At 50.1% G+C, this 60,948-nt stretch overlaps 1 protein-coding gene across 4 annotated transcripts; it reads left to right on the forward strand.

Moving 5' to 3' along the window:
• The first annotated feature begins 12,069 nt into the window (after window positions 1-12,069).
• Window positions 12,070-56,868, forward strand: LOC147101032 (protein AF-10-like). 4 transcript variants are annotated; one of them, XM_085966201.1, is made up of 11 exons: window positions 12,080-12,341; window positions 16,727-16,905; window positions 29,624-29,741; window positions 34,319-34,391; window positions 36,076-36,206; window positions 37,604-37,792; window positions 39,241-39,329; window positions 41,666-42,054; window positions 51,998-52,106; window positions 55,205-55,402; window positions 56,288-56,868. In XM_085966201.1, exons 2-11 carry the CDS (start codon window positions 16,840-16,842, stop codon window positions 56,321-56,323), a joined length of 1,398 nt encoding a protein of 465 aa, XP_085822327.1. In that variant the 5' UTR covers window positions 12,080-12,341; window positions 16,727-16,839; the 3' UTR covers window positions 56,324-56,868. The 4 variants fall into 4 exon arrangements, with proteins under 4 accessions (XP_085822326.1, XP_085822328.1, XP_085822329.1 ...); XM_085966200.1 differs by lacking the exon at window positions 56,288-56,868 and having other exon boundaries at window positions 12,070-12,341; window positions 55,205-56,281; XM_085966202.1 differs by lacking the exon at window positions 55,205-55,402 and having other exon boundaries at window positions 12,073-12,341.
• The last annotated feature ends 4,080 nt before the right edge of the window (window positions 56,869-60,948 follow it).

Raw genomic sequence — 60,948 nt, forward strand, 5'->3', positions numbered from 1 at the left:
TAACCCTCCCTCCCTCTATCATTCCCTCCCTCCCTCTTACCATCCCTCCCCACCCTCATCCATCCCACCCACCCACATACCTTCCCACCCTCTCCACCCTACCACCCTCTACCTTCCCTCCCACCCTCTACCATCCTTCCCTCACTCCCACTATCCTTCCACTCTCCCTCTACCTTCCCTCACTCCCTCTTTCCATCCCTCCACCCATCCTTCCCTCCCTCCCTCTTCCATCCCTCTCCCACCCTCCCACTTCCTTCCCTCCCTCCCTCTTTCCTTCCCTCCCTCCCTCTTTCCTTCCCTCCTCCTCTTCTTTCCTTCCCTCCTTCCTCCTTCCCTCCCTCTTTCTTCCCTCCTTCCCTCCCTCTTCCTTCCCTCCTTCCCTCCCTCTTCCTTCCTCCCTCCCTCTTCCTTCCCTCCCTCCCTTTCCTTCCCTCCCTCTTTCCTTCCCTCCCTCCCTCTTTCCTTCCCTCCCTCCCTCTTTCCTTCCCTCCCTCCCTCTTTCCTCCCTCCTCCTTCTTCTTCCTCTCCTCTTCCTTCCCTCCCTCCTCTTCCTTCCTCCTCCCTCTTTCCTTCCCTCCCTCCCTCTTTCTTCCCTCCCTCCCTCTTTCCTTCCCTCTCTCCCTCTTTCCTTCCTCTCCCTCTTTCCTTCCCTCCTCCCTCTTTCCTTCTCCTTCCCTCCCTCTTGCTTCCCTCCCTCCTCTTTCCTTCCCTCCTCTTCTCCTCCCTCCCTCTTCCTTCCTCCCTCCCTCTTTCCTTCCCTCCTCCTCCTCTTTCCTTCCTCCTCCCTCTTTCCTTCCCTCCTCCCTCTTTCCTTCCTCCTCCCTCTTTCCTTCCTTCCCTCCCTCCCTCTTTCCTTCCCTCCCTCCTCTTTCCTTCCCTCCCTCCCTCTTTCCTTCCTCCCTCCCTCTTTCCTTCCTCCCTCCCTCTTTCTTCCTCCTCCTCTTTCCCTCCCTCTTTCTTCCCTCTTTCCTCCCTCTTCCTTCCTCCTCCCTCCCTCCCTCCCTCTCTTTCCTTCCCTCCTCCCTCTTTCCTTCCCTCCCTCCCTCTTTCCTTCCTTCCCTCTCTCCCTCTTTCCTTCCTCTCTCCCTCTTTCTTCCTCCCTCCCTCCCTCTTTCCTTCCCTCCCTCCTCCCTCCCTCTTTCCTTCCCTCCTCCCTCCCTCTTTCCTTCCCTCCCTCCCTCCCTCTTTCCTTCCCTCCTTCCCTCCCTCTTTTCTTCCCTCCTTCCTCCCTCTTTCCTTCCCTCCTTCCTCCCTCTTTCCTTCCTCCCTCCCTCTTTCCTTCCCTCCCTCCCTCTTTCCTTCCCTCCCTCCCTCTTTCCCTTCCTCCCTCTTTCCTTCCCTCCCTCCCTCTTCCTTCCCTCCCTCCCTCTTTCCCTCCTCCCTCCCTCTTTCCTTCCCTCTTTCCTTCCCTCCCTCCCTCCTCCTCCCTCCCTCCCTCTTTCCTTCCTCCCTCCCTCTTTCCTTCCCTCCCTCCCTCTTTCCTTCCCTCCCTCCCTCTTTCCTTCCTTCCCTCTCTCCCTCTTTCCTTTCCTCTCTCCCTCTTTCCTTCCTCCCTCCCTCTTTCCTTCCCTCCCTCCTCCTCTTTCCTTCCCTCCCTCCCTCTTTCCTTCCCTCCTCCCTCTTTCCTTCCCTCCTCCCTCTTTCTTCCTCCCTCCCTCTTTCCTTCCCTCCCTCCCTCTTTCCTTCCCTCCCTCCCTCTTTCCTTCCCTCCCTCCCTCTTTCTTCCTCCCTCCCTCTTTCCTTCCCTCCCTCCCTCTTTCCTTCCCTCCCTCCCTCTTTCCTTCCCTCCCTCCCTCTTTCCTTCCCTCCCTCCCTCTTTCCTTCCCTCCCTCCCTCCCTCCCTCTTTCCTTCCTTCCCTCCTCCCTCTTTCCTTCCCTCCCTCCCTCTTTCCTTCCTCCCTCCCTCTTTCCTTCCTCCCTCCCTCTTTCCTTCCTTCCCTCCCTCCCTCTCTCTTCCCTCCCTCCCTCTTTCCTTCCCTCCCTCCCTCTTTCCTTCCCTCCCTCCCTCTTTCCTTCCTTCCCTCTCTCCCTCTTTCCTTCCCTCCCTCCCTCCCTCTTTCCTTCCCTCCCTCCCTCCCTCTTTCCTTCCTCCTCCCTCCCTCTTTCCTTCCCTCCCTCCCTCCCTCTTCCCTCCCTCCTTTCCTCCCTCCCTCCCTCCCTCCTCTTCTTTCCTTCCCTCCTCCCTCTTTCCTTCCCTCCCTCCCTCTTTCCTTCCCTCCCTCCTCTTCCTTCCCTCCCTCCCTCTTCCTTCCTTCCTCCCTCCCTCTTCTCTTCCCTCCCTCCCTCTTTCCTTCCCTCCCTCCCTCTTTCCTTCCCTCCCTCCCTCTTTCCTTCCTTCCCTCTCTCCCTCTTTCCTTCCTTCCTCTCTCCCTCTTCCTTCCTCCCTCCCTCCCTCTTTCCTTCCCTCCCTCCCTCCCTCTTTCCTTTCCTCCCTCCCTCCCTCCCTCTTTCCTTCCTCCCTCCCTCCCTCTTTCCCTCCCTCCCTCTTCCTCCCTCCTCCCTCCCTCTTTCCTTCCCTCCCTCCTTCCCTCTTTCCTTCCCTCCCTCTCCTCCCTCCTCCCTTCCTCTCCCTCCCTCTTCCTTCCCTCTTTCCTTCCTCTCCCTCCCCTACCTCCCTCCCTCCCTCCCTCTTCCTTCCCTCCCTCCCTCCCTCCCTCTTTCCTTCCCTCCCTCCCTCCCTCTTTCCTTCCCTCCCTCCCTCTTTCCTTCCCTCCCTCCTCTTCTTCCCTCCTCCTCCCTCTTCCTTCCCTCCTCCCTCCCTCTTTCCTTCCTCCCTCCCTCCCTCTTTCCTTCCCTCCCTCCCTCTTTCCTTCCTCCTCCCTCTTTCCTTCCCTCCTCCCTCTTCCTTCCCTCCCTCCCTCCCTCTTTCCTTCCCTCCCTCCCTCCTCTTTCCTTCCTCCCTCCCTCCCTCTTTCCTTCCCTCCCTCCCTCCCTCTTTCCTTCCCTCCCTCCCTCCCTCTTTCCTTCCCTCCTCCCTCCCTCCCTCTTTCCCTCCCTCCCTCCCTCTTTCCTTCCCTCCCTCCCTCTTTCCTTCCCTCCCTCCTCTTTCCTTCCCTCCCTCCCTCCCTCTTTCCCTCCCTCCCTCCCTCTTTCCTTCTCTCCCTCCCTCCCTCTTCCTTCTCTCCCTCCCTCCCTCTTTCCTTCTCTCCCTCCCTCCCTCTTTCCTTCCCTCCCTCCCTCCCTCTTTCCTTCCCTCCCTCCCTCCCTCTTTCCTTCCCTCCCTCCCTCCCTCTTTCCTTCCCTCCCTCTTTCCTTCCCTCCCTCTTTCCTTCCCTCCCTCTTTCCTTCCCTCCCTCTTTCCTTCCCTCCCTCTTTCCTTCCCTCCCTCTTTCCTTCCCTCCCTCTTTCCTTCCCTCCCTCTTTCCTTCCCTCCCTCTTTCCTTCCTTCCCTCCCTCCCTCTTTCCTTCCCTCCCTCCCTCTTTCCTTCCCTCCCTCCCTCTTTCCTTCCCTCCCTCCCTCTTTCCTTCCCTCCCTCCCTCTTTCCTTCCCTCCCTCCCTCTTTCCTTCCCTCCCTCCCTCTTTCCTTCCCTCCCTCCCTCTTTCCTTCCCTCCCTCCCTCTTTCCTTCCTTCCCTCCCTCTTTCCTTCCTCCCTCCCTCTTTCTTTCCCTCCCTCCCTCTTTCTTTCCCTCCCTCCCTCTTTCCTTCCCTCCCTCCCTCTTTCCTTCCCTCCCTCCCTCTTTCCTTCCCTCCCTCCCTCCCTCCCTCTTTCCTTCCCTCCCTCCCTCCCTCTTTCCTTCCCTCCTTCCCTCCTTCTTTCCTTCCCTCCTTCCCTCCCTCTTTGCTTCCCTCCTTCCCTCCCTCTTTCCTTCCCTCCTTCCCTCCCTTTCCTTCCCTCCTTCCCTCCCTCTTTCCTTCCCTCCCTCCCTCTTTCCTTCCCTCCCTCCCTCTTTCCTTCCCTCCCTCCCTTTCCCTCCCTCCCTTTCCCTCCCTCCCTCCCTTTCCTTCCCTCCCTCCCTCTTTCCTTCCCTCCCTCCCTCTTTCCTTCCCTCCCTCCCTCCCTCCCTCTTTCCTTCCCTCCCTCCCTCCCTCTTTCCTTCCCTCCCTCCCTCCCTCTTTCCTTCCCTCCCTCCCTCCCTCTTTCCTTCCCTCCCTCTTTCCTTCCCTCCCTCTTTCCTTCCTCCCTCTTTCCTTCCCTCCCTCTTTCCTTCCCTCCCTCTTTCCTTCCCTCCCTCTTTCCTTCCTTCCCTCCCTCCCTCTTTCCTTCCCTCCCTCCCTCTTTCCTTCCCTCCCTCCCTCTTTCCTTCCCTCCCTCCCTCTTTCCTTCCCTCCCTCCCTCTTTCCTTCCCTCCCTCCCTCTTTCCTTCCCTCCCTCCCTCTTTCCTTCCCTCCCTCCCTCTTTCCTTCCTTCCCTCCCTCTTTCCTTCCCTCCCTCCCTCTTTCTTTCCCTCCCTCCCTCTTTCTTTCCCTCCCTCCCTCTTTCCTTCCCTCCCTCCCTCTTTCCTTCCCTCCCTCCCTCTTTCCTTCCCTCCCTCCCTCCCTCCCTCTTTCCTTCCCTCCCTCCCTCCCTCCCTCTTTCCTTCCCTCCCTCCCTCCCTCTTTCCTTCCCTCCTTCCCTCCTTCTTTCCTTCCCTCCTTCCCTCCCTCTTTGCTTCCCTCCTTCCCTCCCTCTTTCCTTCCCTCCTTCCCTCCCTTTCCTTCCCTCCTTCCCTCCCTCTTTCCTTCCCTCCCTCCCTCTTTCCTTCCCTCCCTCCCTCTTTCCTTCCCTCCCTCCCTTTCCCTCCCTCCCTTTCCTTCCCTCCCTCCCTTTCCTTCCCTCCCTCCCTCTTTCCTTCCCTCCCTCCCTCTTTCCTTCCCTCCCTCCCTCTTTCCTTCCCTCCCTCCCTCTTTCCTTCCTTCCCTCCCTCCCTCTTTCCTTCCCTCCCTCCCTCTTTCCTTCCCTCCCTCCCTCTTTCCTTCCCTCCCTCCCTCTTTCCCTCCCTCCCTCCCTCTTTCCTTCCCTCCCTCCCTCTTTCCTTCCCTCCCTCCCTCTTTCCTTCCCTCCCTCTTTCCTTCCCTCCCTCCCTCTTTCCTTCCCTCCCTCCCTTTCCTTCCCTCCCTCCCTCTTTCCTTCCCTCCCTCCCTCTTTCCTTCCCTCCCTCCCTCTTTCCTTCCTTCCCTCCCTCCCTCTTTCCTTCCCTCCCTCCCTCTTTCCTTCCCTCCCTCCCTCTTTCCTTCCCTCCCTCCCTCTTTCCTTCCCTCCCTCCCTCTTTCCTTCCCTCCCTCCCTCTTTCCCTCCCTCCCTCCCTCTTTCCTTCCCTCCCTCCCTCCCTCCCTCCCTCCCTCTTTCCTTCCCTCCCTCCCTCTTTCCTTCCCTCCCTCCCTCTTTCCTTCCTTCCCTCTCTCCCTCTTTCCTTCCCTCCCTCCCTCCCTCCCTCTTTCCTTCCCTCCCTCCCTCTTTCCTTCCCTCCCTCCCTCTTTCCTTCCCTCCCTCCCTCCCTCTTTCCTTCCCTCCTTCCCTCCCTCTTTCCTTCCTTCCTTCCCTCCCTCTTTCCTTCCCTCCTTCCCTCCCTCTTTCCCTCCCTCCCTCCCTCTTTCCTTCCCGCCCTCCCTCTTTCCTTCCCGCCCTCCCTCTTTCCTTCCCTCCCTCCCTCTTTCCTTCCCTCCCTCCCTCTTTCCTTCCCTCCCTCCCTCTTTCCTTCCCTCCCTCCCTCTTTCCTTCCCTCCCTCTTTCCTTCCCTCCTCCCTCTTTCCCTCCCTCCCTCCCTCTTTCCTTCCCTCTTTCCTTCCCTCCCTCCCTCCCTCCCTCCCTCCCTCTTTCCTTCCCTCCCTCCCTCTTTCCTTCCCTCCCTCCCTCTTTCCTTCCTTCCCTCTCTCCCTCTTTCCTTCCCTCTCTCCCTCTTTCCTTCCCTCCCTCCCTCCCTCTTTCCTTCCCTCCCTCCCTCTTTCCTTCCCTCCCTCCCTCCCTCTTTCCTTCCCTCCCTCCCTCCCTCTTTCCTTCCCTCCCTCCCTCCCTCTTTCCTTCCCTCCCTCCCTCCCTCTTTCCTTCCCTCCCTCCCTCCCTCTTTCCTTCCCTCCCTCCCTCCCTCTTTCCTTCCCTCCTTCCCTCTTTCCTTCCCTCCTTCCCTCCTTCTTTCCTTCCCTCCCTCTTTCCTTCCCTCCCTCCCTCTTTCCTTCCCTCCCTCCCTCTTTCCTTCCCTCCCTCCCTCTTTCCTTCCCTCCCTCCCTCTTTCCTTCCCTCCCTCCCTCTTTCCTTCCCTCCCTCCCTCTTTCCTTCCCTCCCTCCCTCTTTCCTTCCCTCCCTCCCTCTTTCCTTCCCTCCCTCCCTCTTTCCTTCCCTCCCTCCCTCTTTCCTTCCCTCCCTCCCTCTTTCCTTCCCTCCCTCCCTCTTTCCTTCCCTCCCTCCCTCTTTCCTTCCCTCCCTCCCTCTTTCCTTCCCTCCCTCCCTCTTTCCTTCCCTCTTTCCCTCCCTCCCTCCCTCCCTCTTTCCCTCCCTCCCTCCCTCTTTCCCTCCCTCCCTCCCTCTTTCCCTCCCTCCCTCCCTCTTTCCCTCCCTCCCTCCCTCCCTCTTTCCTTCCCTCCCTCCCTCCCTCCCTCTTTCCTTCCCTCCCTCCCTCCCTCTTTCCTTCCCTCCCTCCCTCCCTCTTTCCTTCCCTCCCTCCCTCCCTCTTTCCTTCCCTCCCTCCCTCCCTCTTTCCTTCCCTCCCTCCCTCCCTCTTTCCTTCCCTCCCTCCCTCCCTCTTTCCTTCCCTCCCTCCCTCCCTCTTTCCTTCCCTCACTCCCTCTTTCCTTCCCTCCCTCCCTCCCTCCAGCAAGTCGTGGAACTACTCTTGTGCATCTGTATGCTTATGACATGACATGAAATAATGTCGTGACCACAGCATGGAGACTCTCTAAGCTGGTTCTGCTTATTTAGCCTGCAAGACAAGAGGTGCTTAACCCAACGGTAGATCGTAAGGCCCGCAAAACTCTGGGTCTGCAATGCCATTGGAACACAGGTCAGGTCATTATATTTGAGAACACTGTTGACAATGGCGGAACCAAGTCTCCCATCAAATGCATTCTCTGCCTCTCTCTCTCTCTGCCTCTCTCTCTCTCTCTCTCCCTATCTGCCTCTCTCTCTCTGCCTCTCTCTCTCTCTCTGCCAGGGAAGTTATGTTAAATTTGTAAAGAACTTGGTTAGACCACACTTAGAATATTGTGCACAGTTCTGGTCTCTATTATAAAAAGGATACCGAGGCACAGGAGAAGCTGCGACAATTTTTATTCCAGGATGAAACTCGAACTGCGAGGTTTTAACTATCAGGAGAGACTCGACAGGCCGGGGCTCCTTTCTCTAGAAAAGAGAAGCTGAGGGGTGACCTGATAGAGGCCCTTAAAATGATGAAGGAGTTCGATAGGGTAGACGTAGAGAAGAGGTCTCCACTTGTGGGCGAATCCAAAACCAGGGGTCAGCAATATGAGATAGTCACTAACAAATCCAATCGGGAATTCGGGAGAAATTTCTTCACCCAGAGAGTGGTGAGAATGTGGAACGTGCTACCACAGGGAAAGCAACGTTCCCGCTAAGCTGCGCAGCCGTGCGACGGTCTGGAGGTCCCGCACAGGCCGCTCACCGGCTTCCATATGGAAGAAACCGCGCCTGGGCGAAAATTTGAATGGGCCCCACAGCCAGTTAAAGGGACCGTGCACCCAAAAAAACAAATTAGAGGGAACATTGATGGAGAGTGGTCGATGTGAATAGCAGAGATGCATTTAAGGGGAAGCTAGAAAAGTACATGAGGGAGAAAGGAATGGAAGGATATATTGATAGGGTGAGATGAAGTAAGGGTGGGAGGAGGCTCCTGTGGAGCATAAACACCGGCGTGGACTGGTTGGGCCGAATGGCCTGTTTCTGCACTGTAAACTCTATGTAATCAGATGTATACTAGGGGGCTGGTTTATAGGCAGGGCACTTGTTTCTCTATTAATGAGGGAGCTGTAAACAGTCTGTGTGATAGCGGAGCTCGGGGTTGAGTGGAGGGCGTTGCAGTGAGGTGTGTAATGGTTCCTCCATTAGTTGAGCGTGCCCAGAACCCCATCAGAGTGTGTTACAGCACGGTGCGTTTTATAGAAAAGCTGGCTTAAATGGCTTTTCCATTAGCAAAAGAGCTGTAAAGACGTGTGTGTGTGTGTGTGTGTGCGAGTACTAGGAGAGTTTTACAGCGAGGGGTGTGAGTAACAGAGCAGTGGTTTTTATGTGCTTTCTCGAATTTGCGACGGAGCCATAAACAATGTGGGTTCTCTCTGCGCCGGGTAATTATCTTGTGTATAGTGCGGGGAGGGGGCCATTGTGCTTGGCTCTCAGCCAGCCCTTTAGATTTCAACAAAAGGAGCCAATCTCTGTGGCGGGGCGGGGGGGGGGGGGGGCTGTTGGAGAGAGAGTCCGTCACTCCAAAGGCAGCGATAGGACCCTTAGAACACCACAAGTGCAGGCTGGTTGCCCGGCGACCAAGTTGACAAGCTTGTGTAAATATGCTAATCTCGATCTGGAGGGCACTTGGAAATGGCAAGTGCGCAGTGTCATTTAAACCGGGGGCCGGTGGGGGGTGGAGGGAGATTCAGGAAGGGGAGCAGCAGGCCCACAGTGCAAGCTGACCTGGGTCACCGACACTCATTATTCACACAGCTTTCATACACCACGCTCCACACAGCGGTTTGCAATCACCTGGTCTCCTGAACTCGACACAGGAGCAGGGAACGCTTCCCTCTCCCCACCCCCATCCCGAGCGTCGCCAACCCCCCAGCATTGCCCTGGAATCTCCAGCAGTTGAAGATTAATTTTCAGGAGCAAGATCATTGGGGCAATAAAAAATATATATATAATTTTTTTTAAGTTCTTTTGACGTCTTCGGTTATTAGTAATAAAAATATTAGAGATGGCAGGAAGGGCTGGTTTCTGAAAATTCATCCAATCGGAAAGCAATGGGTCGTGGGAAGGCGGGGCAACACGCGGGTGGTCGTGTCGGGCGACCAATGGCGGGGCGGTTGGAACATAGGAACAGGAGGAGGCCATTCAGCCCCTTGAGCCTGTTGGGCTATTCAATGAGATCATGGCTGATCTGCGACCTAACTCCATATACCTGCCTTTGCCCCGTATCCCTTAATACCCTTGGTTAACAAAAAAACCATCAATCCCAGATTTAAAATTAACAATTGATCTAGCATCAATTGCCATTTGCGGAAGAGAGTTCCAAACTTCTACCACCCTTTGTGTGTAGAAGTGTTTCCTAATTTCACTCCTGAAAAGCCTGGCTCTAATTTTTAGACTATGCCCCCTAGTCCTAGACTCCCCAACCAGCGGAAATAGTTTCTCTCTATCTACCCTATCTGTTCCCCTTAATATCTTGAAAACTTTGATCAGATCACCCCTTAACCTTCTAAATTCTAGGGAATACAACCCTAATTTGTTTAATCTCTCCTCGTAACTTAACCCCTGGAGTCCGGGTATCATTCTGGTGAATCTGCGCTGCACTCCCTCCAAGGCCAATATATCCTTCCTCAGGTGCGGTGCCCAGAACTGGAGGAGGAGATCATGTGATGACGCCTCCAGGAATATGTCCAATCAGAGTTGGCAACCCCACCCCACCCCAGCAGCCTTATCTCAGGGTGGGGGGGAAGGGAAGGGGACGGGCAGGGGTGAGCATTTCTTATGAAAGACAACCTGACCAGAAAATGAAATTGGAAAATGAGAATTCACAGCGGTGAATTTTTATTTAATGTCACGGGATCTTCCCAAGTACTGTTTTCTTTCTATTCCCCCCCCCCCCCCCCCCGCAGTCGCTGCCCACTGGTGCCTTGCCCACATGGCCATTCTTCATTTGGGAGTCCAGCCAGCGAGCATCAGCAGGCTATTTGACTGTGGGGGCATCACAGACAAGCTTTATCCTGCCCTCCCCTGATAGTTATGCACATGTGGCTTCCAGCAGGGCTCACCAGGATGTGATTGGGCTAATCATTTTTTCCCCCTCCCTCAGCTGGAGTATTGTGACCAAATTCTGGGCACCCCACAATTTAGGAAGGATGTCATAGAAACATAGAAGATAGGAGCAGGAGTAGGCCATTCAGCCCCTCGAGCTTGCTCCACCATTTAATGAGATCATGGCTGATCATCCAAACTCAGTACCCTGTCCCTGCCTTCTCCCCATACCCCTTGATCCCTTTAGCCTTAAGAAATATATCTAACTCCTTCTTGAATATATTTAATGAATTGACCTCAACTGCCTTCTGTGGTAGAGAATTCCACAGGTTCACTACTCTCTGGGTGAAGAAATGCCTCCTCATCTCTGTCCTAAATGGCTTACCCCTTATTTTTATACTGTGACCCCTGGTTCTGGACTCCCCAACCATTGGGAACATCCTTCCTGCATCTAGTCTGTCTAGTCCTGTTAGAATTTTATAAGTTTCAATGAGAACCCCTCTCATTCTTCTAAACTCCAGCAAATATAAGCCCAATCAACCCAATCTCTCCTCATACATCATTCCTGCCATCCCAGGTATCTGTCAAGGCCTTGGAGAGGGTGCAGAGGAGAATTACCAGAATGGTGCCAGGGATGAGGGACTTCAGTTGTGTGGAGAAGACTAGAGAAGCTGGGATTGTTCTCCTTAGAGCAGAGAAGGTTAAGGAGCAATTTAATAGAGGGGCTCATAATTATGAATGGTCTTGATACGGTAATCCGTGCCTTTGTTATCTCTAGACTTGACTATTCCTGGCTGGCCTCCCATTTAAACGTGATCTCATCCAAAACTCTACAGTCCGTGTCCTAACTCGCACCAAGTCCCGTTCGCCCATCACCCCCTGTGCTCGCTGACCTACATTGGCTCCTGGTTAAGCAACGCCTCGATTTCAAAATTCTCATCCTTGTTTTCGAATCCCTCCCTGGCCTCGCCCCTCCCTATCTCTGTAATCTCCTCCAGCCCCACAATCCCCCCCGAGATATCTGCGCTCCTCTAATTCTGCCCTCTTGAGCATCCCTGATTTTAATCGCTCAACCATTGGTGGCCGTGTCTTCTGTTGCCTGGGCCCTAAGCTCTGGAATTCCCTGCCTAAACATCTCCGCCTCTCTACCTCTCCTCCTTTCAGACACTCCTTAAAATCTACCTCTTTGACCAAGCCTGTCCTAATTTCTCCTTATATGGTTCAGTGTCATTTTTTTGTCTTAATATTCCTACGAAGCGCCTTGGGATGTTTTACTGTGTTAGAGGCGATATATAAATTCATTGTTGTTGGTGGTGGTGGTAACTAAGGAGCTACTGGCAGGATGGTCGGTAACCAGAGGACACAGATTTAAGTTCATTGGCAAAAGAACCGGAGGGGAGATGAGGAGAATTTTTTTTACGCAGTGAGTCGTTATGATCTGGAACGCGCTGCCTGAAAGGGAAGCCGATTCAATAGTAACTTTCAAAAGGGAATTGGATAAATACTTGAAAAGGAAAAATTAGTAGGGCTACGGGGAAAGAGCTAGGGGAGTGGGACTAATTGGAGAGCACTTTCAATGAGCTGGCACAGGCACGATGGGCCAAATGGCCTCCTTCTGTGCTGTATGATTCTAATTTGGATATTGAGGTCAATAGGAGCCCCCCTTCCACCCCCAGTTGCCTTCCAGCTGCGATTAAATAATTCAGGACAGAGCAGGCCTTTCTGGTCTGTATAGCCCAGGACTTCAATTACTGTTCGATCCCACAGTCCTCCTGCCTTTAGAAGGCAATCTAGGCACCACCCACCTCCTGATTTTACCCTCTTTTAGCCCCTTGCTTTTACCTTCCCCACCCGCCCCCCCCCCCCCCACTCCATGCCCTTCAAAAAAAAAAAAGTTTCACATTAGGTGGCATAGTGGTTAGCACTGTTGCCTCACAGCGCCAGGGACCCGGGTTCGAATCCGGCCTCGGGCGACTGTCTGTGTGGAGTTTGCACATTCTCCCCGTGTTTGCGTGGGTTTACTCCGGGTGCTCCGGTTTCCTCCCACAGTCCAAAGATGTGCAGGTTAGGTTGATTGGCTATGATAAATTGACCCTTAGTGTTAGGGGGATTAAATACGTGGGGTTACGGGGATAGGGTGGGATATGTGTAGGGGTTACGGGGATCGGGTGGGATATGTGTCGGTGCAGGCTCGATGGGCCGAAATGGCCTCTATCTGCACTGTTGTGATTCTGTGATTCTGTGGTGGATTTACCAACTGAGCCTCCGGGAACAGGCCCCATCCTTGAACGGTTTTGAGAAAAAAATTACTGTAGGTCTTGGTGTACTGTGGAGTGTTCTGATACGAGAATCTCCCTTTCCCTAAATAGCGAGTTCCCAATCTCGGCCAGGCTGCCGTGGGTGGCGAGGGAGCCACAGAGTGGAAGCGAAGTCCTTTCTCCCAGGGACGGAGAGACGATTTGAGGGTGAGTCACTGACACCTGTGGGCACTGACTCGTTAACTGAATATTGAGCAGTGTTTTGCTGAGGCTCCTGGGGTGGGGGAGCGCAAGTAAACGGGCCCACCTTCTGAAACCAGGAGCAACAGTGGAGGAGGAAGCAGGGCAGAGACAAAACAGAAAGAAATTAAGAATACGAACAACAGGGCACTGAGTACCACACGGCAAAATAGTCCTTCATTTATTCACCCCACAGCAAACACACCGCACCATCCTAATCATTACATTGTATTTATAGCACAGAAACAGGCCATTCGGCCCATCAGGTCCATGCCAGTGTTTATAAGAACATAAGAAATAGGAACAGGAGTCGGCCATTCGGCCCCTCGAGCCTGCTCCGCCATTCAGTAAGATCATGGCCGATCTTCTAACTCAACTCCACTTTCCTGCACTATCCCCATATCCCTTCATTCCCTTAATATTCAAAAAATCTATCGATCTCTGTCTTGAATATACTCAACGACTGAGGCTCCACAGCCCTCTGGGGTAGAGAATTCCAAAGATTCACCACCCTCTGAGTTTATGCTCGACACAAGCCTCCTTCCACGTTACTTCATCTCACCCCATCAGCATATCTTTCTATTCCTTTCTCCCTCGTGTGTTTATCGAGCTCCCCCTTAAAGGCATCGACGCTCTTCGCCTCAACCACTCCCTGTGGTAGCGAGTTCGACATTCTCGCCGCTCTCTGGGTAAAGAAGTTTCTCCTGTTGGATTTATCATCATATACTGGTCCTTCACATAGTGGTGTGTAAGATGAGGAAGTCAACTGATGTCTCTAACACTAAATGGAACGATCTCATATTGATGACCCCTAGTTTTGAACCCACCACACTTCACAATTCACCCGACCTGATCCCTTTTTATATGTGCCCCCTTTCGATTAAACCGATGCTCCTTATAAATGTCATTCTCTCGGGTTATTGTGCTCCTTTTTTAATATCTACTGTCTTTTTTTTGCTCTTTAAACTTTAGCTCCTCTCGATCACCCGCTTTTAAACTCACGGGTGTTCCCCTTTTGACTCAACTTGCCTCCCCCCCCATAACTTTGAATTCTCTAGGGTGCTATCTTTTAATCAATTTTGCTTCTGTCTTGTGTTGTCTAAAAATATATATATTTTAGTTTTTTCTGCCTTTTTTGTCCGATTCGTGCCGTTTCTGAGGCTGTGGAGAGTTTATCTGAACCTTGCATGTTCCTTTTCTTTCCTGCGCTGTTCGCTCCCGGTGGACCCAGTCACCTGCATTAACTTGCTGTCGGATGTCTGGTGGTCGGTGTTTTATGATTCCTGACACCCTGATTGGCTCGAAGACGAGATTAATCCTGTTAATCGCCCAGCATTCAGGAAAGGATGAACAGGCCGGGTCTCTTTTCTCTTGAAAAAAGGCTGAGGGGTGACCTAAGAGGTTTTTAAAATTATGGAAGGTTTTGATAGAGTGGATACAGAGAGAATGTTTCCACTTGTGGGGGAAGAGCATAACTAGAGGCCATCAATATAAGATAGTCACCAAGAAATCCAATAGGGAATTCAGAAGAAACTTCTTTACCCAGAGGGTGGTGAGAATGTGGAACCCGCTACCACAGGGAGTGGTTGAAGCGAATAGTATAGATGCAGTTAAGGGGAGGCTAGACAAGCACATGAGGGAGAAGGGAATAGAGGGTTATGCTGATGGAGTTAGATGAGGAAAGACGGGAGGAGGCTCGAGTGGAGCATAAACGCCGGCTTGGACTGGTTGGGCCGAATGGCCTGTTTCTGTGCTGTATGTCCTATATAAGCATTCACCTTGCAGCAGTGGTCACTGATCAGGAAATCCAGATACTTGGAGGGGACAATTTTCACCTCACCCCCCCGCAAATCTGGAAACTCGACGGGATTGTGTGCAACACTGGTTTTACCCTCCAGCCCGAATTGACTCCCCGTTGAAGTCAATCCCGCCCGTTCCTGTGGGTTTCCCCACTCAGCAAGTCAGGTTAAAATTCACCCCTTTGTTCTTCCCCCCCCCCGCCCCCCTGTGCTCCCTGGCCAAGCAGAGCTGAGACCCAATGAAATGTCCCCACTGCAGTCCCAGCTCTGATTGATCATCTCCGCACAGACCTGGGATCGACGATCCTGCTGTGCACAAATCAGCCACTCAACTGAAAACATTCACCGAGCGATTGGGGAGCTTGATGTTTTCTTTTAAAGAACTTTCCCGCTCTCCCCCCCCCCCCGGGAAAAATCTTTTTATTCTGCCTAGGCCCCGAACTGGGCAACATTCAGTGCCGAGTTACTCCGTGATGGTAAAGTGTCTCTTGCCAGATGGGGAATGAAGTTGGAGAAGTGCATCATACTTGTGTCAGGCCGTGGCTCAGTGGGCAGCACTCTCGCCTCTGGGTCAGGAGGTTGTGTGTTCAAGTCCCACTCCAGAGACTCGAGCACAAAAGTCTAGGCTGACACTCCAGTGCAGTACTGAGGGAGTGCTGCACTGTCGGAGGTGCCGTCTTTCAGATGAGACGTTAACCCGAGGCCCCGTCTGCTCTCTCAGGTGGATATAAAAGATCCCATGGCCACTATTTCGAAGAAGAGCAGGGGAGTTATCCCTGGTGTCCTGGCCAATATTTATCCCTCAATCAACATCACTAAAACAGATTATCTGGTCATTATCACATTGCTGTTTGTGGGAGCTTGCTGTGCGCAAATTCGCTTCCGCGTTTCCCACATTACAACAGTGACTACACTCCAAAAAGTACTTCATTGGCTATAAAGCGTTTTGGGACGTCCGGTGGTTGTGAAAGGCGCTATCAAAATGCGAGTCTTTTTCTTTTTGGGTGGTCCCTTGTGCCTCCGAGCAGCCAGCAATAGGGGCATTAGTGGGACTCAAACATAGGACTCCTGGGTGCCAAGGTGTCAAGCTAAGGGGACAAGTAGGGGCGGGATACAGTTACAGAAACGGGGCAAACGCTTCCTTATAGAATAAAAAAAAAGCCCCACACAGCAAAAAAAAAAAAAAAAAAAATTACCAAATGTTTCAGGGGCAGGTAGGCCAATCGGTCCGATTTGGATGTTTATAATTATGGGATGGAGCTGTTTCCATCGCAGTGGGTTGAAATGATTCCAGGCGTGGCTCAAACCCTGGTGTGGCGCGTGGCTTGATGGGAGTGCGGGCCGGAGAAGCAAGCGTGGGTTCGGCACGTTCAGTCTGCGGGGGTGGGGGGGGGAGATTAGGGAGGGGTGTCCCTGATTCTCCGGCAACGACCAGATCATCCGGTATGTCAACCTCCGCATCCAAACCGCGCTCCCGGTGAAGGAGGCGTTATGTCAGCAGCCGCGTCCCCTCCCTCGCATGTTTCAGCCACTTTCCATTGTTGCGTCTGAACGAGTTGCTTAAATTGGCCCAGCGCTTAACTCGTGGTTGCCCCAACCCCCCATCCCTTTTATTTATTTATTTATTTATTTATTTATTTAAGTTTTTGCGGTGTCTAAAGGAACCTGTTTGTGAATGAGGCACCAGGAGAATCCCGCTTCCGTTCCCCATTTCACGAAGCGGCGACGCGCGTTTATTAAACTTTTCAGCGAATTTCCCGCATCGGTAAACCAAACACCAGATGGCGAGGTGAGTTAGGACGCGGCAAAGCCTGCAGTCTTCTTCCAGGTCATTGATCCTCCCGCCTTCCTATTCCAACACCGAGCAAGTTCCTCCAAAGGAATCGAGCCAACCCCCGCCCCCCTCCGAGCTCAAACCGCTATCCCACCTCCTCCTGAACCTAGTACAGGAAACTTTGTGCTATCCGGCACCGACGGGACCGAGCTGTTGCCGTTCCCTTAAAACCGCCGGACAAACCAGTGCTAATGTTGAAAGATACGGAAGCTTTTGAGCTCCGTATCTGTCAACAAACCCTGCTTCTAAACAGTCCAAGCGTCTCTGTAGCTTAGCAACAGCTTCAGCAGACCTTGCAGAGCTTGACTGTTGAGGAAAAAAGCAACAAGAAGAAAAAAAAACTAACGAAAACGGCTCCTGATTTTTGCCGGTGGCTCGAGCATTCCGGACAGTTAGCCTCCGGATATCACAAAGTTTCCTGTAATAGGTGACTACCCTAGTTTGACAAAGCTCACCTGGGCGGGACGGCAATGGTCCCTATAAGCCGCGCGACCGCACAGCGATCGGGAAGGTGCCGCTCACAAGCTGTTCCCTCTAAGGTCGCAGCCACGCAGCAAATTTAAAGGTACCGCGCACAAAAATAAAAATTTAAAGGGAACGTTGTGGGACTGTAGCTTTAAAGTTTGGGAATTGGTCGCTGTTCGGTTCGATCCAGGGCTGTTCTATTCCGTCGTTAACCACCAAATCTCAGCTCCTGATGCTTCTCTCTGCCCTGGTAGGTGTCTATGCGAATAAGGAAGTTCCCATATCGCTCAGTGGTGGAGTGTTAGGAGCTGGTTGCAGCACGCCACTCTCATCCAACATCCTCCCCCATCACCGTACCACCCACCTGATGCACTTCAGCCGCCCACCGCTGCCCGGGAGTATTACTGCTACCGCCTCCATCAGCTCCTCGCAGGTAAGACCTTGCCACCAGCAAATGTACCTTCAATTTCCTTTTCTCCCCTCTTGGTTGTTTCCTGAGGCGCTGGCCGTGGCTCAGTGGGCAGCACCCTCACCTCTGGGTCAGCAGGTTGTGGGTTCTAGTCCCACTCCTGTGACTTGAGCAGAAAATCTAGGCTGGCACTCCCAGTGCAGTGCTGAGGGAGTGCCGCACTGTCTGAGGTGCCGTCTTTCGGATGAGGCACTAAACAGATTGCCCTCGCAAAGTGGATGTAAAAGATCCCACGGCACTATTTCGAAGAAAAGTTCTCCCCGGTGTCCTGGCCAATATTTATCCCTCAACCAACAACTGAAACAGATTATCTGGGTCATTATCACATTGCTGTTTGTGGGATCTTGCTGTGCGCAAATTGGCTGCTGCGTTTCCTACATTACAACAGTGACTACACTTCAAAAAGTACTTCATTGGCTGTAAAGCACTTTGGGACGTCCAGAGGTTGTGAAAGGCGCTATAGAAATGCAAGTCTTTCTTTGAGCTGGGTAGACAATCAGACTGTCACTGCACTGTTCATAGTTGGTCAAAGGAGTAAATACTTTCATTTGTGTAGCACCGGGGAACATTTAGGCGATGAATTGTTTTTGGAGTACGTTTGTTATTTAGAAAAAACACGGCAGCTATTTTATCAGCAATGTCCCACAAACAGGAAAGAGGTGAATGATCAGTTGGGTTATTGTGGTTGGTGATGTTGGGTGAGGGAGAAATGTTGGCTAGGGCACTGGGCGAACTTCCTGCTCTTCCCGTTAATGTCCCAACACAAACAAAGTTCCCACTGCTGTTGACCCTCCAGTGAACTCGGCCGCAAACATGCAGATGCTGGGCGAGCATAGATAGGAATGGGCTTATTATGAGTCTAACCATCTCCGCTTGACATTCAGTGGCATTACCATCGCCGAATCCCCCACTATCAACATCCTGGGGGGTCACCATTAACCAGAAACTTAACTGGACCAGCCACATAAATACTGTGGCAACAAGAGCAGGTCAGAGGCTAGGTATTCTGCGGCGAGTGTTTCATCTCCTGACTCCCCAAAGCCTTTCCACCATCTACACGGCACAAGTAAGGAGTGTGATGGAATACTCTCCACTTGCCTGGATGAGTGCAGCTCCAACAACACTCAAGAAGCTCGACACCATCCAGGACAAAGCAGCCCGCTTGATTGGCACCCCATCCACCACCTTAAACATTCACTCCCTCCACCACCGGCGCACCGTGGCTGCAGTGTGTACCATCTACAAGATGCACTGCAGCAACTCGCCAAGGCGTCTTCGGCAGCACCTCCCAAACCCGCGACCTCTTCCACCTAGAAGGACAAGGGCAGCAGGCGCATGGGAACACCACCACCTCCAAGTTCCCCTCCAAGTCACACACCATCCTGACTTGGAAATATATCGGCCATTCCTTCATCGTCGCTGGGTCAAAATCCTGGAACTCCCTTCCTAACAGCGCTATGGGAGCACCTTCACCACACGGACTGCAGCGGTTCAAGGCGGCTCACCACCACCTTCTCGAGGGCAATTGGGGATGGGCAATAAATGCTGGCCTTGCCAGCGACACCCACATCCCATAAACAAATTTTAAAAAAGCAATGCATGCTGGGGCTCAATGATTAATTTTAAATCTGAGATCGATAAATTTTTGCTGGCCGAGGGTATCAAAGGTTATGGAGCCATGGCAGGTGGGTGGAGATACCGATCAGCCACAGTTTCATTAAATGGCGGAACAGGTGTGAGGGGCTGAATGGCCTCCTGCTGTTCCTATGTTCCTCAGAACAGAGAAGGCCAAGGGGAGATTTAATAGAGCTCTTTGAAATATTGAGGGTTTTTGATAGAATTAATAGGGAGAAACTTCTACTGGCAGGAGGGTCGGTAACTAGAGGACACAGATTTAAGATAATTGGCACAAGAACCAAAGGGGGGGGGGGGATGAGGAGAATGATTTTTACACAGCAAGTTATGATGATCTGGAATGCACTGCCTGAAAGGGTGGTGGGAGCAGATTGATTAGTAACTTTCAAAAGGGAAGTGGATAAATACTTGAAAAGGAATAATTCACAGGGCTGTGGGGAAAGAGCAAGGGGGGAACGGGAACGGGACTAATTGGAGAGCTCTTTGAAAAATCCAGCACAGACACGATGGGCCGAATGGCCCCCTCCTGCGCTGTTAGATTCTACGATGAGTAGCCCTGGCCAATTTTTCTGCTGTCATCCGCCAGGCTGAGATCAGAGAGCGAACGTGTTTAAAAAGTCCCTGAGCATTCTAAGGCATTTTCACATTTTGTGACGTGATTTTACCAACCAGCAGCGCGTCCAGCGAGGGTCCTGCAGGTTTGAGAGTGGAGAAGGCAGAGCGATTACGATGAGCTGTGTCAAGAGTGTGGAGTGCCACCTACTGGTTTTAAAATTAACCTGCTGCTCAGGAACTGTGCAGTGCTGCAATATCACCATGTGATCCGACACCTGACACTCCTCACAGTCGCCATTAACCCTTACTTTGCCGGGGGTGGTGGGGGGGGGGGCGGGAGGGAGCGAAAACACACACACAACCCCAAAAGCCAGCTTGCACAGCTTCTGCAACGGGTTGCAATCTTTTTTTTAAATTCATAATATGTGCACGTCAAGTTGAATGTTGTAAATGGAAGACTTTCAATCGGGATCGACAGTCCCAGATCAGGAACTGCACACAGTTAGGCGCAGAGTGAAGCTCGCTCTACTCGGCCCCAAACTCAGGACAGCACCCCCCCCCCACTGAACAACTGGCATTTCTTTCCCATACCAGCTAGCCTTAGGCCTGTCATTGAAATTACCAATTACCACTTTAAAGGTTAATTACTGAAAAAGGAGTTTATTCAAACAAATCAACAAAATTATGCAATTTTTAAAAAAAATATGCCCTTTTGAACTGAATTTCATGTGTCAGCTGTGGCTCAGTGGGCAGCACCCTCGCCTCTGAGTCAGAAGGTTGTGGGTTCAAGTCCCACTCCAGAGACTTGGGCACAAAAATCTCGGCTGACGCTCCCAGTGCAGTACCGAGGGAGTACCGCACTGTCAGAGGTGCCGTCTTTTGGGTGAGTCGTTAAACCGAGGTCCTGTCTGCCCTCAAGTGGACATAAAAGATCTCGCGGTACTCCACTAGTAAGAGCAGGAGAGTGCTCCCCAGTGTCCTGGCCAGTATTTATCCCTCAGTCAACATCAAGAAAAACAGATTCTCTGTCCCAAAGCGCTTTACAGCCAATGAAGTACTTTTGACGTGTAGTCACTGTTGTAATGTAGGAAACACGGCAGCCAATTGGTGCACAGCAAGCTCCCACAAACAGCAACGTGATAATGACCAGATCATTTATTTTTAGTCATATTGATTGAGGGATAAATATTAGCCCAGGACACCGGGGAGAACTCCTCTGCTCTTCTTCCAAAATAATGGCCGTGGGATCATTTCCTCCCACTTGATAGGGCAGATGCGACCTCGGTTTAAACTCGCATCTGAAAGACAGCACCTCCGACAGTGCAACACTCCGTCAGCACTGCGCTGGAGCGTCAGTCTGGATTATGTGCTCACATTTCTAGAGTGCGACTTGAACCCACAACCTTCTGACTCCCGAGGCATGCGTGCTAGCGTTGACACCTTGCTCACAAAGCTCTTTCTGGAACTTAAAAGTGTGATCTGTGTGTACACCATGCGATCAAGCTTCGGGACCGCGATGTGTGCACGGCAATCTCCCACTGCTACATTCCAACTCCCTTTTATACTTAGCCCGAGAGAGAGCAAACACATGGGCCCGCCTCCCCACCTTTACTGAAACTGGATGCTGGAAATCTGAAATATAAACAGAAAATGCTGGAAACACTTAACAGGTCAAGCAGTGTCTGTGCGGAGCGAGAGAAACAGAGTCGATGATCTGCCATCGGAACATTTCTTCACTCAGAGGGTGGTGAACCTGTGGAATTCTCTACCACAGAAGGCTGTGGAGGCCAAATCACTGAATATATTTAAGAAGGAGATCGATAGATTTCTAGACACAAAAGGCATCAAGGGGTTTGGGGAGAGAGCGGGGATATAGTATTGAGATTTGGTGTCAAGATGGCGACCGAGGCGTCCCGGAGGTAAGCGCTCTCCCTGCTCCGGGCGGCCCGCTCCCGCTACCGGAGCTTATACATCTCCGACGATGTGTTCGGCGAGTCGGGCGGAGGCAGCGCGGCAGCAGCAGCAGCAGCGACGACGACCCGTTACAGCACGTCGGCCGGCAGCTCCTCGGCGGGAAGCCCGCAGTCCGACTGGGAGGAGGGGGAGCCGGGCATGGTGGCCAGAGGCCGAACCGTGAGCGGGAGAAGCAGGCCCCGGGCCGTCGGACACCACATCGTGGAGCCGGCCACAGTGAGGAGGAGGCCACGGTGACAAGGCGGACGGAGCGGCTGAAGGACATCGCGTTCCCACTGCCATTAAATTGACTTTTTCAGAACACAGCGCTGGAGAATAGCTGACGTGTCTCTGTGAGCTCCCACAGCTTTATTGTGGGAGTGATTGGGGAGTAAGCATTCCATTGTGCTAGTTACATATGGCAAATAAAATATCTTGAATCTTGAGATAGAGGATCAGCCATGATCATATTGAATGGCGGAGCAGGCTCGAAGGGCCGAATGGCCGACTCCTGCTCCTATTGTTCTATGTTTCTATGGAAGAAGTTCGAGATTGAAGTTTTTAAGCAGAGCCAGGAAATCGGGGGTGGGGGGGAAGGAAAGAACAAAGGGGAAGGTCTGTGATCGGGTGGAGGGCAGGATTGGAGATCCGTGCTATCCTGGGGTCTGTGGTGCCTTCCGAATAAAGAAGCTGAGCTGGTCTGCAGTGCGAAGAGCCGTTTTTCAAAAAAAAAGCACAACTTTAATGGGATAAACTTGATGATTTGCAGCAGAGAGCTAGATAGAGAGAGCGAGAGAGAGCAGCTCGACACCCAGCGAGAAGTGTGCTCTTGTCCTTGGAACTGTTACTCAATTAAAGAGGTGTTGGACAGGAAATGATGAGGTGTGATTGCAGTTTGTAAAGTGGCCTGACACAGACTCCTCCGAGGAGTTTGTAAAGCACAATAAAAGAAAACTTCTCTGCAACATCTGGAAGCCATTTACAAGGGCAGGAGAGGTTGTGGTCTCTAGCGTTTTATGGTGCTTCAGCTTGAATTAACACCACTGGCACTGAGCCTACCAGTCCCTACCTTCACCTGGGGGAAGTGGCGCTGGCTCACCTGTGCCCAACCAACAGCAACTTGCATTTCTATAGCGCCTTTCACGACCTCAGGACGTCCCAAAGCACTTTACAGCCAATGAAGTGCTTTTTGAAGTGTAGTCGCTGTTGTAATGTGGGAAACGCGGCAGCCAATTTGCGCACAGCAAGCTCCCACAAAACGCAACGTGATAAGGCCAGGTAATCTTTTTTTAGTGATATTGATTAAGGGATAGATCTTGGTCAGGACACCGGGGATAACTCCCCTGCTCCTCTTTAAAATACAGGGAACTCTCGATTCACCGGCACCTAAATAACCGGAAATCTCTGTTAACCGGCAAAATTCAGGAGTAGGTTCAGGTAAGTTTTACTTCATATTAGTGGCAGTTCCTGGATCTGTGGCTGTGTAACTGGGGTTCGTGCACTTGTTGCTAAGCAACAGGGACGCTTGGTCTGTGGCCGGAGTTCCTGCACATGTTGCTAAGCAACAGGGAAGCCTGGATTTGTTGCTGTGTACGGAGCTCTCGCACCTTTTAAACTATGCCTCTCTGTAATCCGGACTTTTTCATAAACCGGCACCACGCCGGTCCCGTTGGTGCTGGATAATAGTTTCCTGTAGTGGCCGTGGGATCTTTTTATGTCCACCTGAGAGAGCAGACGGGGCCTCAGTTGAACGTCTCATCCGAAAGACGGCACCTCTGACAGCGCTGCACACCCTCGGCACTGCACTGGAGTGTCAGCCTAGATTTTTGTGCTCAAGATTCTGGAGTGAGACTCCAACCCAGAGGCGAGAGTGCCACCCACTGAGCCACAGCTGACACGGCCAGTAGAAGTGCCAAGGAGCAGGGAGCTAGATTTGGCTTCAATCCAATTGCACAGCTGACCTATGATCAAACAGTTTATTTTTCTTTGCGATATAAATAACGTCATCACGATTGTAAAATTCTCACCCTTGATTTCAAGTTCCCTCAATGACCTCGCCCTTTAATGTAGTGAAATGTCCCAAGGCACTTTGCAGGAGAGTAATCAGACAAGGATTGACACCGAGCCCCACACAAGGAGATATTAGGACAGGCGACCAAATGCTTGGTCAATGAGGTGGGTTTTAAGGAGCGTCTTAAAGGAGGAGAGAGAGGCAGAGAGGTTTAAGGAGGGAATTCCAGAAGCAGCTGATGGTGAAGTGATTAAAATTGGGGGTGCGCAAGAAATGGAGGGACGCAGAGATCTCGGGGGCGGGTTGTGGGAGATTACAGCGATAGGGAGGGACGAGCCCATGGAAGCGATTTGAAAATGAGGATGAGAATTTTTAAAATCGTGGTGGCTTTTTTTTTATATACCAAAAAGTAAACTAGACTGCTTGATCCCAGGTCAGCCATGCAATTGAAGGCAGATGTAACACCCGTTGGCATCCTACAACTTGGCACAGACTGGGGGACCTTGCTAATCATTCTGGCTGTGTTCTTCACTGGGCAGGGGCTTCATGAACTTGGGACCATGTGAGGAACGTACAGAGCAATTGTGGGCAGTCAAAAATTTCAAGATGGAGAGAGATACCTTTTTGGTTGGGCAAGGGTGTTAAGGGATTATGGAGCAAATGGAAGTTGAGGTACAGAACAACCATGATCTAATTGAGTGGAGGAGCAGGCTCGAGAGGCTGAATGGCCCTCCTCCTGTTCCAATCACACTAACATACAAGACTAGAAATTATACTGTGCAATATTAGTATACGAATGCTTGAAGTGCGTGTATAGAATTATTTTGCTATTTTAATGGAGAATTAAAAACAAAGTTATTTATTTTGAATATGATGAGCGTTCTTACCCGGTCTGGTCTATATGTGACTCCAGCCCCACAGCAATGACGCTTAGCTGCCCCTCTGAAATGGCCAAGCAAGCCACTCAGTTGTTCAAGGGCGATTAGGGATGGGCAATAAATGCTGGTCTTTCCAACGGCGCCCACATCCCATGAACTAAAAGTTTATGAGTAAAAGTCGATAAATCTCAAGGACTGGGTGACCTACATCCTAGGGTTTTGAAAGAGGTGGCCATTGGGATAGTGGATGCATTGGTTGTCATCTTCCAAAATTCTATAGATTCTGGAACGGTTCCTGCAGATTGTAGGATAGCAAATGTAACCCCGCTATTTAAGAAAGGAGGGAGAGAGAAAACGGAGAACTACAGACCTGTTAGCCTCACAATGCTGGAATCTATTATAAAGGATGCCATAACTGGGCACTTAGAAACTAATAGTAAGATTGGGCAGAGTCAACATGGATTTATGAAAGGGAAGTCCTGTTTGACAAACCTATTGGAGTTCGTTGAGGATGTATCTAGTGGAGTAGACAAAGGGGAACCGGTAGATGTGGTGTATTTGGATTTTCAGAAGACTTTTGATAAGGTCCCACACAAGAGGTTGGTGAACAAAATTAGGGCACATGGAATTGGGGGTAATATACTAGCATGGATTGAGAATTGGTTAACAGACAGAAAACAAAGAGTAGGGATAAACGGGTCTTTTTCAGGATGACAGGCTGTGACTAGTGGGGTACCGCAAGGATTGGTGCTTGGGCCCCAGCTATTCACAATCTATATCAATGATTTGGATGAGGGGACTAAATGTAACATTTCCAAATTTGCTGATGTCACAAAGCTAGGTGGCAGTGTCAGTTGCGAAGAGGATGTGAAGAGGCTTCAAGGGGATCTCGACAGGCTCAGTGAGTGGGTGAGAACATGGCAGATGGATTATAATGTGGATAAATGTGAAGTTATCCACTTTGGTAGAAAAAACAGAAAGGCAGAGTATTTCCTAAATGGTGAAAGATTAGAGAATGCAGATGCTCAAAGGGACCTGGGTGTCCTTGTACATGAGTCACTGAAAGTGAATGTGCAGGTGCAGCAAGCCATTAGGAAGGCAAATGGTATGCTGGCCTTCATTACAAGAGGATTTGAGTACAGGAGTAAAGAAGTCTTACTCCAATTATATAGGGCCTTGGTGAGGAGACCACACCTGGAGCACTGTGTACAATTTTGGTCTCCTTACCTAAGGCAGAGGGAGTGCAACAAAGGTTCACGAGATTGATTCCTGGGATGGCGGGACTGTCGTATGAGAAGAGATTGAGTAAACTAGGCCTGTATTCTCTTGAATTCAGAAGAATGAGAGGGGATCTCATTGAAGCATACAAAATTATTACAGGGTGGATGCTGGGAGAATGTTTCCCTTGGCTGGGGAGTGTAGAACCAGGGGCCACAGCCTCAGGATAAAGGGTAGGCCATTCAGGACTGAGATGAGAAGACATTTCTTCACACAGAGGGTGGCGAATCTTTGGAATTCTCTACCCCAGAGGGCTGTGGAGGCTCAGTCATTGGGTATATTCAAAAGAGAAGTCAATAGATTTCTGACTAGTAAGGGCATCAAGGGATATGGCGATAGGGCCGGTGAATGGAGTTGAGGCAGAAGATCAGCCATGATCTCATTGAATGGCGGAGCAGGCTCGAAGGGCCGAATGGCCGACTCCTGCTCCTATTTCTTATGTTCTTGTGAACGAATTTTAAAAAAAAAACTGCATCATGTCTAAGCTGCCATGTTTCTCAGTCTCTGGCTCAGTGGTAGCACTGAAGGATAAAGAGACGCGAGAACAGGACAGATAAATGTGACTAGGACTATGTGTGGAGGGTAAACGCCAACACGGGCTGGTTGGGCTGAATGGCCTATTTTCACCGTGTAACTTTTATATATTTCTGGCCTCTCGGCCAGGAGGCTGTGGGTTCAAGCCACACTCCAGGTCTTGAGCAGATAATCAAAGCCGACCAGTGCAATTCTGAGGCGAATGCTGCATTGCCGGAGGTATCATCCCGTGGATGAGGTGTTAAACTAAAGCCCCACCCCGGCCTGTTCAGGTGCATGTTAAAGCTCTCATGGCGTTACTCGCATAAGAGCGGGGAGGTCTCCAGGCCAACGTTCATCCTTCAACCAACACCACCCAAGATGGGTTAACGAGTCATTTATCTCAATTACTGTTTTGGGGATTTTACTGCATGCTAATTGGCTGTCTACATAACGTCAGACTGTATTTCAAAAATAATTAATTGTCAATGAAGCGCTTTGGGACAAATCCTAAAGATGTGAAAGGCACTATATAAATGCACATTATTTACTTTCCAGAGTTGCATGAATGAACAGTTCGTATGCAACAAAGCTGTCACTTTCTGGGTGTGCAAAACCAATATGTGAAGAGGAATGTTTTGTATATAGACACGCGCACACACACACATCTACGCACACACTATTATGTTGAAAGCTATGTTATATATAGACACTCACCTGCATATACATACACGCATACATACATACATGCACACGTGCATACACTTGCATCCACACACACATACATGCGCAAAATTATGTTAAGAGCAATGTTATATAGTGTCACAACACATACATACAGGCACACAGAATTATGTTAAGAGCAATGTTATATATAGACATGCACACGTGCATACACTTACATCACACATACACATACATGCACACAATTATGTTAAGAGCAATGATATATACAGGAAACTCTCGATTTACCGGCACCTAAATAACCGGAAATCTCTGTTAACCGGCAAAATTCAGGAGTAGGTTCAGGTAAGTTTTACTTCATATTAGTTGCCGTTCCTGGATCTTGTGGCCGGGTTCCTGCACCTGTTGCTAAGCAACAGGGACGCTTGTATCTTGTGGCTGGGTTCCTGCACCTGTTGCTAAGCAACAGGGACGCTTGGATCTTGTGGCCGGGTTCCTGCACCTGTTGCTAAGCAACAGGGAAGCCTGAATTTGTTGCTGTGTACGGAGCTCTCGTACCTTTTAACTATACCTCTCTGTAATCCGGATTTTTTGATAAACCGGCACCACGCCAGTCCCATTGGTGCCAGATAAAAAAGAGTTTCCTGTAGTCACATACACACAAACATACACACACAATTATTAAGTTAAGAGCAATGTTATATATAGACACGCACACACAAACACACATACGTATTTGGGTTGTCGTGAATGATTTTCGGCTGATGATTCTTAATCTACTCGTGGACCTGTGACTATTTTCTCTCTGGAAGGAGAGAGCAATACTCGGTGTCACTTAGGAGATTAAATGGTCCTGACGCCGAGACCTGTACTGGGATTTATTGCTGACTATGTAACCTTTAAACGAAACCAGACATGCAGCTCAGGATTGAACAGTCGGGAGGCTCGTCATGTGCTGCATTCACTCACCGAGTCACCGGTCGAGTTTCGAATTGCTTTTTCCTATATGTATAAAAAAAAAAAGTGAATTAAGATGGATAAAATAGTGACATGAAATGTCATGATTGGAGCTACTGAACTGCATGACATTCTGAGAGTTTCTGGGATTTTGAGGGGCAAAGTCCATGCTTGCTTCCCTTCAGTTAGTTGGTTCCTGCTGACTAGGGAGGTCCAATTGCATTTTTTTCTACTTGGGATTCCTGGAGTATCTGGGATTTTCTCTGGCAGTTTTGAGGATCACATTCCATGGCTCCATTCATTTTTTTCCATGAAAACAGTAACTTACTGGCCTTGGTTTGTAAACTCGGGTCTGTGTAAAACACTTTTTTTTTTACACAATCAATGGCAATCAGTGCATTCATGCTTGAAAATAATGACGTGAGATCGGCCAACTTTGAAAAGTAAAACAAAGGGAGAGCTTCAGTAGGTTGATCACTGAAAGAGTTATCAGAGTCTAAGTAGAGAAACTAAAGATGGACTAGCTTTTATATAACGACTTCAGGATGTCCCAAAGCGCTTTACAGCCAATGAAGTACTTTTGAAGTGTAATTACTGTAGTAAATTAGGGAAATGCAGCAGCTAATTTGCCCACAGCAAGCTCCCACAAATAGCAATGAGATAATGAGCAGATAATCTCTGTTTTAGTGGTGTTCGTTGATAGATGAATGTTGGCCAGAACACCGGGGAGAACTCACCTGCTCTTCTTCGAAATGGTGGCCATGGGATCTTTTACGTCCACCTGAGAGCAGACGGGTCCTCGGTTTAACGTCTTATCAGAAAGACGGCACCCCCGACAGCGCAGCGCTCCGTCAGCACTGCCCTGAGGGTGTCAGCCTGGATTTTGTGCTCAAGTCTCCGGAGCGGGACCTGAAACCCACAACCTTCTGACTCCGAGGCGAGACTGCTACCCACTGAGCCAAGGCTGACACAGTGTTCCTAAAAGTAGTGGAATAATAGGTGGTGGGGCGGGGATAGAGTAAACCCGCTTGGACTCTGGATGGAGTCAGCCTGATGGGCTGAATGGCCTCTTCTCGCTCTAGATTTTACACTCTTGCTCTTTCCTGATGCAGTCGGATGGGACTGTTGCATCAGTTTGGTTACTGTTTCCGCCTTCTGTCACTCTGCACTTAGCACGTAGTAATTTTTAACGCGAGCAGTTCACGCGATGTCTCCCTGCGTGTAAATAAACTGCGGTTCAGTTGGAAAATAAATCAGACCTCCATTTGGTGGCCCTGTCCCTTTTTTTATTAAACGTGCAGCCAGCACGCGGAGTGTATTTAAATTCTTATAGCAGAGTGAGATTTATAACCTTTTTATGTAGCTTGTACAAGCATGTTTTTTTTTAATTGGAGCTACTGAACATGAAGCCGACAGAGTGCTGCAGTCGGGGGGAAAACCTTTGAATGGGAACAATTCGCTATTTACAAGGGAGTTCATCCCAAAGCAGGCTCTTAAAGGGGAAGCCTCACCCTCGGGGGTTCCACTTGAAAAGTTAATGGCCTAGAAATTCAGTGGGCTGCGCCACCAGTTAGCGCCCAAAGAGGGCACTTAGTGGGTTTAGCGCCACTGGCCATGCCTCCCGCAAAATTTAGCGGGGTCCTAATGGCGGCGTTAGCCGGTAGCGCTGGGCCGCCACCAATGACTTCATCGGTGTGCGCAGCGCTCCGCTACTGCCCCGATCGCCAAATTTGGTAGTGCCCCCCGCTGTAACACCAGTCGCAATTTGCGACCGGTTCAGGGGGACCTACCTGCGGCGGTAGAGGTGCGGGGCGGCCATTTTTTTTGCTGGCCACCTGCCTTTTCACGCAGCCATCCCCGGCCTCCTGAGCCCCCCCCCCGCGTTGTGCCGGCTGCCTCCAAGAGCCCGGCATTTCTCCTCGGTGAGGAAGGCCTGCAGTACCGCAGCGCGCCGCTGTGGCACGTTGTGCTGCGATTTTCAATTGCAGCGCCCCAAGACGGATGTGGGGCACCTCGAGTAGCGCCGCGCTTCCGTTTGGGGCGCTCAAACTGAATTTCCAGCGGGCGCTCACGACTCCTTCCGGGGGTGGTACTTCCGGCGCCCTGGCGAGACTGGCGCCCCAAACGAGGTGCCACAGAATTTCTAGGCCAATGTCTTAACACTGCCTTTTAACTCTGAGTTCTCACTCATTATCACTGTGCTGCTTTCTCTGTGCAGGTGTTTTCCCTACCTGGCTCATCATACAGTCTCACTCCTTCCAATGTCTTTGGAGGACCAGTTACCCCTGGCTCGTCCATTACCTCTCTCTTAAACCCGGTGGAAAGCAGTCAAACAGGTAGGTGTTTAACCCGAGGCTCACTTCTCTTCTGAGTGCCGCGAGCAGGAATCCTTGGAGCAGAAACGTCCCAACTACAGTCTGTGTGCGACACCAGGCTCAAACCATCCCGGCACCTCAGTCCTGTTTGTAATGCAGATTTGTTGCTTTGTCCTTTGTTCAAATTTTATGGGCTTGGAGGCTGGGAATTGATAAATAAATCCTATTCTGAACACCAAAATCTGTTAGTGTCAGGAACTGGAGATGGATTAAACTTTAGATACACCTAAGTGGCCCAGAAATGCAAAAAAGTTTGAACATTCCTGCTTTGGAGCTAACCATTTGAGATAGTTAAGTCATAATTTTTTTGCAATTCGTCTTTTTTAACCTGAATTTTCTCCCCTCCTCTCTCTTCTCCCTCCCCCCCCCCCCTTTCTCCCCCTCTCACCTCTCTCCCCCCCTCTCTCTCTCTCCCCCCCTCTCTCTCTCTCCCCCCCTCTCTCTCTCTCCCCCCCTCTCTCTCTCTCCCCCCCTCTCTCTCTCTCCCCCCCCCTCTCCCCCCCTCTCTCTCCCCCCCTCCCTCTCCCCCCCTCTCTCTCCCCCCCTCTCTCTCTCCCCCCCTCTCTCTCTCCCCCCCTCTCTCTCTCCCCCCCTCTCTCTCTCCCCCCCTCTCTCTCTCCCCCCCTCTCTCTCTCCCCCCCTCTCTCTCTCCCCCCCTCTCTCTCTCCCCCCCTCTCTCTCTCCCCCCCTCTCTCTCTCCCCCCCCTCTCTCTCTCCCCCCCTCTCTCTCTCCCCCCCTCTCTCTCTCCCCCCCTCTCTCTCTCCCCCCCCTCTCTCTCTCCCCCCCTCCCTCCCTCTGCCCCCCCTCCCCCTCCCGCTCTCCATCCCTCCCTCCCTCCCCGTCTCTCTCTCGCTCTCTCCCGCCTCTCTCTCTCCCCTCCTCTCCAGAAGCTACCACTGCTTGCTAAGTTTAGGTTCCATGGATATCTCAATCCATGGGCATTATTCATGTGGGTACCTAGACCATGAGGCCTAGATTTTCTGACATTTTGGGTTAACCCCAGCATTTTGAATATCCATCATAAAGTCTAGGCTCAAATGTTGGAAGGCTATTCACCTGCCAATGCTGCAGTTCCACGTTCCACCAGTGGCGGTGCTGCAGGAGGTGTCATTACAACGTGACCCGTTTCCATTTCCAGTTTCCATTATAAATAGGGAATGGGAATTTATAATGGGAATACAAAAAGGACAGAATGTATGACATTAAGATGGGGTCTGATTTACATCTGTTGTGTCATGGTCCAGTTAGCTCCCACTCTCCAGCCCTGCTCCAGCTGAGAGAATATTCTTGGTCTTAACTCTGTGTGCAGCACCACGGGAGATCGACTCGTAATATGTCATAAAAACTACGTCGACACGCACTTCCTGTCAGCTTTACACGTTATAAATTCCTATGTCTATAACGGGAACCGCTCAATGTTTCCCCCTAAGGTGAGCGGGTGGGAGGTCCCACGCAGACTGCTCACCAGCTACTGCCGCTGGAAAAGATGCTGGTCACGCATGGCCGCGTAGCAAATTTAAAGGGACTGTGCACCCAAAAAAAAATTAGAGGGAATATTGGAACCACCTATGTAAACTTGTCACGCTGTAATTACATTCTCCCACCAGGGGTGGCGCTATAGCGCCTCAGTTCTCTATCCTCAGCCTGCACTGCTTTGCTCCAACTCCATGCCTGAATAAGGACAGCATGTCTGATTTTAAAATGAAAGCTAAATTGTGTCTGCATGCCTTGGTCTAATTATTCCCCCCCCCCCCCCCCCCCCCCAAATCCCTTAATCTTGCTACACTGAAGACTCCCTGTGTGCAATGCCATTGGGAGTTCAGGACCAAGGTCGTACTGCAAGACACTACTAAGGTTGAAAAGATTAGAAAAGGCGATTAGGTAAATAAGGAAGTAGCGTTTAGATGATATCAAACTTTGAGCTTTAAAAGCCTGAAGATTGTAGGAAGGAAAAGATGAGAGTTTTGAGGAATATAGCTCAATATTAGGAAGTTAAACATTTGGCATTAGGCTTTAGACTTGAAAATCTGTTGTTTTTCTTTGACACTAACGAAAGAATTTCTGCAAGGCCTCAAAGGACTGACCTCGGTACATAACTGGGAAGGCTTGAGGTGAAAGGTCAGGAAGTCAAGCCACTCTGGCCAAAGGAAAAGCTGCATAAAGCCAGGAGGCTGTAAGGAGAGCCGAGGCCCATTGAGAGTTTGGGGAGTGGCAGTGGAGACTGATTGCAATGGCTGGGGAAAGTAAATAGCGGAAAGTGATTGGAGGGGAAAGCTAAATAACGAATTGCAATGGAGCGGAGATCAAACACACTCCATGGGCAGGAAAGCTGGCTGAGCGATCTATCAGTGCTCGAGAGATCATAAAGCCCCATGTGCACAGGACAATCATTCAGCTATGTTTTCACTTCAGTGATTTATGCTGGGGCCCACACAAGAAAATAACGTGGACCTTTTCTTTTTCCAGTTACGGAATTCCTCTTTTATTTATTAATTTCTTCATTCACCCACACGGGTAACGGGAGCACCTTTTGAAACGGGATTTTGTTTTGGAATCGGGCGGCTGGTGGTGTTGCTGCCTCATTTGCTTTGTAGTAAAAATATTTATTCGTTGCTGGAATGCGCAGGATTCTGGTTTTATGGGAGCGAATAACAAGGTTGTAATTTACTCTAGGGGCTGAAACGATGACGTCAGCCACAAAGGTGAAACTTACCTACTTTATAGAACTCTGTAATCTCCTCCAGCCCTACAACCCTCCGAGATCTCTGCACTCCTCCAATTCTGGTCTCTTGCGCATCCCCGATTTTAATCGCTCCACCATTGGCGGCCGTGCCTTCAGCTGTCTTGGCCCTAAGCTCTGGAATTCCCTCCCTAAACCTCTCCGTCTCTCTACCTCTCTTTCCTCCTTTAAGATGCTCCTTAAAACCTACCTCTTTGACCAAGTCTTTTTTGGCCACCTGCTTTCAAAAGGGAATTGAATAAGTCCCTGAAGGGAAAAATATTTGCAGGGTTACAGGGAAAGGGCGGGGGAGTGGGACTAGCTGAAGGGCTCTTGCAGAGAGCTGGCACGGGCTCGATGGGCCGAATGGCCTCTATGTGTTGTAAGCATTCTATGATTTTATGTTTCTGTCCTTATGTGGCTCGGTGTCAAATTTTGTATGATAGTCGCGCCTCTGAAGCATCTTGGGATGTTTTACCACATTAAAGGCACTAGATAAATGCAAGTTGTTGTCTGAAAGTAATTTTTTAGCCTCTCGCTCTACTCTTTGCGTTCTCTGCCTTGGTCTCCATGTTCGCAGTCGTTCTGCATGTGTTCTGCAGTTGGTAAATGTATTGTCCGCTGTTGAGTTAAGCGGCACAGATCGGGAAGATCCCAGAGATTGGTGCTGAGTTAGTTTACCTCAACTGAGTACTGGAGCACATTATCCCAACTGACACTCCCAGTGCAGTGCCGAGGGAGTGCTGCACTGTCGGCGGTGCCATCTTTCAGATGAGATGTTAAACCGAGGCCCCGTCTGCCCCCATCAGGTGGACGTAAAAGATCCCCAGGCACTTTTTTAAAGAAGAGCAGGGGAGTTCTCCCCGGTGTCCTGGGGCCAATATTTATCCCTCAACCAACATCACTAAAACGGATTATCTGGCCATTATCACACTGCTGTTTGTGGGAGCTTGCTGTGCGCAAATTGGCTGCTGCGTTTCCTACATTGACTGCATTTCAAAAAGTACTTAATTGGCTGTAAAGCGCTTTGGAACATCCTGAGATCTTGAAAGGTGCTATAGAAATGCAAGTTGTCCTTTTAATAGACCTGTACCCAATTGGGCTAAAGAGAGGAAAGAGTCGGCCATGGTTCCTCCCCTTGATCCCTATCCAGTATCTCCACCTGGGCACCTCGGAAGCATATTAGGGAATTAATTCCTGGCTTCTTTTTCCCTTTCTGAGCCCAGGGAACTGAAGCCATTTGCAACACCACAAGTATTGACCATATGTGCGCAGGACAATCCTTCAACTGACAACGTAGACTTGCAAGCAACCCTGGGGGACCTTCTGGTTCTGTGTGGTTTAGTACCAAACCTACAGCTTTGTACTTAACTGCGTCATCGGGTACCTCTTCTAAAAAGAATTGTTCATGAATTGATAAACTAGGTAGGAAGACAACAACAACTTGCATTTATATAGCGCTTCTCAACGTAGTAAAATGTTCCCAAGGCGCGTCACAGGTGCGTAATCGGACAACAATTGACACCGAGTCAAAGGAGGAGTCATTAGGACAGGAGACCAGAAGGTTGGTCGAAGAGGTTGGGTTTAAGGAGGAGAGAGAGGCAGAGGTGTTTAGGGAGGGAATTCCAGAGCTTGGGGCCAGTGGTGGGGGGGATGCACAAGACGCCAGAGTTAGAGGAACGCAGAGTTCTCCGAGGATTGTAGAGCTGAAGGAGGTTACAGAGATAAGGTCCAGCATGAACACCGAGATTGGGTGTGTGAACAAACCTCTGTTCTAAGATTTTGATTTTAATTCCCACTGTTGCTTTGTTTTTTCAGAACCAGATCTGGATGACAACGACTGCAGTTTTGTCTGTAGAGGCAGTTCGTCCAGAGGAAGTCTATCTCCAAGGTAAATGTTACTTTATTTCGTTCCTCTGTGCTTTATATGTAAGGTGGCATGTCGAGCTTAGCCATGTAAAAACTAGGCAGGCCATTCAGACTACCTTAGGAACATAGAAACAGGAGGAGGCCATTCAGCCCCTCGAGCCTGTTCTGCCATTCAATTAGGTCGTGGCTGATCCGCCATTGCTCCATATCCCTTGATACCCTTACCTAACAGAAATCTATCGATCTCAGTCTTTGAAAGCTCCAATTGACCCCCAGCTTACAGAGATCAAGTACGTCTTTCCAGATTAAGGACCCATCCCACCATTTGAAGTAGAACAGGGAGTTCTCCTGATGTCCTGGCTAGCACCCCTCCCTTAACCAACACCACTTAAAAAAGTGTAGAGTAACTGGTCATTCACCTCATTGCTGTATGTGGGATGCTGTTGTTGCTTAGAGAATCACCTGCAATGGCTTCTCTTCCCACTCCTGCACTGTTACCTCTGGTGTCCGCCAAGGATCTATCCTTGGCCCCCTCCCTATTTCTCATCCACATGCTGCCCCTCAGCGATATCATCCGAAAACACGACGTCAGGTTCCACACGTACGCTGACAACACCCAGCTCTGCCTCACCACCACATCTCTCGACTGCCCCCCCCCCCGCCCCCCACGGTCTCTAAATTGTCACATTGTTTGTCCGACATCCAGTTCTGGATGAACAGAAATTTCCTCCAACTAAATATTGGGAAGACCGAAGCTATTGTCTTCGGTCCCCGCCACGAACTCCGTTCCCTAGCCACTGACTCCACCCCTCTTCCTGGCATCTGTCTGAGGCTGAACCAGACTGTTCGCAACCTTGGTGCTGTATTTGACCCCGAGATGAGCTTCCGACCATATCCGCACCATCACCAAGACCGCCTACTTCCACCTCCGTAACATCGCCTGTCTCCGCCCTTGCCTCAGTTCATCCGCTGAAACCCTTATCTATGCCACTGTTACCTCCAGACTTGACTATTCCAACAGGCTCCTGGCTGGCCTCTCATCTTCCACCCTCCGTAAACTTGAGTTCATCAAAAACTCTGCTGCCTGAATCCTAACTCGGAACAAGTCCCGTTCGCCCATCACCCCCTGTGCTCGCTGACCTACACTGGCTCCCGGTCCGGCAACACCTCGATTTTATAATTCTCATCCTTGTTTTCAAATCCCTCCATGCCCTCGTCCCTCCCTATCTCCGTAGCCTCCTCCAGCCCCACAACCCTCCGAGATCTCTGCGCTCCTCCAATTCTGGCCTCTTGCGCATCCCCGATTTTAATCGCTCCACCGTGCCTTCAGCTGCCTAGGCCCTAAGCTCTAGAATTCCCTCCCTAAACCTCTCCGCCTCTCTACCTCTCTCTCCTCCTTTAAGATACTCCTTAAAACCCGCCTCTTTGACCAAGGCTGTCCTTCTATCTCCTTATGTGGCTCGGTATCAAAGTTTGTTTGATAATCGCTCCTGTGAAGCACCTTGGGACGTTTTACTACATTAAAGGTGCTATATAAATACAAGTTGTTGTTGTCTACAAAACAGTCACTGGACTTCAAAACTATGAAGTGATTGGAAGATTTCAGTCAGGTGCAGGCACTATATAGATGCAAGTATTAAAGGGGATATTCTTTCTTTCAAGTTTAAATTTCAACTCTAACTCTTTTCCCCCCCCCAATGTTATAGTTCGCCTATTGGTGGCTTGTCCATACTCTATGATCAGGCCATACCCAGTCGGCTGGAGAACGTACCACAGACAACGTCCAACATAGAAGAGCTCCTGGACAAGCACTGGAGCGGCGATGGAGGCATTGACAGTAAGTACTTACTCAGTGCATCAGGGATCGGAATGTCAGACCGCTGTGCAGCGCGTTCAGCTGTAAGCTGTGCCCGCGGGTGACAGTCGGGTGAAGATGGGACCTGGTGGTGATTCTTTCGGCCTTGCTATCTATCTGGAAAGTTAAGGGGAGATTTAATAGAGACGTTCAAAATCATGCCGGGTTTTGATAGCGTAAATAAGGAGAAACTGTTTCCACTGGCAGAAGGTTTGGTAACCAGAGGACACAGATTTATGGTAATTGGCAAAAGAACCAGAGGCGAGATGAGGAGAATTTTTTTTACGCAGCGAGTTGTTGTGATCTGGAATGCGCTGCCTGAAAGGGTGGTGGAAGCAGATTCAATATCCAATTCCCTTTGGAAAGTTACTAAATACGTGAAGGGGAAACATTTTCAGGGATATGGGGAAAGGGCAGGGGAGTGGGACTAATTGGATAGCTCTTTCAAAGGGCCGGCACAGACACAATGGGCCGAAAGGCCTCCTTCTGTGCTGTATCATTCTATGATAACTCCCTCCCTAAATCTTTGCCTAGCTTCTTCCTTCCCCATCTTCAAACTCTATCTCATTGAAACTTATAAAATTCTAACAGGACTAGACAGACTAGATGCAGGAAGGATGTTCCCGATGGTCGGGGAGTCCAGAACCAGGGGTCACAGTCTAAGGATAAGGGGTAAGCCATTTAGGACTGAGATGAGGAGGAATTTCTTCACCCAGAGAGTGGTGAACCTGTGGAATTCTCTGTCACAGAAGGCAGTTGAGGCCAATTCATTAAATATATTCAAGAAGGAGTTGGATATATTTCTTAAGGCTAAAGGGATCAAGGGATACGGGGAGAAAGCAGGGACAGGGTACTGAGTTTGGATAATCAGCCATGATCGCATTAAATGGCAGAGCAGGCTCGAGGGGCCGAATGGTCGCCTACTGCTCCTATCTTCTATGCTTCTGTGCAAACACCTCTAGGCCTATCGTAGAATAGTGCAGAATCATAGAATAGTACAGCACAGAAGGAGGCCGTTCGGCCTATCGAGTCTGCTCCGTCTGTAAAGTTATCTTTACAACTGTGGTTTCAGTCATCTCTCCTAACTCTTGAATCAGCGCTCGGCACCTGTTCTGTCCTCTGTGGCGCACCTTGAGATGTTTATTAGGTTGAAAGCACCATGTAAATGGAAGTTCTTCTGGCTGCCAGTGCTCACTGCCTTAGCAGCGCGCATGAATGGCCACTTGAGCAAGAGTCCCAACTTAGGTTTGGATCTTCAGGAGAGGTTGGGAGAAAATATCTTGAAGCTGAAAAGATTTGGCCGCTTTGGTTGTGATTTTGGCGTATTTTTGGAGGGAGAAAAAACAATACTAAATTCATATTTTTTTTGATTCCCCTAGTTGTGGACATGTTAAAATCATTACACCTGCTTCAGTTGGATAATCGACGTTTACAGGAACAGATCATGAATCTCTCTGCAAAGAAGGAGCGTCTTCAGCTACTGAACGTCCAGCTCGCCATCCCTTTTGCTAGTGTGATGTCCAGCAATGGTCCATCCTCCCAGGCACATTTAATCACCTCTCAGAACGGTAAGGAGTGTTTCTCTGCGACTAGCTGGTTAATGGCACGTTGAATATTGGACCAGAAATTCGGGTTGGAGGTTTTCCACGGGCGCAAGCCCCCGACCTGCACTTACCTAGCGCGCCTGCCGTTGTGCTGTGGGGCCACATGGGATTCCGATCCTGGGCCTCCTCCAGCTGCCGGTGCGCAGTGCTCGCGTATCCCAGGGGCGCAGTTAGTTTGCAGTGTCCCCTGGGATCACGTGGGCCATGGGCAGCCAATCGGAGCAGGGAATCTCTATTCATAGATTTGACAGGAGGACCTGTCAAATCTATGAATAGAGATCAGCCCCAAAACATAAGTAAAATTTCAAATAATTTTTTTTTTATATCACATTTTTAAAGTAACTATATAAATCACAAATTAACTATTTTAAACAAAAATTTAAATTTTTGAAAAAATTAATTTAAGTTTTTACCAGGGCTAAAAATAAACTTACCTTTCTTTAAAGTATTTTAAAATGATAAACCTGTGGAAAAAATGTTTTAATTTTACTTAATTAACCTCTTACCTTGTTAAAAGCAGGCCTTGCGACTGCTTTTTTCACACACAGCTTAGGGACTTACCCGCACGGAGAAACCTGTAATAAATTTTTTTTTTTAAAAAGCGGAGGTTCCAGGCGTACATGCTGCCTCTCCGGCGCACGCGTTTGACCTGTGAACCCCTTCCTTTAAGGGAACGGAAGTTCCGGTTTCCAGCGCATGCGCAGTGCATGCACGAAACCGGCACTTTCGTTGGCCTTACGGGTGAGTACCCAGCGCGTACTCACCCGTGGGGACCCGAATTTCTGGCCACCAGCAAGACCACCAATTTTCCGTTTTCATGGACACGTGAATGGAGTTGTTCAGTGTGATGCCCAAAGCACTGGGTAACAACCCGAGAATCCCACTTAATCAAAACTGGATATCCAGTCACACTGCGCGATCGTTGTTTTATGGTGTGTCCTTCAGAGGAGACGCTAAACTCGGGGCCTGTCTGCTTGTTCCACCATAAAGGATCTCGAGGTTTTAATGAAAGAGGAGCAGGGTGTTCTCCTGGTCAACATTCCCCCTGCCCCCCACCCCCCTTCCCATACCTTTCAACCAATGCCACCACAAAAAAAATTATTTGGTCATTCGTGGTATCTGCTGTTTGTGGGATCTTGCTGTGCCCAGTTTGGCAGCTGCGTTTTCCTACGTAACAACGATGACTGCACTTCGAAAGTATATTCATTGGATGGGAAGCACTCCGGGACGTGCCGGCAGATGTGATGTGGACGTTGTCCGAATGGAAGTTTTATTCTTTCCCGGCCTCTTGGGATTGGGTTGAGTTTTAGCTGCTGTGATGTAAGGGCATTGGACATAGTGACGTTCTGCTTAATGAGTGGTTTTCGGTTGACCGTTAATCAGTGTCTTTTTCCTCTTCTCTCTGGGTGCAGCTTGCAGCTCTGAGCTGCTGAACAGCAGCAAAAGTCCCCCGTCGAAGAGCAGCTTCATAACCGAGAACTCTCTCTCCGCATCGTCCGAGGTATTTGATGCATGGTCTGGGGATGTCTGATGCTTTCGGCACCTTGGGGTGGGGGTGCGGGGGGTGGCGTGGTGGGGCTGACCTTTTACAATATTCTACTCGAGTAGACGCCCGCTAGTTCAGGCTGCACCAGACCATTTTGCAAATAAATGACCTAATTTCACAGTGAGTTTCATCTGGGGGAGTCCAGAACCATTCGGGGCAAATGTCAGGAAGCACTTCTTCACACAACGGGTTGTGAAAATCTGGAACTCTCTCCCCCAAAAAGCTGTTGAGGTTGGGGGTCAATTGAAAGCGTCAAAACTGAGATTGATAGATTTTTGTTGGGCAAGGATATTAAGGGATTATGGAACCAAGGCAGGTGACGTAAGAAAACTACTAGGCACTTGGTCTAAGCGTTAAACAAAGCTTTAATCAACTGTTTTACAACATGGAGGTCTAGTTGTGTCCTTCACTAGTTCCTGTTAAGAATGTCCTGCGCAAGCTGGGCCCGTGCCCGAGTATTTATACTCTCCCTGGACAGCGCCACCCGTAGGCCGCTCAGTATTATTTCATAAGTCTTTCTTTCATGAATGACTGATTCGTTTCAGCGGGTAGATGGAGTTAAGATACAGATCGGCCATGATCTCATTGAATGGCTGAACAGGCTCAAGGGGCTGAATGACCTACTCCGGTTCCAATTAATGCACGTTTTTAATCTCCATTAAGCGAGCAATAATCAAATAAGCTACACCTTTTAATAACTGACATTTAAGGAGGTTGCAGTGAAGTTTTCTACTTAAATTTAAGATGACATTCTATTCCCTTTAAGACGATACTTTGGTGCAGTACAGAGGGAGTGCAGCATTGTCCAAGGAGCCAAAGGTAAAATGTTAAACTCCGCTCCCATTGGCCTTTTTTGGGGGATGTTGTTGCTTTTGTATCTTCGCCCTCCTCCCTTAGAGAACAGTGTGGAGTAGTGAAAGGATTCGCAGACTGATTAACGCCCTGACATGTGGCGTGACCCCTCCTTCCATGGCCATAACCATCTTTACACCAACCGATAGGATGGTTAGTCATACAGGAAACTCTCGATTTACCAGCACCCAAACAACCGGAAATCTCGGTTAACCGGCAAAATTCAGGAGTAGGTTCAGTTAAGTTTTTCTTCATATTAGTGGCCGTTCCTGGATCTGTGGCTGTGTAATCGGGGGTTTCTGCACTTGTTGCTAAGCAACAGGGACGCTTGGTCTGTGGCCGGGGTTCCTGCAGCTGTTGCTAAGCAACAGGGAAGCCTGGATTTGTTGCTGTGTACGGAGCTCTCGAACCTTTTAACTATAACTCTCTCTAATCCGGACTTTTTGATAAACCGGCACCACGCCGGTCCCGTCGGTGGCGGATAAAAAAGAGTTTCCTGTATATGGGTGAAGGGTTTTATGGGTTCCCACAACCCCGTACGATGAGGGGGGAGGGCACCCACACCCAGCGGACCCGAGTATCCCGCCGGATGTCAACCCAGAACTCAGAGCCAGAGGCTCTCTGGAGTGGGAGTCCAACCCTATACCACCTGATTCAGAGGCGGGAAAGCTACCAGTGAGCCAATGGCTCGCTCCTTTATTTGGGGGTAGGTGAGGTACATTAAAGGTCTCATGGTACTCGTCGAAGGAGAGCAGGAAGTTTTCTTGGAGTCCAGCCGAACATTCCTCTCTAAACTAATACAAGACCAGATTATTTGGTCATCCATCATTGCTGCTTGTGGGATCTTGCTGTGCGTAAAATGGCGCATCCATTTGCCCACAGAACAGTCACTCGACTTCAAAAGTAATTCATTACGTAGAATTTGCCGCACAGGCACAGGCCATTCGGCCCAACTGGTCCATGCCGGTGTTTATTCTCCACACGCGCCTCCTCCCTCCCCTCTTCATCTCACCCATCAACATATCCTTCTAATTCTTTCTCCCTCCTGTGCTATTCACCTCAACCACTCCTTGTGATGGCGAGTTCTACATTCTAGCCACTGTCTGGGTAAAGAAGTTTCTCCAGAATTCCTTATTGGATTTATTGGAGATTATCTTATATTGATGACCCCTAGTTTTGGACTCACCCACAAGTGGAAACATCTCTCTACCTCTACCCTATCGAACCCCATCAGAATTTTATAGACCGCGGTCTGGTCAGCTCTCGAGCTTCTCTGTCCTAGAGTAAAGAGCACTTTTTCTTTTAAATAGGGAAAATTCACTGATGAGGCATTCTATAAATGCATGGATTATAAATATTTATTATTCGAGGATTAAATCAGATAATAGACTCGATCTCACCGTAGAGTTTAATTGGATCTTTCTCTCCCTTTTCTGTAGGATCTGCGCTCTGGCTGCCACAGTAGGAGCAGTTCATCTTCGTCCCTGCAGAGTACCCCCCCTCCTGCCCTGCCTGCTCTGCAGCAGAGTCCGGTCTCGCTCCAGATCCCGGGGATGGCCGGAATTCAGCAGCAGGTCAATGGCCTGACCAGGACCTGCGCGGGAAGTCTGGGTGGCGGCGTCTCCACGGTGACGACCACTTTCTCCACCACGCCCGCGGTGGGTGGGATGATGGGATGCCCTCCGGGGAGCCCGTTGGCCAGCAACGGTATTGTCGGCCCTTTGAATGGTGTCAACCAATCGTCTGCATCTGTGGCACCGATCCATAACTCCCTCCCACATACGTCTGCATCCCTTCATGTTCCACCGTCAACCAGCCTCTGTAACAGGTCAGATTACCTCATTTTTCAGTGGGCAGACAGGCCTCGTTCGAACAGTGCTGCCTAACATGTGTATGTGTGTGTGTGTCTGTAGCTAATCATACAGTAATGTATTAGCTCTGTGGACAAAATCTAGGACCTTCGGAACAGGAGGTGGCCATTCAGCCCCTCGAGCCTGCTCCGCCATTCGATGAGATCATGGCTGATCTGCGACCTAACTCCAGATACCTGCCTTTGGCCCATATCCCTTAATACCTTTGGTTAACAGAAAGCTATCAATCTCCGATTTAAAATTAACAATTGATCTAGCATCAATTGCTGTTTGCGGAAGAGAGTTCCAAACTTCTACCACCCTTTGTGTGTAGAAGTGTTTCCTAATTTCACTCCTGAAAGGTCTGGCTCTAATTTTTAGACTCTGCCCCCTAGTCCTAGACTCCCCAACCAGCGGAAATAGTTTCTCTCTATCTACCCTATCTGTTCCCCTTAATATCTTGAAAACTTCGATCAGATCACCCCTTAACCTTCTAAAATCCAGGGAATACAACCCTAGTTTGTGTAATCTCTCCTCGTAACTTAACCCTTGAAGTCCGGGTGTCATTCTGGTAAACCTACGCTGCACTCCCTCCAAGGCCAATATATCCTTCCTAAGGTGTGGTGCCCAGAACTGCTCACAGTGCTCCAGGTGTGGTCTAACCAGGGTTTTGTACAGCTGCAGCATAACTTCTACCCCCTTGTATTCTAGTCCTCTCTAGATATAAAGGCCAGCATCCCATTAGCCTTTTTGATTATTGATTATTTTTGATTATTTTCTGTATCTAGTGAAATATTTTAGACAAAATGAACAGGGAAGACTTGGGAAGCTCTGCCCACTCTGTGTAGTGAAGAAAGAGACAAATTTATATAGCGCCTCAGGACGTCCCACAGCTTCTGAAGTGTAGTCACTGTTGTAATGTAGGGAAACATGGCAGCCAATTTGCGCACAGCAAGCTCCCACAAACACAGCAGTGAGATAATGACCAAGATAATCTGATGTTGGTTGAGGGAGAAATATTGGCCCAGGACGCCAGGGAGAACTCCCCTGCTACCATGCATTGTATGGTATTGAGCCGTACGGGGAGGTTCCAGGTTTGATCCCTGCTCAGTTTGCTGATCCCGGGTAGGGGCAGCAGGGAGGATGCTATCATTGGCCTGCTGGGGAAATCCTGTTGCATGGGCCTCGGATGGGGACACGATCAGGCTCGGCTGCCATTAAGCTCCCTCCAGTCGGGTCGTCTGCTGTCCAGGCGCCCACTTAAAGAATGGCCGGTAGAAAGAAAGAAAGACAGACTTGCATTTTCTACAGCGCCTTTCATGACCACTGGACGTCCCAAAGCGCTTTACAGCCAATGAAATACTTTTTTTTTTGAAGTGTAGCCGCTGTTATAATGTAGGTTGAAGAACTGTAAGAGGCAGCACCCACGGGAGAGCAGACAAATTTGGCGAAAGACCAGCCGAGCAATAGAATATTTGAGGCTTCTGAATTTGGAAGTTTTTTTCCACACACTTAGAATTGTAGAAAGTAAATCTGAAGAAGGCACGTCAGCAATGGGCTCAGCATAGCATCGGCAGTTTAACAGCAGCACGCCATAGGGTCGCCAACTGTGGTTGGAGGTGTTTCGGGAGGATTCATCACATGACCTCCCACCTCCAACCCACAGCAGTGTCCATGAGATAGAAAAAAGACTTATAGTGCAGCACTCCCTCACTGGGAGTGTCAGCCCAGATTTTTGTGCTCAAGTCCCTGGAGTGGGGACTCGAACCCACAACCTTCTGACTCAGGTGGGGATGCTGCCAACTGAGCCACAGCTATCGGGAAACTCCAGGACATTAGAAATAGGAGCAGGAGTCGGCCATTCGGCCCTTCGAGCCTGCTCCGCCATTCAATGAGATCATGGCTGATCTTCTGCCTCAACTCCATTCACCCGCCCTATCGCCATATCCCTTGATGCCTGTACTAGTCAGAAATCTATCGACTTCTGTTTTGAATATACCCAATGACTGAGCCTCCACAGCCCTCTGGGGCAGAGAATTCCAAAGATTCACCACCCTCTGTGTGAAGAAATTTCTTCTCATCTCAGTCCTGAATGGCCTACCCTTTATCCTGAGGCTGTGGCCCCTGGTTCTAGACTCCCCAGCCAAGGGAAACATTCTCCCAGCATCCATCCTATCAAGCCCTGTAATGATTTTGTATGCTTCAATGAGATCCCCTCTCATTCATCTGAATTCAAGAGAATACAGGCCTAGTTTACTCAATCTCTTCTCATACGACAGTCCCGCCATCCCAGGAATCAATCTCGTGAATCTTCGTTGCACTCCCTCTATGTCAAGTATATCCTTCCTTAGGTAAGGAGACCAAAATTGTACACAGTACTCCAGGTGTGGTCTCACCAAGGCTCTATATAATTGGAGTAAGACTTCTTTACTCCTGTACTCAAATCCTCTTGTAATGAAGGCCAGCATACCCTTTGCCTTCCTAATGGACAGCCCTGGAAGATTGGCAAACCTAGTGGGCCAGGAGCATAGCAAACCTACAGGCCTCACTCTACACAGGCACCCCACTCTCAACGTGAGTTGATTTGCCTTGTGTTTCAATTCATTGCTTCCCCCCCCCCTCCTCCTCGTCTCATGCACATTCACCTTCATCTGTCGCTTGGCCAGCTTGCAGGCTGGTATGCATGGCTTCTGGCAACATTGTCTTTTTGTGCTTCAGTTAATGAGGAGAAATAATTGTGTCGGGTGGATAAAGGAGCAGGGAGTGTAATTTACTACTGTTCACCTGTGGTACAATGATATTCCTTGGACACAACAGCAACGACTTGCATTTATATAGCGCCTTTAACCTAGTAAAACGTCCCAAGGCACTTCACAGGAGTTTAATCAGACACAAATTGACACCGAGCCAAGGAAGGAGACATTAGGGCAGGTAAAGAGGTAAGTTTTAAGGAGCGTCTTAAAGGAGGGGAGAGAGAGGCGGAGAGGTTTAGGGAGGGGATTCCAGAGCTTGGGGCCCAGGCAGCTGAAGGCACGGCCGCCAATGGAGGGGATGAATAAGAGGCAAGAATTGGATGACCAAGGATTGTGGGGCTGGAGGAGGTTACAGAGATAGGGAGGGTCGAGGCCGTGGAAGGATTTGAACACAAGGCTGAGAATTTTAAAATGGAGGCGTTGCCAGACCGAGAGCCAATGTAGGTCAGCGAGCACAGGGGGGGTGATGGGTGAACAGGACTCGGTGCGAGTTAGGACACGGGTCAGCGAGCACAGGGGGTGATGGGTGAACGGGACTCGGTGCGAGTTAGGACACGGGTCAGCGAGCACAGGGGGTGATGGGTGAACGGGACTCGGTGCGAGTTAGGACACGGGCAGTGAGCACGGGGTGATGGGTGAACAGGACTCGGTGCGAGTTAGGACACGGGGCAGTGAGCACGGGGTGATGGGTGAACGGGACTGGGTGCGAGTTAGGACACGGGGCAGTGAGCACAGGGGGTGATGGGTGAACGGGACTCGGTGCGAGTTAGGACACGGGGCAGTGAGCACAGGGGGGGTGATGGGTGAACGGGACTGGGTGCGAGTTAGGACACGGGGCAGTGAGCACAGGGGGGTGATAGGTGAACGGGACTCGGTGCGAGTTAGGACACGGGGCAGTGAGCACAGGGGGGGTGATGGGTGAACGGGACTCGGTGCGAGTTAGGACACGGGGCAGTGAGCACAGGGGGGGTGATGAGTGAACGGGACTGGGTGCGAGTTAGGACATGGGGCAGTGAGCACAGGGGGTGATGGGTGAACGGGACTGGGTGCGAGTTAAGACAAGGGGCAGTGAGCACGGGGTGATGGGTGAACGGGACTCGGTGCGAGTTAGGACACGGGGCAGTGAGCACGGGGGGTGATGGGTGAACGGGACTCGGTGCGAGTTAGGACATGGGGCAGTGAGCACAGGGGGGGTGATGAGTGAACGGGACTGGGTGCGAGTTAGGACATGGGGCAGTGAGCACAGGGGGTGATGGGTGAACGGGACTGGGTGCGAGTTAAGACAAGGGGCAGTGAGCACAGGGGGTGATGGGTGAACGGGGCTCGGTGTGAGTTAGGACACGGGGCAGTGAGCACGGGGTGATGGGTGAACGGGACTCGGTGCAAGTTAGGACACGGGGCAGTGAGCACAGGGGGTGATGGGTGAACGGGACTCGGTGTGAATTAGGACACGGGTCAGCGAGCACAGGGAGGGTGATGGGTGAACGGGGCTCGGTGCGAGTTAGACACGGGGCAGTGAGCACGGGGGGTGATGGGTGAACGGGGCTCGGTGTGAGTTAGGACAAGGGGCAGTGAGCACAGGGGGTGATGGGTGAACAGGACTCGGTGTGAGTTAGGACACGGGGCAGTGAGCACGGGGGATGATGGGTGAACGGGACTCGGTGTGAGTTAGGACACGGGGCAGTGAGCACAGGGGGTGATGGGTGAACGGGACTGGGTGTGAGTTAGGACACGGGGCAGTGAGCACAGGGGGTGATGGGTGAACGGGACTCGGTGCCAGTTAGGACACGGGGCAGTTAGCACGGGGTGATGGGTGAACGGGACTCGGTGCAAGTTAGGACACGGGGCAGTGAGCACGGGGTGATGGGTGAACGGGACTCGGTGCGAGTTAGGACACGGGGCAGTGAGCACAGGGGGTGATGGGTGAACGGGACTGGGTGTGAGTTAGGGTACGGGGCAGTGAGCACGGGGTGATGGGTGAACGGGACTCGGTGCAAGTTAGGACACGGGGCAGTGAGCACAGGGGGGGTGATGGGTGAACGGGACTGGGTGTGAGTTAGGACACGGGGCAGTGAGCACAGGGGGTGATGGGTGAACGGGACTCGGTGCGAGTTAGGACACGGGCAGCAGAGTTTTGGATGAGCTGAAGTTTATGGAGGGTGGGAGATGGGAGAGCGTTGGAATATTTGAGTCTGGGAATGTGCAAGTATAATTTTTTGATTTAATTTAAAGGGATGGATTACTCCGGAAGCTTGAATGTTCGAGGGTAGTTTACAAAGAGGGTACCATATTTTTAATCAGCAAACTAATCTGATGATTTAGGCAGAATAGTCATTGTTTAATATATAACCGTGATCTGTCTTTCTCGGTCTTGCTGCTGGCTTAGGGTGCTTTAATTTGAATTTTTATCAGGAGTGAGTAATTGCTGCCCCTTGGCAAGTAGGGTGATGTCACGTTATGCAAATGAGAGTCTATATGATTTGAAATAAATGATGACTCGATTGCTTTTAGTGGGGAATGCAGGAACTAGCGCAGCAGGACCTCCGAGTTCACTGTCAATCTGGGAAAGTGTCTGAATGGAATATGGAAAAGGTTCAGACACTGCTTCCCCTGTCACATGTGATACAGCCTGTCGGATCTTGTTCTATAATGAAGAAAATATCACTTCATAGAATCATAGAGCACAGAAGGAGGCCATTTAGCCCACCCATCGTGCCTGTGCCGGCTGTTTGAAAGAGCTCTCCAATTAGTCCCGTTCCCTCTGCTCTTTCCCCATAGCCCTGCAATTTTCTCCCCTTCCCAAGTATTTATCCAATTCCCTTTTGAGCGTTATTATTGAACCTGCTTCCGCCGCCCTTTCAGGCAGCGCGTTCCAGATCGCAACAACTCGCGTAAAAAAAAAAAAATGTTTTCCTCCTGTCGCCTCTGGTTCTTCTGCCAATCACCTGAAATCTGTTCCCTCTGGTTACCCACTTACAAGACGCCTCAGAGCGCCTCATACAGTGAATTACGATGGCCAAACCTCCAGCAGCGACATCTGTTACTGCTGGGACAAATGAGTAAATGAATCTGATGTTAGTTGAGGGAGCAGTGTTGGCCGAGACAGCGGGCGGACTCCTCATGTGGAGCACTGGGATGTTTCATACCAGGACAGGTAGGCGGGACCTCGGTTTAACCTTTCGTCTGAAGTTTGACAACCTCCATACTGCAGTCAAGGAGCATCTTTGGACTATGTGGTCAAGTGCTGTCGAACCCACAACTCTCTGGCCCTCTACAAGAGAGTGCTATCGACTGAGCCAAACTGTCACCTGGCACTTGTTCTCTTCTGAGTCACGATTTGTTGGAGAAAGCTGTAGGCCGCTGTTGTAGATATTTTTTGGAGATCCCAACCAATGTGCCCTCTAATTCTTTTTTTCCGTGCGCGGTCCCTTTAACTGATTGCGCGGCCCATTCACATTTAAGCGCAGGCGCGGTTTTTTCCGTGTAAAAGCCGGTGAGCGGGCAGCACGGGACCTCCAGATGGCTGCGCAGCCACTCGGCTTCGCGGGAACGTTGATTCCCAACTAATATCTTGCTTGAGGTCCATTCTGGAATGCCGTGACATGATGCATCACGGGAGTGCTGGAACGCAGCACTGTGGGGGGGAAAGAAAAGAAAAGAAAGACTTGCCTTTATACAACAAGTTTTTCACGACCTCAGGACGTCCCAAAGCGCTTTATCGCCAATTAAGTGCTTTTGGATGTTGTCGGAAATGCGGCAGCCAATTTGCGCTCAGCAAGATCTCACAAACAGCGATGCGATAATGATCAGATAACCTGTTCTTGGGCGATGTCGGTTGAGGTGTAAATATTGGCCAGGACACCGGGGGAGAACTCCAGTCCTGCTCTTTGAATAGTGCCGCCGGGATCTTTTACGTCCACCTGAGAGGTTTAACGTCTCCTCCGACAGTGCAGCGCTCCCGGAGTACTGCAAAGGAGCGCCAGCTGACTTGACTCCAACAACAAAAACTTGTACTCTTATAGCGCCTTTAACGTAGTACAACGTCCCAAGGCGCTGCACAGGAGTATTTTAAGACAACAAATGTGACACCGATCCACATAAGGAGAAATTAGGGCAGGCGACCAAAAGCTTGGTCAAAGAGGTAGGTTTTAAGGAGCGCCTTAAAGGAGGAAAGAGAGGCGGAGAGGTTTAGGGAGGGAATTCCAGAGCTTAGGGCCAAGGCAACAGAAGACACGACCACCAAAGGTTGAGCGATTATAATCAGGGATGCTCAAGAGGGCAGAATTAGAGGAGCGCAGATATCTCGGGGGGCGGGGGGTGGTGGGGGTTGTGGGGCTGAAGGAGATTACACAGATAGGAAGGGGCGAAGCCATGTAGACCAAGGCTTCCGGCTTCCAGGACAGCCCTCTTCCAGGTGCAAAAGGCTCTGAACCCGTCCAGGGTTAGCACTGCACACTGTGGAGCTAGTATGAGAGGACATTTATTTTGACACAGTGGCATCATTGCTGCAGTACCAGCTATCAACCACCAGAGGCTCACAATGAGCTACACAGAGAGCAGAGCTCCCTCTAATGGTCCTAAATGGGAAAGGCAACATAGGCCTGTGGCTCAAAAATCTTTTCTGCAGGGCGCTCAGACCTGTGGAGCTTCTAGTTTGTGCCTTTAACCCCCTTCAACCTCCAATTTCAACCTGCAATCCAGTGTTTGCAAATTCATTGCCTCCCCCCCCCCCCCACCCCGCCACTTTATGTTGCATTGGAATTCTGCCGTGAATAACTTCCTTCCTCCCAGTTATAAAGTTCTTGCCAAAATAACAACAGAAAACGCTGGTAAAACTCAGCAGGCCAGGCAACATCTGTGGAGAGAGAAACAGAGTTAACGTTTCAGGTCGAAACCCTTCTAGGAAACGTTAACTCTGTTTCTCTCTCCACGGATGCTGTCCGGCCTGCTGAGTTTTTCCAGCGTTTTCTGTTATTTCGGATTTCCAGCATCCGCAGTATTTTGCTATCGATAAAGTTCTTGCCTTTTGGATTGCCTGATTCCTTCATTCTGAGGCGGTCTACAGGGGGCAATCTACGCGTGTTTAAAAAAAAAAACACACACGGGGGCGCTTGTGTGAAGTGGGAAATCTTGTCACCGCCTCCAACCCTACAACCCGCCGAGATCTCTGGCCTCTTCCGAAGCCACGGGTTTTTTTTCTTCGCTCCACCATTGGGCCCTAAGCTCTGGAATTCCCTCCCTAAACTTCTCCACCACACTCTCTCCCCTCCTTTAAAACATCGCTTAAAACCTACCTCTTTGACCGTCTGTCCTGTTATCTCCTTAAGTGACTCGGTGCCAAATTTTGTTTGAGAATCGCTCCGGTGAAGCGCCTTGGGACATTTTCCTGTGTTAAAGGCGCTATATAAATGCAAGTTGTTGATGTAGTGCTGTGTAGTTGGGCGGGACGGGGGAAGGGTAGTCTCTTCACCTGTGGAATCATAGTCTAATCTTAATTCAAAATCGCTTCATTCAAAATACCTGATAATTCATAAGTAGTCATATTTTGTAAAGCACTAAATTGCTACTTTGCTGTGTTATTTACATTGCTTAATTCAAAGTACAGTAGTGCAGAAGATGACTGAATTATCAGAAGTACTCCCATGAATGACTGCTAAACAAGAAAGACTTGCATTTCTATGGCGCCTTTCATAACCTCAGGCCATCCCAAAGCACTTTACAGCCAATGAAGTACATTTGACGTGTAATCACTGTTGTAATGTGGGGAAACGTGGTCGTCAACTTGCGCACAGCAAGCTCCCACAAACTGCAATGAGGTAAACGACCAGATGCCCTGGACAATGGGGAGAACTCCCTTACTCTTTGAAGAGTGGCCGTGGGATCTTTTACGTCCACCTGTGAGAGAGCAGACGGGGCCTCGGTTTAACGTTTCATCCGAAAGATGGTACCTCCGACAGTGCTGCACTCCCTCAGCACTGCCCTGGGAAGTGTCGGCCTGGATTATCCGTTCCGAGCCTCTGGAGTGGGTATTGAACCTACGACCTTCTGACTCGGAGGCGGGAGTGCTGCCCACTGAGCCAAGATTGGCACCTGCTGTGCTATTCTTGGTGAGCTTCCCATAACACTGTACACACTCCCACACTCACAGGTTGCATTGTTCAGGAACAAAGAAAGAATTCCTTCTAGTTGTTATCGTATGGATGCTCAGCTCATTTTGTTCTTGCCGCACTCTTGTACGTGTGTGTTTGGGGGGGTGGTGGAGGGGCGTGGGGGCAGGTGAAGCGAGGCAAGGGAGAGGAAAGTAGTTCTGTCTGTCGGTGACGGGCCACCTAATGGCCTGACCCTGATGGGGAAAGCTTAAGGAAGGTCTTGCAGCTGGCGGATTAGAGCTTTGGCTGGAATTTCAGGTTCTTGCATCGTGTCTTGAGCTGTGACAAAGCTATTGTTTTGTCATTTGGCTTATTTGCACACTTATCATACAAACATACTTAGTAAATATGCTAGGCCCGACACTACAACCAACACTGTACATGGCCCGATACACTAACAGTGCTGCAGCTAATGATTGACAGACATTGAGTTTCATAACAGGTAAAGTATGAATAAGCTCTCCCTCTCTTTTTCTCGCTCTCTCATTTTCTCTTGCTCTCTTTCTCTCACTCTCTCTTTTTCTCTCATTTTCTCTCACTCTCTCCCTTTTTCTTTCTCTCTCTCTTCTCTCCCTCCCTCTTGCTCTTCCGCTCTCTTCCTTTCTCCCTTTTTCTCTCTCTCTCTTTCTCTCATTTTCTCTCTCTCTCTCATTTCCTCATTTTCTCTCGCTTTCTTTCTCTCTCTCATTTTCTCTCTTTCTCTCTTTTTCTCTCTCTCTCTTTATTTCTCTCTCCTTCATCCACAGAATGCCAACATCCTGTGCTTTATCAGAATCCTAGTGGCGACCTGGCTTAGGCACCCGATGTAAATTTCCCTGGTCTCTGCACCGCCGACAGCCACCACTGATCAACCTCACGCAACATTTGCTCCAGTCATAATCTCTTCAAAGTGCGCGCTGTTGTCGTGGCATTCGATATGTGACTCCCCCACCCACCCACCCAAGGTAGAAGTGTATTTTTATGCAATCGTTTGTTTGTCCCAGAAACGCTGAGGTTTGTCTCTTTGTGTCTGTGCACAGCAACATCTCCGGAATGGGCCATATTCCTGACCAGCAAAGACAGTTCCTGTACCAACAACAACAGCAACAGCAGCTACAGCAGCTGCTGACCTGTCAGCAGCTCACTCCGGTAAGACCTGCCGCGTTTCTGTGTCGGGATAAAGGGGGCCACGGTTTCCTGGTTTTTGCCATCCATTGGGAATCTCACTCGAGAGATGCCGGGGGACGGCTGATGATGGGATAATGTCACAGCGGTGCAGTAGGGAGCGCTGAGGCGCGTTGTCGAGACAGCGTCGAGGGAGCTTTATTCTGGATCTAACCGTGTCATACCCCAAGCGGGAGTGCTTGGTGATACATTTAATTTTGGCCGCCTAATTTTAACAGCTTCCATTCCTGTAGTGCCTTTAACTAAGTAAAACAACCCAAGGTGCTTTCACCAAGGCATTAGGACAATAATGGACACCGAGCCAAAGACGGAGATGTTAGATGGGGGGGATAGCCAAAGACGCAGATGTTAAAGCTTGGTCAAAGAGGTGGGTTTTGAGAACATAAGAAATAGGAGCAGGAGTTGGCCATTCGGCCCTTCGAGCCTGCTCCGCCATTCAATGAGATCATGACTGATCATCTGCCTCAACTCCATTCACCGGCTCTATCGCCATATCCCTTGATGCCCTTACTAGTCAGAAATCTATCGACTTCTGTTTTGAAGATACCCAATGACTGAGCCTCCACAGCCCTCTGGGGTAGAGAATTCCAAAGATTCACCACCCTCTGTGTGAAGAAATCTATTCTCATCTCAGTCCTGAATGGCCTAACCTTTATCCTGAGGCTGTGGCCCCTGGTTCTAGACTCCCCAGCCAAGGGAAACATTCTCCCAACATCCACCCTATCAAGCCCTGTAATAATTTTGTATGCTTCAATGAGATCAATGAATTCAAGAAGGGTCTCAAAAGGCGGAGAGAGAGAGAGAATGAGCTGGAGAGGCAGAAGGGTTTAGAAATGGAATTCCACAGTGTGGGGCCCACCCTGCTGAAGGCATGGCCATCAAAGGTACGGCAAAGGTGGCGGGTGGGGATACACAAGACCCTGGAGTCCGAAGAATGGAGCTTTTGAAGAGCTGGGTTGTAGTGCAGGAGGAGGTTACGGAGAGGGAGGAGTCAGGCCATGAAGGTATGTAATCAGGAGGATGAGGATTTTAAATTTGAGTTGGGGGAACCAAGAGTCACTGTAGGTCAGTGACTTGGTGCAGAAGAGTTTTGGATGAAGTGTAGTTTACGGAGGACGGGAGACCAGCCGGGATAGTCTGAAGGTGACAAAGGCATGGATGAGGGTCTCGGCAGCAGACGGACTGAGGTAGGGGTCGAGGATCAACGGCAACTCTATATAGAGGCGCTGGAGGATGCACAAGAAAGATTTACGAGGATGATGCCAGAACTGAGATGTTATAACTATCAGGACAGGGTGAACAGGCTGGGGCTCTTTTCTCCAGAAAAGAGAAGGTTGAGGGGTGACCTGATAGAGGTCTTAATGAAGGGGTTTGATGGGGTTGATGTAGAGATGTTTCCACTTGTGGGGCGACCAAAACTAAGGGCCATAAACATAAGAACATAAGAAGTAGGAGCAGGAGTAGGCCATACGGCCCCTCGGGCCTGCTCCGCCATTCAATAGAATCATGGCTGATCTGAATCTAGACACACGTCCACTTCCCTGCCCTCTCCCCGTAACCCCTAATTCCCTTATCTGCTAGGAAACTGTCTATCTCCATTTTAAATTTATTTAATGTTGCTGCTTCCACAGCTCTCTGGGGTAGCAAATTCCATAGATTTACTACCCTCTGAGTGAAGAAGTTTCTCCTCATCTCAGTTTTGAAAGGGCAGCCCCTTATTCTTAGATTATGCCCCCTAGTTCTAGTCTCGCCCATCAGTGGAAACATCCTCACCGCATCCACCCGATCAAGCCCCCTCACAATCTTATATGTTTCGATAAGATCGCCTCTCATTCTTCTGAACTCCAATGAGTAGAGTCCCAACCTACTCAACCTTTCCTCATACGTCAACCCCCTCATCTCCGGAATCAACCTAGTGAACCGCCTCGAGAGCAAGTATATCTTTTCTTAAATATGGAAACCAAAACTGCACGCAGTATTCCAGGTGTGGCCTCACCAATACCCTGTATAACTGCAGCAAGACTTCCCTGTTTTTATACTCCATCCCCCTTGCAATAAAAGCCAAGATTCCATTGGCCTTCCTGATCACCTGCTGCACCTGCATACTAACTTTTTGTGTTTCATGCACCAGGACCCCCAGATCCCTTTGTACTGTAGCACTTTGCAGTTTCTCTCCATTTAGATAATAACTTGCTCTTTGATTTTTTCTGCCAAAGTGCATAACCTCACACTTTCCAACATTATATTGCATCTGCCCACTCACTTAGCCTGTCTATGTCCTTTTGCAGGTTTTTTATGTCATCCTCACTCATTGCTTTCCCTCCCATCTTTGTATCGTCGGCAAACTTGGATATGTTACACTCGGTCCCTTCCTCCAAATCGTTAATATAGATTGTAAAGAGTTGGGGTCCCAGCACTGACCCCTGCGGAACACCACTAGTTACTGATTGCCAGCCCGAGAATGAACCGTTTATCCCAACTCTTTGTTTTCTGTTAGATAGCCAATCATAAGATAGTCACTAATAAATCCAGCAGGGAATTCAGGAGAAACTTCTTTACCCAGAGAGCGGTGAGAATGTGGAACTCGCTGCCACAGGGAGTGGTTGAGGCGAATAGTATCGATGCATTTAAGGGGAAGCTAGATAAACACGAGGGAGAAAGGAATAGAAGGATAGGGTGAGATGAAGAGAATGGGAGGAGGCTCGTGTGGAGCATAAACACCGGCATAAACCAGTTGGGCCGAATGGCCTGTTTCTGTGCAGTAAATACTGTGTAATTCTGTAATCCGGACACTGGCACCACGGTGACAGAGCAGGAACAATGACAACTGACCGGAACTAAGGCATATTGTCAACCTCCTGCCACAGTCCTGGCGTCGGCTAGCTCCGAATTTGCTGCGGCCTGAACCTGAGGTCTTTCTGACCTTTCTCACTCAGTGCCACACTCAACAGTGTATTTGCTAAGTGAACCTGTCGGGCCGGCTTAAAAACCTCTTGGACACATCGACCAGCGTTGAACCATGTCTGTAGGGGTTACATGGTGTCTCCTGTACTCTGACCCAGGACCAGCAAGCATTGGTTTATCAGATGATGCAACAGCAGCAGCACCGACAGCGGGAACTCCAGAGGCTGCAGATGTCTGGAACATCACAACTCCCCGTCAACAACCTCGCGCAAGGATCTCCATCCCTGCCTGTCCACTCTGGCCCAATCAACTCTTTCCTTTCTGTTCACACTGACAGCAGTGTACAGAAAGCTCAGGTGAGCTTCAGACTTTCATACATATCTCGCACACAATACTCCTCCTACCTCAGGCCTCCAAGCTTCCCCTTGCTTGCGCTCTCGCTCCCTCGCGCGCGCTCGCGCTCTCGCTCATTCTCCTCTCTCTCCCTTTTCTCTCTATTCTGTCTCTCCTTTTATCTGTCTCTCTCTTTCCTCCGTCTCTTTCCTCTCTCTCTTTCCTCTCTTTCTCTCTCAGCGCCCCTCTTTTTTCTTTCTCGCTCTGTGTCTCTTTTTCTCTTTCCTCTCTCAGCTCCTCTCTCTCTCTCTCTCTTTTCTTTCTGTCTCTGTTCCTCTCTTTCCTCCCTTGACTCCCCCCTCTTGTCTTTCTCCCTCTCTCTCTCTGTCTCTCTTTCCTCTCTCAGCTCCTCTATCTCTCTCTGTGTCTCTCTGTCTGTCTCTTCCTCTCTCTCAATACTACAATATTGTCCTGTGATGAACATAAGATTTTTTTCTAAATACAAAATGGTGACAGATTTGGGAGAGAGGCTTCAAAAACTCACTCCATAGAGCCACCTAGTGGCCGGAGCCTGCGACAATATTGTGACAGTTGATGTAGCAATATTAACTGGGAACTGTTGACATTGCAAATTATAATGGTAAATGGTGACAGAAAAGTATGACAACAAAAATCTTGACAACAGGAAGTGCGGTTTACCTGAGATTTCTCTTAATATAAATGTAGATTTTTAACAGTGACACAAAGTAGGTTAAATTTCTAATGTAAAATGTGTGCCAGTCACTCCCAAGGATGAGTGACATTGGCGGGTCTGGTTTTACAATATTCTGCCAGCCAATCACAGCATCAATATGAATCTTCCAGATACCTAATAATAATATATATTTTTTTTTGCTGCCCTTTGTAAGAGGTTGAACGATAAAGTCAACCAGGAAAAGAGCTGACGACATGTGCCACTCCGCGACTGATCATCGGCCGCAACCATTTTGGATCTTGCTCCTTCACAACTTCTTTTGCTGGGGTCAATGGTCACGGGTCAAGAGTTGGAACAGCCTTGGATATCTGCTGCTGACTGACGGGCTCTTGCGCATGGAAGGCGGAACAAAAACAAGCTGGAAGCAAGTTGCACAAGGAAGCTCGTTGCATCCTCTCAGGAAAAAAAATAATGCTTTTTTGCGGTGGGGAGGGGGGTGGGGGGGGGTCACTGAAGCTCTTTGGTGTCTTTTATCGATCAGCGGTGAGGGGGTGCCCCTAAACCGTAACGTGTCATTGGAATCACGTTTCCCCCGTTGTGGTGGAAATTAGGAAAATGGATCATTGCTGCTGTACAGAAGCTCAGAGAGTCGCCTTTAGACGCAAAGACAGAGGATGGGAAATACTTCCAAGATGCCATCCACTAGTCTTGAGTGTGTGGTTAGCAATATCTGTGGTATCTGAATGACCAAACCTTTCCTTCACATGGTCTTCTGTGAGAAATATTGTAATTTTTTTTCTGTGTGTGTGTGTGTGTGTGGATGTTTGTGTTTTCTTTCTTATTTACGACAGCTGTCAAAAGAGTGACATCCGTAGAATTAATATCTTCAGTCCGACAAAACTGTGAGGCGCAGGATGGTTTGGGTTTACTGGAGGGAGAAGGTTGCTGCTGTCTGCATCTTGACCCTGGACTGAGAAACTCTCCTCCTCTTTCCGCCCCCCCCCCCCCCCCCCGCCCCACCACCCCCCCACCCCAGGTGAACTTACAGCCCAGACTAGCCCAGCAGAAACATCTGGAGTTGGGAGTGCTTGGAACACTGTGCCAAGGTGTGTGGCTTGTGTCTGCGGTGCCCTGCGCCATGAGCTCCAGATGGTTTGCCTGGGATATTATGGGGATGTTGGCAAGAAACGTCAAGCACTTTCGCACAGGTTTTTTTTTTTAATAACTTTATTTGTTCTCGGGGATGTGGGTGTCGCTGGCAAGGCCAGCATTTATTGGCCCGTCCCTAGTTGCCTCTTGAGAAGGTGGTGGCGAGCCGCCTCCTTGAACCGCTGCAGTCCCGCGTGGCGACGGTGCCACTGCTGCAGCGCTGTTGGGTAGCGAGCTCCAGGATTTTGACCCAGCGATGCTCCGTTCTCTTAGACCGCTGGGTAGCTGGTCGTTCAAAGCACCTTCAACAGAAGCCTGGTCACCGAGCTTCGGGGAGTGAAGCGGCTGTGGGGAGGTGAGAACGGGAGACATGGACTGAAAGGAAACAATGATGGGAGGTTTCCCCAGGCACAGAATGCTGGAAAACCTGGCATAAAACTAGGAAATGCACAGCAGCATCTGAAAGAGAAAGTCTGTTATAATGAAGAGTCTCAACCAATACATGAACCTAACATTCTCTTTCAAAGTCTGAGCGACCTGCAGTTTTTTTTTATTGCTTTGTAAGCATGGCCTGGTTTCGGTGAGTTGACTCCCAGTGTGTCATGTTCGCCAGCTCAGATGGCGAAGAAGTGTAGGCCAGAGCTCGGGTGGTTAGGATCCATATTCCAACTTTTTTCTGTGGATGTTCACTGGCTGAGTGTCTTGCCCTCTGACCTTGGTGCAAACTGGAATTCCCGCTGTCCCCCGTGAACCCACGTTTCTCTGCTTGCGTCTCCTCTCCCTTTCTTCGATGGACTCAGGGCTATAAACCTGAAACCACCCCCCCCCCCCCCCCCCACATCACCTAAAGTGTTAATCCAGTCTGACATTTCATTACATTTATTATCGCATTACCATAGTGTCTTCGTGAAACTGTTCTGTGTTTTGGTTGTTTCGCTCACTGAGGGGTCCAGTCCGACATTTCAACGCATAGGAGATTATGTGGTCTTCATAAAAAGCTTCCTGAACAGGGTGGTGGAAACTGGTTCACAGGCTGCCTGATGGGCCGGGGGTCTGGGGGGTCCGCCGGGGGTCTGGGGGGGTCTGGGGGGTCCTCCGGAGGCCGGGGGTCTGGGGGGGTTCTCCGGAGGCCGGGGGTCTGGGGGGGTCCGCCGGGGGTCTGGGAGGTCCTCCGGAGGCCGGGGGTTTGGGAGGTTCCCCCGGGGGAGCTGGTGTCTGGGAGTTCCCCCAGAGTTTGGGCCTCCCCTGGGGGACCAGAAGTCTTGAGAACTCCAGGTTGTGTTGGCAAAGCTCCGTTGCATTTTCGAGAGCCAGGGTTAAATTTCTGCCAGCTGACCTTTAAATCCGGTCGCTCTGTGATGTTCCACCCCCTCCGTTAATAATTCAGCAACAGCGCTGTGCCGAAGCTGCTTTTATATTGAGTTTCTAGCCCTGTGAGCCCCGCCTGCGGCAAACCCACCGCCCGTCCCACAAGCTGGAGAGGAAGATTGTGTAAGGCTGGTGAGCCAGGAAGACCTGTTGGGTTTTTTTGGGTTTTTTTTCAAACTTCCAAATTTCTGGTAAAGCCAATCCGTTGAGTTTGCTTCCTCTGCTGGTCATTAGCCATGTGAGACCCAGGATGTACCACGGGCCTCGCTGAGAAAGAAACAAACTGTAGCAGGGGAAAAGCTTGTGGTTCTACAGTCGGCAACCGGCGATTACCCGTCCAACCGGGGCGGCTCGCAATGCCAGAAGTTGGACGATCCCGACTGATAGGTTTTGTAGGGTGGGAGGGGAAGGCTGCAGAGTCTGAGTTGTGTCTGAGTCTTTGCTTCCTTACAGAAAAATACCTTGCACTTTATACGGAAATCTGAATGCTATGCATCTATGATTTAGGATCGTTTCTTCTTCAGCTCTTCCCTCTTAATCCCCGCCATCCCCACCCCTAAGGGCAAACTCCCAACAGGTGCTGTCACGGTGAGAGAGCAGAAATAAGTCTTGCCCTGTAGGTGCTCTCAATTATAAGAACTATAGCCGACGGCAAGTTTACACCTCCCTTACCATCGGTTGCGATTATTAATAAAAGGTCCAGTTTTGAGTTGCCAACTCTCCAGGATTGCCCTGGAGTCTCCAGGAATGAAATACTCCGGGACACAGCGAGCGAACCCCGGGCAGAGAAAAATCATAAGAGGCAATAGCGTTTTTTAAATTAATTTTTCTTTGAACACTTTTGTTTACTAATTATACAAAAAAAATTGGACCTATAGGGAATAAAGGACTGTTTGACTGACCGTTAAGAATCACCCAATCGGACTAATGAAGAGGCTGTTCGCTTTGCGATTGGCCTCTGGAAGGCGGGGGTGCCGCAAGGTTGGGTATGTCGGGTGGCCAAGGGTGGGGAGGGTGGGAGGCAGGAGGGGGCCACATGATGAAACTTCCAAGAACATGTCCACCCAGAGTTGGCGACCCCCAGTGAGATACTTTCCCCCCATTCTGCTCAACATGCTAAAAAGGAGCTTTGTGAGCGTGGCCGATTTCTGCCCAAGGGGATTTAAAGTATTCTTCAAAAAAGACAACAATTAAAAAAAAAAAAGCAGCACCTTTATCTATAAACCATTGTAAATACAACCTGCAGGAACTGTGCAAAAGAGTTGGTGCTATTAAGGGACTCTGCAATAAGGAAGAGGCAGTTTGTACGGTAGATCCCACAGATCAGGAAGCTGGTGAATTAGATCTTTACAGTTTTACACTGATAGAAACTTACCCCTTTAAAAAAATAAAATTGAAAGTTCAACTTACAATAGGTCAAGGAAAGCAGCGTTTTCTCAGGGCCTCTTAACTGTCTGCTGTTGATTATATTTACCCAACTGATGGGGGTTCAGACTGTTGGGTTTTTAAGAAGGGTTCAACCCGAAACGTCAACTCAAATTTCTCTCCACGGATGTTGCCTGACCTGCTGAGTTTTTCCAGCATTTTCTGTTGTTATGTTGGGTTTTTAACCCTGATTATAACCCAGTCCTGTGGTGATGGTACCGTCAGCCCCTCTGCTTAAATTTATTTCTTTTGAAGAAAGGGGACGTTACAGACGTGTTTGGGCATCACAGTGTGATCGGGTTTTAGCAGAACCGGAAAGGATGGTCGCTGTGATATTCCCACGGGTGTTCATGGTGGCTTGGACTATGGCGTTCCCTCAGGGGGTAAGGGGCTGTGGCGTTGCGACTGAGACGCATAGGGAGTGGGGCCGTAAGGTGGAAGGACACCGCTAACTGAGGGAGAGCTGGAAAGGAAGGGGGCTGTTTACTGCTTTCAGTGTAATTAATTATTGTATAAAAATTTGTGTTTTTTTTTGTTCATTCCCTTCTGATACTGAGCCATACAGACCAGAAGACTCCACGGCTCAATCCTCGGTCTGTGCGGAACTAACCAATAAGTGCCCCTGGATTAGGGAGGACAAGTCAACCGGGTTTCATGCTCCTGATCACTATCTAATGACTCTTGCTGGAAAGTGCGTGCGTGTGTGTGACCATACATGTGTGAGTGTGCTAGTGTGTGAGCAAGTGAGCGTGTGTGTATATCAGTTCAGGTCAGGATAAGACTCAACCATGATGCTGACCAGCACTAACGGAGAAGGGTCCCGCTTTGGGTTTAGAGCAGGAGGTGGACCTTGCCGTGAGCCGGCCCCTTCAAGTAGAGACGGGAAGAAAACTGATTTTTATTTTTCTGCGGTTGTTTGTACCATCTTGCTGT

The sequence above is a fragment of the Somniosus microcephalus genome, chromosome 24 (genome assembly GCF_052327205.1).
Source record: "Somniosus microcephalus isolate GS21.2 chromosome 24, FLI_Smic_1.0, whole genome shotgun sequence".
NCBI lineage: Eukaryota > Metazoa > Chordata > Chondrichthyes > Squaliformes > Somniosidae > Somniosus > Somniosus microcephalus.

Excerpts from the sequence above, each read along its gene's own strand:
- LOC147101032 (XM_085966200.1), top strand. The coding sequence starts at position 16,840 with ATGCACTTCAGCCGCCCACCGCTGCCCGGGAGTATTACTGCTACCGCC. Across the intron at positions 16,906-29,623 it reads CCTCCATCAGCTCCTCGCAG|GTGTTTTCCCTACCTGGCTC; the intron begins GTAAGACCTTGC and ends TTCTCTGTGCAG. Across the intron at positions 29,742-34,318 it reads GGTGGAAAGCAGTCAAACAG|AACCAGATCTGGATGACAAC; the intron begins GTAGGTGTTTAA and ends TTGTTTTTTCAG.